The following is a 72089-nucleotide window of genomic DNA, read 5'->3' as shown; positions in this document are numbered from 1 at the left end:
TGCCCTGTTGTTTTTTTTCCTTATTTCTGATTACAGTTTAGTCTGGCATGTCAGCTAGAAAGGGGAAGTGTGCAAATTCCTCACAAGGACATGCATGAGAAGTGCGTATTTTGCTTAGGCGAGGCCCACGACCATACATCCTGCCGCATTTGCAAATCTTTGTCCCCCAAAACTCTTAGCAGCTGCCTCTCAGCACTGAAGTTGTATTTAGAGAATCAAAGGCTACATCACTTAGCACTCGGTATGGAAGAAGGGGTGGGCCCATCCACCGAGCCGCCGAGTAAGACGGCTAATAAAATTAGGTCGGAGACCCAAGCTGCTCCTCAGCAAGGGAGCAAGTACTTGAGGTACTTGAAAGCCCAGAATCCTCTCAGACAGCGATTTCAAAAGCAGGCCCAGGAACCTTAATGGAAGCTGGGATGCAGGAAACCACGTGTATGTCTGCTAAGACTAATCAGCCATCAGGACCTGATGCAGGAGGGGAACCACGACTCACTCATTCAGAAAGCCCTGCTCCCTCTCTTCCTACTAAACAGATGTCCACCTTGATGCTGTCTCCACCAGCTACTCCTTTGAAAAGAAAACAAAAAATTAAGCACCCTGAACCTCAACCAGTTCCTGGCTGGGAAGTGTTTTCACAAAGTCTCTTTAAGGCATTTCAAGCCTTACAGACACAACAACTTCCTCTTACTCTCTCACCTCGCCACCCTTACAGGTATCTGAGGAAGATTACTCCTCTTCTGAAGAATCCTTTTCTTATGAAACCCATGTAGACTAGGATTTTATTACCCCAGAGGAGGAGGATTCCATTTCTCCTGAGTCACCAGGAGAAGAATTTACCTTTGGGGACACTATTTCCCTCATGAGGGAGCATTTTAAGTGGCAGGCATCTGAGGTTTCTGATTCCAAGAAAAGATACTTTGACCTTTTAGAAATGGAACAACCGTCTCCTTCTGCTGTCTCCCCTTTATTACCTCTGCCTTCCAGGATGCATTTTTGGGTGCTTCTCAGTCTACTGACTCTCAACCACCAGCCTCCAAATGCCCAGACCATTTTTATAAGGTTCCCCAGTACACCCAGTTCCTCTTTAGAAACCCTCCGGCAGACCTAGCTGTTATAGCTGTCTCTGCTGACAAAACTTCAAGGCAATTACCTTCTGCTGCTCTTAACCCAACAGATAAAGACAGCAAATTCATGGACAGACTAGTGAAGAAAGTGTTTACCTCTTCTACTCTGGTTTAAGGGCCCTCAACTATCAAACACATATTGCTAGGTATGTCCTAGATACCATATCGAAAGCCTCTACCCTCCTGGCAGAGGTCTGGGATTCTCCCATAAAAGCTCAGCTCAACACTCTGCTTTCCACAGCATCCCAAGTAATGAGGCATGCCATTAAGTGCAGTTATGATGCTGTGGAAGCTTCATCTAAATCTGCTGCATCAGGATCGATTATAAGGTGATACTCCTGGGTAAGGCTTCAACCTCTCCCCATGGATGTACAGACAAAGTTACTTGAAACACCCTTAGACAATAAGGTCCTTTTTGGACAGGCTTCTGCTGAGCTCCTCAAATCCCTTCAAGAAAAGGGAGAGGAACTACAAAATCTCAAAAATCTTCTGGTATCTCCTATTTCCAGATACCATAGAAACTACCCACAGAAGCCCTCCTTTGTTAGAAGACAGACCTTTCATACAGCTCCTCAATCAAAAGGATGTAGACAACCCAGAAAAAATTCTACTCCCAGGTTTCCCACCAGCTCCTCCACTACATCCTTTTGGAGTCAGTCTGACCAATCCAGACCGCCTCCACTGTGACTCACCTCCTTTACACCCAAACACATCCTTATCCCTTTGTCTCTCCCTCTCCCTTCCCTCCTGATGGATAATCACAGCAGAGCAATGGGTTCTCTCTATCATTCAGAGAGGATATTTCATGACTTAGTGGATGCTTCCACCTTTCCAAGGTATTCCACAACCTCCAAAAAATCAAACCCACCTATTTCCAACCATCATTCAGCAACTCCTAACTCAGGGTACCATAGAAAAGGTACCTGCTCCACAAAGAAACACAGGCTTTTACTCCAGGCTGTTTCATGTAACAAAGAATGATGGCCCTTGAAGGCCAATCCTAGACTTATCTTTCCTAAACCTCTTCCTCAAAGTTCCCAGGTTCAAAATGATTACCTTATCCCTTCTCTTACCACTCATGCCCCCACAGACATTCATGGTAGTCCTGGATTTGAAGGATGCCTATCTACACATTCCTACCCATTCCAATTACAGGAAATACCTCCACTTTGCTATAGGCTCCTGCCATTTTCAATTCTCTGCCTTGCCATTTGGTCTCTCCACTGTCCCTCGAGTGTGCACAAAGTGCCTAGCCCCCTTCTTTGCTCACTGCAGGACTCAGGGTATACAGATATACCCACACCTAGATGACCTGTTCATCCTTTATCAGGACTACCAAGTTCTTCTGCTTCACCTACAATAGGTGTCTTCCATCCAAACTCAACTAGGGTTCACCCTAAATCTAGAAAAGCTCACCTGACCCCCTCTCAGGACTTAGTTTTCTTATGGTGCAGGATCAGAACAGACAGCATGGAAAGCCTTCATCCTAGACCAAAGGACCTTTGCCTATACTTTTACACAGATCCTCACCCACTCCTCTTTGACGGCTCGGGAATTCCTGAGAATGTTAGGCCACATGGCATCTCTGATACCCATGTTACCTCTAGCAAGACTCCACATGTACAAAATCAAGTGGGTCTTAAAAAATCTATGGAGCCAACACTTCCAACCCATGGAATCGCCCCTTCCCCTACTTTTGTGCCTAAAAAAGGAAATACAGTGGTGGGTGTCAGCACTACACCTCAACCTAGGAACCCACCTACAGGTTCCAGCCCCCCAACAACAGCTCCCCACAGATGAGTCAGACCTGGGGTGGGGTGCAGTGCTCCTAACAAACCAGAAACAATTCTCAGTACAAGGCAAACGGTCCACTATAAGACAAAAGGACCACATCAACATCAAGGAAATGAGAGCATTATTATTAGCTCTTCTAACCTTCCAATCAACTCTCCTGCCAGGAACCCTAAAAGTAATCACAGACAATATGACTATCCTGTGGTACATCAACAAGCAAAGGGGGACAAGGTCCTACCCCCTATGCAGCCTGGCCATCCATATTTGGAACTTAGCATCTTCTCTCCAGGTCCACCTGGTAGCAGTGTATATTCCCTCAACAGAGAATGTTATGGCAGACAAACTCAGCAGAACCTCAGCCCCCTTTTACAAATGGATGCTTCAGAGAGAGGTTTTCCTGGACCTGAGGCAGAGGTGGAGTATTCCAGAAGCAGATCTATTTGTCTCCCCCCCAGAACAAACAGACGCCCAACTTCTGCACAAGGGATTCACATCCACAAGCTTGGAAAGTAGACGCATTCTCCTTTTCTTGGGAGACACCTTTTTCACCTTCCCTCCTTTCACACTAATTCAGAAAGTCCTTCTGAAAATTCAGAAGGACAAACCCAAAATCCTACTGATGACCCTCTTTTGGCCAAGACAGCACTGGTTCCCCTCCTACACTTACTAGCCAAAGGCAATCACCACAGGTTTCCCCAGCAACTAGACCTGCTCACACAGGACAAGGGATCCCTACTCCACCTACAGGTGAACAACCAGAAATTGATCTTATGGGTGATAGGGTTCTAATCCCTTATAGACACCTATATTCAGAGAATGTACTCAATGTTCTGCAGGAGGCCAGAAAAACTAGTACCAGGAGAAACTATGTATCAAGGTGGCACAGATTCTCCAAGTGGTGTCAAAGGAAAAACCAGGACCCACTTATTACTCCTATACCAATGGTCCTATCCTATTTGTGTGAGATACTCCACTCAGGACTAACTTACTCTTCATTCAAAGTCCACTTATCTGCCATTTCTGCTTGTCTGCCCATTTCACCTCCTCTGGCATCCAGTCTAGAAGTCAAGCTGTTTCTGAAAGGAGTCCTTCATGTCAGAACCCCCCCCCCCCCCAGAAGACCTCCTCCCCCTCCTTGGGACCTCAATTTTGTATTAGAAAAACTAACCTTACCTCCTTTTGAACCAGCTCACTCAGTGTTCCTGAAGCTATGCATCATGAAAACAGTTCTGCTAGTGGCCCTCACCTCTGCCAGGAGGGTTTCAGAGATACAAGCCCTTATGGTTATCTCTCCTTATCTTGTTTTCCACAAGGACAGAGTTGCTCTCAGGAACAACCCTTCATTCATGCCCAAGGTAGTTAATGAACTTTCATTAAATCTAACCATTAACCTACCAGTTTTCTACCCATCATCCACTAAATTCCTCAGAGAGGACTCTTCATTCCTTGGATGTACACAGGCAACTCAGGTACTACTTGGACAAAATCAAATCTATTAGAAAATCTGACCAATTATTCATCTCCTTCCATCCCAGAGCGCTAGGGAAGGCTGTCTCCAAACAGACCATTTCCTCATGAATCTCTAAATCCATTAACTTGAGCTATTCCCATCATGGAAAATAATTGCAGGGCCATGTTAATCCTTACTATACCAGGGCAGCTGCCTCCTCTTCTGCTTTTTTCAAAGACATTGACTTCTCCATTTTAGAGGCAGCCTCTTGGACCTTGGTCCACACCTTCACCAAGCACTACAAGCTGGACATGGCCTCCAGAGCAAGAGCAGGTTTTGCCAGGTCAATCCTCCAAGGCCTGGTTGGCTACGGAAACCACTTCTCCACTTGGGTTCATACTTAAAGCTCTGGTACTCTCCCTACTGTTATGAGTACTGCAATATGAGAATAGAAGGACATAGAATAGTTGTGTAAGAACTTACCATAACCTTAGATGTCCTTCTCTTCCATGTTGCAGTATTCAGTCCCACTCACCTACCCTCTGTTTCCCTCCTAACTATCACACCATGGCCTACCTGTGGCGACATAGTCATTCCTCTACTCGGTCTCAACTCTCAACACAGCCAACCTACTGCTCTAGGCCTGACCTACGTGTAAGTCCAAGGGTCTCCAAGTAGGACCCCCCCCTTAAACCCACAGGAGCTCTACTGTATATGGCAAAACATTCTGATGAGGGCACGTACAGATGTCACTTTTATACCCAACATCGGTTTATGGCCCTGGTAAGGGACGTCACACGCAACCTCCTGGAGCAAAGACTTTGGTATACTGGCTGAATGGTGGCACTGCAGGCAGCAACTCCCTGCAGTTATTAATACTGCAACATGGAATAGAAAGACATCTAAGGTTATGGTAAGTTACACAACTATTCTTTTGACCAGTGGGTTAGTGCTGGGGCAGCAGTACACGTGTTATAGCAGACTGTGGTGGTCAAATAAGAAGTAAATAATAAAAAGAGGGGTTCCAGTTTACTGGTCATTTTATATCTCCATCTGCACCGAGAGTCAAAGGTGATGAGACTGCAGATATAAGTGGTGGGGATGAGGTTCTTTTGCAGGGATACTGAGACCATGCCATTACAGAGACTGGATAGTTGGTTAATCCATGCAGAGCTGTAGCTAATCTTTCCAGTACCTGGTTTTGATTCCCGTTTTGGAGCTGCTTAACTCTGAATTGAAAAAAAAGTCCATTCTCAGATCTTAGCACTCTTCATCTCAGGAGCAAGCCTGCAAGCCAAGTCTGTTTTTGTGCTCTTTAAGCTGAGGAGCCAAAAAAAAAAAAAAAACAAATACCAATCACCCTAGTTCAGGTGCACCTCCTGTGCTCCACACCTCAGAAGAAGACATGCAAGCTTTCCACATTCCTGAGTACTCAAAGGGAAGAAAAGTTATTAGCTTTACACTGTAGCAAATCATTTGCTGCAAATGTAACAAGTGTCTTGCTACAGTTTAAATACCTCTAATGGAGCACTGATAGGGCATTACCACCCAATTGGCCATCTCCTGGTTGTACCTCTGACATCTTGCACTCAGAGTGGCTGCCCTCCTTTGCCTCCCGCTAGCTATGCTTCTGAATCCAGGTGAGTGTCAGAGTACAGTGTTCCTCTGGGTTGAGTCAGTTGTGGTGATATGGGCACCTACTATTCTGGATACTCTCTGGCTACATTTTGTGACACGTGTAGCAGGCATGGCTCACCAGGAGGAAGCCCTGTGTCAGATTCTGAACTCGGTGGATAATATTCAGCTCTCAATTCTGTAGATATACCTAGTGATCTGAGAGGATGAGCTGCTGACTGTTACTGAGAATAAGGAAGTGGTGCTTTATTTCCCCCAGCACATTTGTCACTGTGTGTGTCATCTGGACAAATGGTTTAAAACACAGGTGGATGGATGGATAGATACATGCAGACTTTATGCTTAACAACTAAGGAGTTACTGTACAACTAAGACTTCATCTCCCCTTCTGCTTGTCCCTTAACAGCTTGTATCCAGGCAGCCTCCTCCTTCTCCCTAATATAGTTACTGGTGATAGGCCAGATGCTCACTCAAGAAATTTCATTAGAGCATGTTCTGACTGAATTTCTCACTGTATGTAAATGACATACAGAGTTTCTTCTGAAAATAAGTCACAGACATGGCTATATTAACCCGTTAAACAGAAGAAAATAAAAATGAATACACAAGAATAACTCTGCTTGCACTAACCCATTCAACAAGCATACTTGTTCATTACCTTACATAATACCACATCTCTTATCACCCCTAACTAGGAAAATGTTGAAATAGTTTTTAGAAACCAAAAGTAACCTTCATCTGCAATTCACTATCATCCTCTCTTGTACTGGTTTAATTCATAGTCTGAATAGTAGCGACTATATTAATTGTTGTTTCCTGTCTTAAACCATATAAGAAGCATATATTCTCCTTCCCCATCTTTTCATCTTATTTTTCTCTGCCCCTTTTCCATCTTCTCCAGCTCAAACTCCTCACATTCCTGCAATTTAGTGAGTGAGTTTGTGTGCATGCATACATATATATATGTATGTATATATATATATATATATATATATATATATATATATGTATATAGATATATATATATATATATATATATATATAGATATATGTATATGTATATATATATATATATATATATATATATATATATATATATATATATATATATATATACAGAGAGAGAGAGATAGATATATGTATATATATATATATATATATATATATATATATATATATATGTGTATATATATATATATATATATATATATATATACACACACACTGACGTCCCACTCACCAGGCTGAAAAAGGAGAAGGTCACTGTAAGCTGCCTGTCAGGTGCCAGGATTCGCCACATAACACAAGCACTCGGGTCACTCCAAAGCAAGTACAAATATGACTCCGTCATTGTCCATGCTGGTGTGAATGACCTGAGACATACCTCCCTGGACTATATGAAAAGAGATATAGAGGAGCTCTCTGATCATGTAGCCCAGGCCATTATGACCCTGACCTTGAGTAACATCTTACCCTCACCAAGAATAATGCCACAGTATAAAGACAAAATGATCAATTTTATCAATTGGCTAAAGTATTGGTGTCATTCAAAGGGGATCCAGTGTCTGTCAGCCTGGGATGACATGCTCGACAAGCCATGTTGCTTCACTTGGGATGGCTTGCACCTCTCACCCCTGGGCTTTCGAATACTGGCTAAGGCTCTTGCCACCCCCATAGTGCCTTTTTTAGGCAAGGCTCAAAAGACAAACCCACCTCCATAGACAACACAAGGAAAAAGAAACTAAGGGTAATGCTGCTCAATGCCAGAAGTCTAAACCTCAAGATGCATGCACTCGAGGCTCTCCTCAGTATGGAGAATATCGATATCTGTGCAGTAACAGAAACCTGGTTCAAGGCTCCTGAGAGCACCCCAGCACTACCAGGTTATAACTCATACCATGCTTTTCGGCCCCAAAATTCGGACCGAACTACAAAAGGAGGGGGAGTATCCATATTCATCAAAGATACCCACACCTCCAGGTTAGTGGCACTGCACGAAGCATCGGAGACCATCCATGTGCAACTAACAGTGGGCAAAACTGCCTTTCAGTTTGTAGCCTGCTACAGACCACCCTCCCAAACTCAGGAATCCCACTCGGCTTTCCTGAGAACACTGGAGAATATGAAGGTCTCTCCAAACACCATTATATTGGGTGACTTCAACTACCCAAACATAGACTGGGAGCACTACTCAAGCCCCAACACCCTCACCCAATGGTTCCTAGACTTTATAAACTCAAATGCTATGGAACAACTGGTCACCACTCCCACAAGAGGGGAAAACATATTGGACCTGATCATCACCAACATGGGGACTCTGTGTTCCATACCAGAGGTATACATCTCATTAGTAAGATCTGTCCATAAATTAATCTCACTGGACATCCATATCCCGTCCCCACCCCCAGCCAAGGAAACCATGGTGAAGAACTTCTCAAAAGCAAACTTCACACTTCTCAAAACCGAGGTGGAATCCTTCAAAGCCCCCGGGCCAGTGGAAAATACGGCCCAAACCACATAATCCTTTACAAACACATTCTATGGACACTTACAGGAATGCATGGATCGTGCTATCCCAAATAAAACCAAGACTCACTCCTGCAAAGGCAGGAGACCTGTCTGGTGGACCCCAGCCATAAATAAGCTATACAACAAAAGGAGGAAGCTACTACACGATAGAGCAAAATCCCAAATAGTGAAGGCATCTCTGATCAGTACTAGCAAGAAACTACGATCCCTCATAAAATCATCTAAGGCCAGCTTCGAAAGAAAAATTGCACAAGATGCTAAAGATAATCACAAGGCCTTCTTTAGTTATGTCAGGAACCTGGGTGGCAACTCCCAGATATGCTCTGAGTTAGTGCAAAATGAAAAAAAATACACTGAACCCACAGACATTGCCAACATCCTGGCAGACAGGTTCAGTGCAAACATCTTCCCCCCTCCCCCCCAAAAGAGCAAATGTCTATCCCAACAAAGTGTAGCCTCCCTGACATCACAGATGTACAGGTGAGAGCTGCCCTCTCCAAAGCAAAAAACACAGCATCAATGGGACCGGACGGTGTCCCGAGCTGCGTCTTACACGAGCTCCAAGAAGAACTGAACCCTCACATAAAGTCACTGTTCAATCTCAGCCTTACTACAGGATATGTACCCAAGGAATGGCGTACAGCAACAGTGGTCCCACTCCACAAAGGTGGTGCCACAACGGACCCCGGAAACTATCGCCCTATAAGCCTGACTAGCCTGGTCTGCAAAGCTATGGAGTGTATCATCATGGAACTCATAAACAAAGACATTGGGAACCTCCAAACACTGGATCCTACCCAATTCAGCTTTGTTAAGGGCAGATCTTGCCTCTTGAACATGGTCAACTTCTTTGAAACAGTAACCAAGGCCATAGATGAAGGGAAGGTAGTCCACACAGCCTACCTGGACCTTGCAAAAGCCATCGACACAATACCCCACTCGGGCATCATAAATAAGCTGACCAGCTTAAATATCAACCCCTATGTCACAAGATGGGTTGCAAACTGGCTCAGGGATAGAACCCACATGGTCAGAATTGCAGGTGCCATGTCAGACTCTAAACCAGTTATAAGTGGCGTCCCACAAGGCTCAGTCCTGGGACCACTCTTGTTCAGTATATATTTCTCTGAGGTACAGGCTAACACGGGAGGACTATGGCTGACCAAGTTCGCAGATGACTGCAAACTGGGTGCCATAATCGACTCACCGACTGACACAAGCATCCTGCAAAAGGGTCTCACAGAGACGGATAACAGGTGCCAGAGCCATGGCCTAAAGCTAAATGCCAAAAAGTGCATAGTCATCCCCTTTGGGAAAAACAAAGTGCCCACAAATTACCACATAGGTGGTAATCCATTAAGTACAAAATAAGTAATTAGGGATTTGGGGACCCAAGTAGATAGCAATCTCTCCTTTGACAATCATGTTGCCAAAGTGGTTAGAAAGACCTCCTATATGGCCCACCTTATCATGAAAGGGTTCACATCTAGATCAAGAGAGGTCATTGTGCCCCTCTACTCATCACTCATCAGGCCCATAATTGAATACAATGCCCCATTTGGGATGTACCTTACCTGACACCTGCAGCAACTGGAAAGACCCCAAAAGTACCTCACCAAGAGGATCAAGGGACTCAAACAGATGCCCTATGCAGTTAGGCTAAAGAAACTCCAGCTCTACTCAGTTGCTTACGCCTACTCAGAGGCGATCTGTGCCTGACGTATAAAGCCATGTCCAACCCAGAATGAATGGACATGCTCCACCTCAGGAAATCCAAATCCCTTAGAGCTACACACTCCAGGGACTTAAACCTCAGCACAGCAATAAATAGGACATGCTGGAGGGACAGATTAATATCCCAGAGGCTCCCCTCACTCTGGAACAAAATCCCAATCCATGTTAGGCATAGCACCTCAATAACCCTCTTCAAGAGAAATCTTGACGAGTGGATGGGAGATCATAGGTTTACCCCTGGGATCTCTTCTGTGTCCCTACTAGACAGAGGTACAGTAAACTAACCTTAAAAGGGCTATCTTCTGTGACCTACTATACAGAGGCACAGTCAACTAATCTAAAAGGGTGGCGAAAGCCAAACACACTCTTGCTAGGCTTATAAATGCCCTAGGGCAGATAGCCTAGTATCACCCTATGAACCTATATATAGATATAGATATATATATATATATATATATATATATATATATATATATATATATATATAGATAGATAGATAGATAGATAGATATATATGTTGCCGACAATGGTCAACAGTTCATTTTATTGACCAGAAAAAAACAACGGTTCAGCTGACAAAAAGTCAAGTTATCACATATGCAGGCTTTTTTTCTGCACGAGATTACAGCACAGTGAGGATCAGGAGATTTAACCTTTTGTCACTCTAGAGTGATATCAGAATTGGTATATATGATTAGCTTTGTGTAGGAGGGGTTGCAGGGACTTGTCTCCCTGAAAAAAGAAACATGTTTAATTTTTTGTGTGTATGTTTTTCAATTGACTGGGGATCAACTGGTTGTATTCAGTAAGTTGCTGTTTTATATTCAATATATATATATATGGGCACACACACACACACACACACACACACACACACACACACACACACACACACACACACACACACACACACACACACACACACACACACACAAGGTGACTTACAGGTAAGCCACCTGAACTTTAAAAAAATACAATGAAATAATACCTTAAGTAAAGTAAGAGAGAATATGGCCAAGGCTGTATGGAAAACAGTGAACAAGATGATTGTATTTCTTTTCTATCCTATTTTGAGTTAAAAAAATGACCTCTTATGTTGAGTAGGTAATGAAATGAAAGAAATATTACATAAGTTACAAGTGCCAAAACCTTAGTAACCTTAGTAAACCACAAGTAATGAAGGCAACCTATAGCCACATGTGTTAGGAGATCACCTGAGAATGTACAAAACTAAGGCAAGGGTATTAGCCAGAGTTTACTGGACAGGTACAATGAAGGAGACAGAGATCTGTGCTTTTTCTTCAGAATGTCAAAAACTGCACTCCATTCTGGATACAAGTCATCCAATTCCAATATCTATAATAGACGTGCTGCTTGAACATTTTGTTATGGACATCATGGGGCTTCTAGTAAAATCTAGCAGTAGGTACATGCTATTCAACATGGGCTGTGCTGCCAAATTTCCAAAAGCAGTGTCAAACTGGTATTATTATTCTCCAGGGATGGTATCCTTATAGAGCTACTTACTGAAAAAGGCAGTCACTTTTTGTCAAGGGCTCTGCATCAAGTTACATAAGTGTTTTAAATGTAACAGTTGAAGGCATTCATCTGTCATCCATAGATTAGAACATTTTAATAAAACATTGAAAGCCATGTGAAAAAAAAAGTAACTGATGCAGAGTGGAAAAACTGGGACAAGTTTTATCCTGCCAACTGTTTGCAGAGGGGTGACATTAGCCTCAGCTGGATTTATCCCATTTGAAGATTTTAAAGCAGAAATCTAAGTGGATTGCTTGACATTGCTAAGGAAACTTGGGCTGATGAAAAGACACTATTTAAAAGTGCGATATAGTAATATGTTAGTTTGCAGGATAGACTAAAGCCGGTATTGCCCATAGTAAGGAAAGATGTGTAGAGAAATGCAACACCAAGTTCGTAGTAAGAATACCCATCTTAGAGAATTTAACTCAGATCATATATTAGTGGTAGTGCCTTCCAAAGAAAACAAATTAATATCTAAATTGCAGAGGCCATTTGAAGTGATAAAAAATTGATGCGTCATAGGTAGGTTCTGGGAGTATAATTCCAAGACTTTCAAAGTGAGGGGTATCTTGTATACTATATCAGCAGGAAGCTGAGGTTATAAAGAAAGGGTATACTTGACTATTGAAACAGAGAGCCTAGCAATAAAGTGAATTACATTTGCCTTGAAATATGCAGTGGTTAAGTAGGCAATCTGATGGCAATACCAGGTTGTGCTGGTGGGCCCAGTCCCTCCAACCCTTTTGATATACAGAGGCCCACACTTCCAACCTATCCACCAGAAATGCTGATCAGTTATTCAGAAGCTACAAGTGACTGTAATGATTCCAAAATCCCTGATTACCTACTGGAAGGGGGGTAGTTGTAGCACAATTCCTAGGAAATGTGCAACTTAGCCTTTAAAAATGTGCAAGGTACATTTAATTTTACTGCAGCTGAGTATAGAAATATTTCACTACAGTTATTTAGATAACAAGGTTTTAACTGACAGTCAAGATTATATATAAATAAGCTGCCTGAAAGCAACAATCCTACAAGTTAGTCACAGAAAGAGCATTTGAAGGAAGACCATGAAGCTTGGAGTGAAAACCTATTCAGGGATATCCTGTTTACTGTTCCTTTTAGAAGTTCTTGCTTACAGAGCTGGAAGCTAGGCCTGGGGAGAGGCCTGCAGGCTTGAGCTTTTGTTTTTAAGACAATCTGTGTCCTGGAGATGTGGGCTGTGACTGCAAAGCCAAGTGGGTATGATTTTGGTTTTCTTCTGGCTTTTATGTCCTAAATACAGTGTCTCATTAGAGACACACACACACACACACACACACACACACACACACACACACACACACACACACACACACACACACACACACACACACACACACACACACACACACACACACACACACACACACACACACACACACACACATACACTTTTTTCTTGCCTTCTTTTTATTGATGTGAACATCTATTTAATCTAGTGCTGCAGGCATGGCTTCTGCAATTTTGCACTGCTGCAGATTCCAACACAGGAGGTATCAATAGGTGAGTTAGAATAAATTGTTGTACTTGTAATTTTACTGAGAATGCTTTAATGCTTGCAAAGGTACTTGTGATTTTACGGATGCTGTTGCCAGTGTATGACATCTGCGATAATGAAAAAACAACACATTTTTTCAGTGGAATTGTAAAATAAACTTTCAGCAGAAGCGGAAAGGCTAGTTATTATAGCAATAAATTTAACATTGCAAGCTCAAAGAACTCTCATAATATGTCTGAGAGATAAAGTCAGAAGAACAAGTAAGATTTATGGCTATTTCAGTGTCAGTAAGTATGAGGAGCATATGGACTGAATTAGTATACTAAACAGTCTCTGTTTTATAGTTGTACATATGCCACTCTATAGTTCCCTGTCTGTATAGGCCCTTGAGTATTGCTAGTTGACCATGAGCTAACATCCCCCCCCTCCCCCCGTCTCAAGAGTTGATTCGTGACTGCTCATTTTTTTCTTATACTTTACTTTAGGTTTTTTAGATTTTGTTTATTTGTTAACCACATAAAATCTTTAGGTACAACTGCTTCTTTTCTGGAGCAACTCAGAAGCAATATATGGTTAAATAACTTATTCAGAGTCATACAGCAGGCAAATGGTGCCTGAAGAAATCAAACCAGGACTAAGAGATGAAATTTTCTAGTGGCTAATAGCCTTATTCCTCTGCACTAAACTGCCAGGCTCTGGCACTGAACACTTTATACGTCTGTCAATTTAGTACTGTGTAGGACATACTATGGTCTCACCTCATCTGTAGGAAAACTGAATTACTAACTGTGCAAGATGCCACGATAGTTACATTCCATATTATTTACGGAGATGCAAAATGCTTCCCTCTTTTCCTCTTCTGTTCACTGCTTAACTGTAATTAAAGAAGTCTGTATGCTGCTGGTGTATCAGTCATTATACATTCCACCAGACGAAAGAAGTCTGTATGCTGCTGGTGTATCAGTCATTATACATTCCACCAGCATGTGTCAGTTCTCTTCCCAGTGAAATGACTGTTTGCATTACTGCATTATTTTCAATGAGGTGTGGAGAAACATTGTATAATATAGCCTGAGAAGGTGGGAATTCCCTTGAGTTCTCCCTGTGGTACATTAGTCTTCTGCACTTATTTCACTAACAGGAAATTGCTCTGTTTAGAAACTGAATCAGCATACAGTTTAGCTAGAATGATTCAAACACATGAAGTATTTCTGTAATGACTGGCCAAACCAGTCTATGGCAATTGTGCTACCAAAATAAGAATGTAAATCATATTTTAGTTTAATTTTAAATACCGGTTGTGTTGAATTGCAGTTTTAGTATGATTTGTTCTAGTTACAGCTATGAAAAGTGCTATTTTCTTTCAGCATAGGGAAGGAAGAGTCCAGTTTTGGTACTGCTGCTGTTAGTTATCTACTACTACTGTGTTTGAATGACACCATCCTTCTGGGAGCATCTGTTGTGGGAGAGTCTGTCGGATGTCACTCTTTAATACTTCATAACCTTTGTTTACTGTTTGTTTTATCTAAGGAATTTAGGCTGGATCCAAGGGCCCCCTTCCAAGTGTGCCCTAGTACAATAGTAGAAAGGTGGTTATATCAACACGATCAGTCACAATGATGTAGTATTGTATATCCAACTCAGGAAACAGATGAGTATTACCCAGCTATAACACAGAAATAACTTGCAGTCACTGGGTTATATTAACTGATGGCTAAAGTATTGTTCTGCACAGTCGCAACCAGTCTCTTTTAGAAAGAATTCAGTAAGCCTGGAAAAAAAAACTACTGTTGCATGAGTAGGTGCCTGATTTGCAAGAGTAATGTATTCAAAATGTATGTCCCCATTAAAAAATGTTGTGAAACATTCTAATGAATAAATAGTAGAGAATAATGTAAAATGATTGGTGGAAGAAGTGAGTAGGCTACGGGGAACATTTGGTTTTGATGTTCAAGAGAAATACTTTCTAAATTAGAGAGCAAGAAGCTTTGCTTGCAGGTTGACTGGCAGCATCTGAACTTTTTTTGATATACTGCATTGTTGTTCAGGTCTGGAGAACTGAACAATGAATCTGCAAATATTATTCAAAACTCTCCGTAACCTGTAGTAGTAAAACTGCCCCCCCCCGAAGAAAAGGATAGTGGGGGTGGAGTTTAAACTCATGTATCCGAACTGGTTTACTAATTGAAGGATTCCCTTTTGTGAAAACAGAAAATTAACCTGTAGGTTTCCATGTTGCATATTCGAAGTGAACATTCTGAGGAAAACAGTGTGAAGAAATGGAATTCCCAGTTACCTTCAGTTGGATATCATGACGGGCATAGCATGGTCTTTTGTGGACTAAACTTACTCTAATTATTATAAAAGTAATCTGCAGATGGCATGCAGCGCTAATTATTCTTCAGTGTATTCAGATAGGAAAGCTGGTATTGCCTTTACAGTCAGAAATGAAGCATGTTGGGGTTGTTTGTTGTTACAAGTGCAGCAAGCAGTTTTCTACATTTTAAAATGAAAGAAAAGCTTTTTATTCTTAGATTATGAATAACAGACCTGTCTAACTCCTTAGATGAAGAGTGCCAGATATGGAAATGGAATTCTTTTTTTTTCAACACTGGACACCAAAACAGTTCACTACAGCTCTGCTCTAGGGACTAACAGTGGACAGTGCTGTCTGACAAAGAAGTGTCAGATGGTAAAACAGCTTTTAAAAGCTGCAGATGCTTTGGTCTACCACCCTTATAAAGAAAAAGTGAGTCAGTTTAAAGTAACTAGCAGCTTTTAAAGACTCTTATTTTACAGGGACACTTCATTTTTTCCTGCTGACTGTCCAACAGCGCTAAGTGCTTTATCAGTTTTCAATTGCTTTGAATGCCAGTAAAACACTTTTGTACTCCTACACTTTTTTCTGTACCTTTTAGTACATGGAGCAGATAAAGGTCTATGCATTACAAAAAAATATGATTAGGCTTCTGTTCATAACCAGCTTTATGTGTGCTTTGCTCCTCTCAAGGTGAATTTCTTGGCATCTATGTCTCAAAGACACAATAAGCTAGTTATGATCATAAACCCAATTATAATCCCAGTTTTGTTATTTTTAGCATAGAAAAAGCTGTTGAGTTGCTGGCCCCTAGTTCTGATGCTTAAAGAATGGATCCAAGAGAACTACGTAGCCCATAGCTGCAGTAAATTATTTATTTCAGTACAAAAAAAAAAAAAAACAATTTCAGAGCAAATAAGCCTTCAACAGCTTACTATGCAGAACAAATAATAATCCCATTATGTAACTACCAACCAGAAAAAAGAAACATAAACATAATACAAGATTTTTCACGGCAATAGTTTACGACTGCCTTTGATTGGTGAGTTGTGCTTGAGCTTTTCACAAGTGATTATTGGGAGGTAATATCTTTTTTTTAATTTTGTTTATAAGAATGGCGTGAGTCCCATTATTAGAAGATTATCTTTTGATGGGACTATGCTTTGCTGTTGACTTAGATTGATTAATGGTATTTAAAAATGACAGTAAAAAGGCACTTTGATGTACTTGTTAGTTCTACTGCACTGCAGGAGATAGGATGCAAAGTAAGAATCCCATATGTGCAGTAAATAAAGTGGTTTGCTCATTTAGGTGCCCTTTGCTAAACTATATCAGATGATAAACACAAAGATTTTGGCACATCATGTAACCTCTCTGACCATACCTCTCAACCTCTTAAACCAAGACATCTGGACAAAGACATAAATAATGGGGGGACAAAGGCCCAAAAATAGGGACAAATTTTAACTATTGCTCTTACAAATTAGAAAGGTGAAAGCATAGCAGATTTTACTTTAGCATGAATTTTCTGGAACATGAAGTCTGAAACTCAAATGTGTATCATTATTTTCTGACTTTAATCTTTAATGGCTTGCCAGTGATTTGCCAGAAAATCACAATTTTATGAAAACTGGACAGAAAAATATGATGTAAAAATCTGGACATTCTGTGAAAATCTACAGTTGAGAGGTATGTCTCTGACTTATGTTGTGTAATTCATAGATACAATTTGAGGCTACAGACCTTTGCAAGGACCAATCAGGTAATCAATGTAAACATTTCAAGCTATTTTACTAGGATTCTATAACTCTGCAGATGTCAGTATTTGCTCACTCCCTGGGATTCAAAGAGATTCTCACTGCCAGTGCTAATTGTATAAAAGGGGTTGGTCAATTAGCATGACAGCAAGACTCTCTGATTCAGAGACAAGTTAAAGTCACATAGAAAAATGTCCCTTTAGCAGCTAATTATCATGTCTCTGAAATGAACACTGTACCTGACTGCTTTTATTTCCTCTTCCTGCCCACACATCACTGTAGTATACCCACCCTCTAACTTGCACACAATGACACACACATGCGTGCAAACACATGCACACATACATGCATACAAACACATTCCCAAGACACAGACACATACAGACACACACACACACACACACACACACACACACACACACACACACACACACACACACACACATACACATTCATGCTTGTACAGATATGCACATATACATCACGCACACATTCATGCCCCTGCAAATATGCGCACACACACACACACACACACACACACACACACACACACACACACACACACACACACACACACACACACATTCATGCCTGTACAGATATGCACATACATATCACACACACACATCCATGCCTGTACAGATATGGACATACACATCACACACACACACACATTCATGCCTGTACAGATATGCACATACATATCACACACACACATCCATGCCTGTACAGATATGGACATACACATCACACACACACACACACACACACACACACACACACACACACACACATTCATGCTTGTACAGATATGCACATACACATCACGCACACATTCATGCCACTGCAAGTATGCACACACACACACACACACACACACACACACACACACACACACACACACACACACACACACACACACACACATTCATGCTTGTACAGATATGCACATACACATCACGCACACATTTGTGCCCCTGCAAATATGCACACACACACACACACACACACACACACACACACACACACACACACACACACACACAAGAACACACACACACACATTCATGCCTGTACAGATATGCACATACATATCACACACACACATCCATGCCTGTACAGATATGCACATACACATATCACACACACACACACACACACACACACACACACACACACACACACACACACACACACACACACACATTCATGCTTGTACAGATATGCACATACACATCACACACACATTCGTGCCACTGCAGGTATGCACACACACACACACACACACACACACACGCACGCAGGCACGCACGCACGCACGCACTCACACACACACACACACACACACACACTCACACTCATGCCCCTGCAGGCATGCACATACACAGCACACACACGCACATACCTCTGATACTCACCAGTAGATGGAATGCAAGCAGCTTCCATTCCCTTAAGAGTAAATGGGTGAATAGCATCAAGAGACATTTGCTTTTTCAGCCTAGCAAAAAGTATAACTCAGTAGAGTACCAATCACAGTTATGATGGAAAGAACTTCATCTCCATGCCTTGGCTACTGCCAGCAGAAAACAATGGTGAAATGGTGGTCTTTAAATCATTCAGGCTTAGCATGATGCATAAACCTTTGGAATTAAGCCTTCCACGTCAAGTTTTTCTGAATCTCAAAGACTGTGTGTAATAAATGCGTCATTAATGCTCTGAGTTTATCTTATTTATTTTTGACACTTTAAGTTGGCTTCATTAATATTTATAATAATCACTGAATGAGATCTGCAACTGCAGTGTTTGTTCTAATTGTGTTATTTGTCTTCAGCACTAATTTATATTACATTTCATTAAGAAGGAGAAAATAAATATGTCAAAGGAAACTCTAGCATGATGTAATGGGCATGTAATACTTTATTTCTGCAATCAGAAGAAAAATATGATTAGTTTCATTTAAAAGCCATCATCTACTAATAATACACTCACCAAACTTGTTAATTTAAATCACATTTGCAAATGTTTGGAACTACCAATAGAAAAGTATCTTGCCAAAAAGTAATGGTCCCCTGCATTTCTCTTTTAATCCACCATGTTTTACTTAAAAATGAAACATGTTAAGATGAAAACAGAATAACACAAACTAGTTGTTTGCTGAATTTCAGTAAGGAGGGGTATATATTTAGTAGTGGGACATGCCTATATACCCTGTAAGACCAATGCTGATATTATAGTAGATAACAACATTAAGAGAAACAATGAAATACAAATTCATAAACCTGCATGTATGCTTTGCATAAATACTCCAAAAATACAAGAATATAATGCACATTGATAAAGTGGTTATGAATAATGTAGTAAGGGAATGGCACTTATCAACTATTAACACTATATGGCTTTGTTACTCTAAATCACATGGAATGGAAGAATAATACAGTTTTTATTTAAAAGAGATTTGCTACAAAAAAAAAGAACAAGCTGTAAATTAAGCAAATATGACACAATAAAAATGTTGAATATGCAAGAAACTTTATCCAAAAGTTACAAGTACAACAGATATCAATATATGATTTATAAATCGTCACTTAAACTTGAGCACAACAAATCCTCCAAGGTCACAGTCCTTTTCTACCTTGATATCTGACATAGAAGACCAAACAAGCATATTATGTCCCTGCCTGGTTATTTTGTCCAAGTCTACAAAAGTAAAAACTGCATTAGGGTGGACCTATATATATGTTTGTACTGGGCAATTTTGTCTTACTGACATAATTATATATGAAACAATTCCTATAAGGCATACATCCATAACTGGAGTTCCAGAACTAGTCTATTTAATCAAATCATTCAGCACCTGTCTGTATTTAAATGTATTTTCACAGGTTCTTAACCTTATCATAAGTAAACTTACATCCTTCCAGAAAAAAAAGAATGCCAAACATCTATTTGCAGTAAGTGTTGTTGAAGATTGGGTAGTAACATTCCTAATTTTAAAATAATTTATTCTGTTTATGCTAACAAAATGGCATGTCCCCTCAACTCTACTAGACTGTTCTGGGTTTTATAAACCAAAATCTTATCCTTTTCCAAAGATGTTGCCTGTTGACGTACCTTACACACCATTTAAGTAATATAGCCCCTGTGTATAAACCAATGGATCAAGTCTCTAGACTGGAATTTAAAGATCATTAGCATCAGAGAAAATATGTTTAAGACATTAAAAAATGTGATTTGTGGATGGTTCTGACTATTGGAACTGGATGTCAACTACAGGCAAACAGTAGATAGCTTTTGCAGAATGCTACCTGTAAATAGATGCCTGTCTTGTGTACATTTTTAATTGCCTTAACATTCTACCATTCCTCCACCCCTATTTTCCCCATTACCATTTTTCCACCTGTCACATGCTCTCTTGAAAGCCTGTGGGATTTTCTTTCAACCATCCATTGGGTTCATCACACTCTCACTGTAAAAAAGTGCTTTTGGAGATCTGGGGTAGTTAGTTAGCCCCTACAGTCTGCTGCTTGTGCCCCCTCCTTTGTTCTCTGACCTTCCTGTGCAGAATGATACCTTCACATCTCTCTGCCATGATCTTGTGCATTAACATCATGTCCATTAGTCTGGTTTCAGCTGCTCTAGCTCTGTGTACTTCATCCCTTTGTTTTTTTTACCCTACTTTTGATTTCTTTTCAAAAGCCTGTTATCCTTTTTCTTTTATAGCCTCTAGAAGAGTAGGCAGTACTCAAGTCATGATATGACCAAGGCCCTGTACAATGGAAGCATCTCTCCTTTGTTTCTGGAATCTGTTCCTCTAAAGATACACTTTAACATTTCATTTGCTGCAGGGTTTACTCTCTCATACTGCTACTAGTAGAGCAATCCAGGTGTGACCAACACCCTGAAACCTTTTTCCTTTTCTTTTCCCATCAGTTCCCTCTCCTAGCTGATCTTGCATCAGGGTTCTTGTGTACTAATCACAGTACTTTGCATTTGTTTGCACTGAACCTCAAATTCCTTCTTTCTTTACTCACTTATTCAGCCTTTTCAAATCTTAACCTATACTCTTCCCATAATCACCCATGGTTGCATCCATCTTTGTGTCATTAGCAAAGACTTTGATCCTCCTCTGTATTCTCTCTGATACGTCTGAGACAAATACAATGAAAAGTACTGCACCAAGAAAAGCCACCATGGTACTCCACTAGTCACTTCCCTAATTACTGACATGATTTCCCTCACCACAGCCCTCTCTGTCTTATCATTCAACCATACAGCCTATTTCCCAACCCATCCATTCTTCCTGTTAGCCTTCTGTGTGAGACAGACTCAAATACATTGCTGAAGCCAAGGCAGAGTACATTTAGTGGCATTTCTCTGTTAAGTGCACCTGTAACCCAGTCATAAAACAGGAATCAGGATTGACTGAGAGCTTCCTTTGGCTATGAATCCATACAGACAGCTGGCCTGGAGATCGCTGCCCTGTAAAAGATATTGCTAGCTAATAGAATACTTACTTTCATGTTGTTGTAAAATAATGTGCGGGCAAAGTACTTTTTTATTCTGAAATAAAAGCAACATTTGAACCCTTTTTTGATTTCAGCTCATCCCCGTCTATCATCTTCATTGTTTTGTTTCTATGGCATGTCTTTAGTTAACAAATCTTCACACAATGCAACAACACAACACAACAAAACAAAATATAGGAAGGTGCAATGCAGTTCAACCTACAAAGATGCCATCTGGGTGCAGATGACATCAGTAGTAAATGGTACTATATGAAACTGATGCTCTCACGTTTAATTTCATGGGACACTTATGTCAGGTAACACTATGACATCTGAATAATTGGCATAATGGTTAATGTCTTCACCTCACAAACATAAGGTGCAGGGTTTGATTCTAACATTGGGTTATTGGCCAAGCTTAAAATGACCTTTCAAGACAGTTAGCATAGTATTCACCTATAAACAGAAGCCTACAACTGTACAGTACATGAATGAATTTGTAGCCAAGCATATGTTGTATTTACTGTTAACATGCATGTTTTCAAACATAATTAATCTGTTTTGTGCAATTAAATTTACTAGAGTTTAAATAAAACATTCTGGCATATTTACTATGCTTTTATTTTATTTATACATTTGGTTAAATGATTTTACAATGTGTGGTTGACTGAACTGATATTTTGCTTATGCTATAATTTCATGAGTTTTTTAAGTTTTTAAAAATGGTGCTGTCCAGAAGCATGGATTGTCCTTGGTGGTGTTCTGCATGTATGTGTGAATGTATGTGTTTGGTGGGTGACATTCCTGAAATTGGTTTACAGATGCTAAATTTTAGGCTATACCCCTGCAATGAGGCCTGCTTATCCATGAAGTGTTGCCTCCCATTGGATAAACTTACAAGTTAAGCAATATGGTATGACCTAGCATTATTTTAATATGGTGTTACTCCTTGTGCCACATTACTCCCAAAAATCAATTAATCGGCACATCAATGTAGCACTTGGGATACTTTATTGATGTTATTATGACTTATTTTGTATTAAACACTACAACTGTCCACAGTGGGTATCTCACAACCTGCTCTTCAGTGGTGTAATATTTACTTGTCAGAATGCTACCAGGCAGTTGAATGGAATCCTACCCTTTCGCTTTAGTTTCCCTTTATTACAGGTGACCCACAGGGCTATATCTTTGGTAATCTTCTATTTAATATTCTTATAAACAAGCTTCAAACGTCCATACAACAAGCATCCCTTGTATAGTATGCAGATGATTCCACCCTTGTCTGCCTCTCAGACAATCTAGACAATTTAGAAAAGATTATATAACGTGCTTTTAATTCTATTGAAAACTGGCTTTGTGCATACCCACTATTTCTTAATCCAAAGAAAACCAAACTCCTTTTATTTTTCCCCAGATCACTTACCCACGTGAAAAATAACCTTAAGATCACATCCATAAAACAATATGCTAATTGAAGTAGTACCCCATACAAAACTGCTGGGGGTAAAACTAGATGACAACCTCAAGTATAGCCTCCCCATACAGAGCAATATAAAAATTCACAAAAACTAGGAATGCTACATAGACCCAAAACAATTCTTTACTGCATCACCAGAATCACTCTTACCACTACATACCCACTCCCCTCTGTATTATATAGTTCTTCCATCTTGACTAACTTCCAGGCCACCCTAAAATCTAAACAAGAACATTGTTACAACATAATAGCTAGATTTGCAGCTCATACAAGTTTCAGAACACATTACTGTCCTGCATTAGAAACTCTAACTTGACTAAAATTATCCCACCAACTAAATTATATCCAACATCTGCACACAAAATTATATTTAATCCCAGTTCTTGCTCAGCTATAAGTGCAGTTCTGCACCATCACCTCCCAAGTCATCAACTTCGATCTTCTGACAAAAATCTGCTTGACATCTATAAGCCTTACAAAAACTGAAGCAAAAGTCTGTACTCACACTGTGTAGCAAAAGTGTGGAATACAATCCCTGCATTCATCAGGGCAATACGTAACATTCTTTTATTTAAGCAGCAATTAAAATAATTCCTCTCTGACTCCTGGCTTTGCACTTGCTGCTTTTCTGGCTAAAATGTCAGCTCCCTCTTCTCTATCACCTATATACAGCCGTATCTCATTTCCTTGTTTTTGTTTCTCTTACTCATATTTCCCTTACTTATAATCTTGCTTTTGTCATTATTTCTTATACCTTTCACATCTACCCCACTTATTACCTCTAACAAATACTTGTTTCCCCTCAGTCTTCCCTCATTGTGCACTGTTTGAATTTTTTCCACTATGACGTTTGTTTTATGAGTACGAGTATTCAACTCTTTCACTAAAAACACGTCGGCATGTTTCAATGTACATGGTATTGTATTTATGTTGTTTTTAATAAAGGTATGTGTATTATTATACATGTCAGATTTTTATTAATATTTATTTGTGGATTTACAGTATATTGTAATATGATATCAATTTACACCAATGTATGTGTATTTTCTGTTCTTTTATTTGTGGAGCTTTACTCCCCAGGCCTCCACTGAAAACATATAAAATTAGACATTCAGACCTTCCTGGTAAACAAATGTCAATAAATAAATAGTTATATTTCTCTTTTCTATTCCTTAAAATTTGAAATCACTGATACAAAATATTCATGTGCCAGGGGGTTTTGCTGCCTGTCATGTCTAAAGGATTGGCAGAAAAAGCCCTGATGACTGAAAATGAAAGTTTCAGTAGAACACATTCTGATATCTGGTTCTGAATATTTTTAAATGAGAACTCCATCCAAATGCCAATTTTTTTTTTTCGAAAAAGTGATCTTGCTTCTCTGTAATTCAGTGCTAAACATACCACATACAGGAAAAAGCATTATTTAATAATTATTCCATTTCTTTTGTGTCTGAGCATATTTCTGCTTCTTTCCTATGTGACTCATCACCTGCTAAATAACAATAGCTAAGAGTGGCAGAGTAATAAGGTTATATCAGTAAATAAGCACTGGATCTTAAACTCTGGCATTTAAAGATCAAGTTTAAATATGCAAACCAAACTTTTGTTTTCATGCCAAAAAGTGTTCGCATGCATCTTTCTATGAAAATAAAAGTTCATTTTTGCAGCATTTAAAAAGAAATTTAGTTTTACGTTTTTCTTCTATACACAGAAGACTAAACAATACACAGCTGTGTTTACTGCATTAATATTAGTGGGAGGGAAGGAGGTGGTTACATTACTTTGAGCTCCAGCTGTAATTATGCTGGGTTAATGTGGATAAGTAATTATGAATTAAGTTGTGTAATTGCCAAACTGTTGAACTGGTTGAGTTTCAGATGTCATGGAAGGACATAGTTAACAGACCATGTTACTTTGCCAGAGATAGTCTGCACATTTCCCCATTATGATTTGTAATACTAGTTAAACTTTGTCTGCCCCCAGAAAGCCTTTTTCAGGCAATGCCAAATTGACAAATGTACCAACATAGAAAAATCAAGTCAACTAAACCTCAAGGTGTTACTGCTTAATGCCAGGAGACTAAGCAAAAAATTACACTCCCTCCAAGGCTTCCTCACACTTGAGAATATAGTCATCTGTGCAGTTACCAAGACATGGTTTAAAGCCTCAAAGAGTACCCTGGCAGTGCAAGGTTTCAGTGCCTTCCACACTTTTAGATCAGTAGCTGCACAGACAAGGGCTAAATAAAGGTGGAGGTGTCTCAATATTCATCAATAACAGGCATACATCTAGGTTAGTTAAACAGGGTGATGTGCTAGAGTTTCTCCAAGTGAAGTCAACACAGATAAAATCACGTACTGTATACTAGTTACTGATAGGTCACCCTCCGTGTCCCAAGAAACTCTCAGTACATACTTAGACCTGATTGAGACACTTACTATTCAACTGAACAGCTTTCTTATGGGGGACTTTAATTGTCCCTCTATAGACTGGGAATCCTACATGGCTTCAACTCTGCAGGCAATGAGATTCCTAGACATTGTGAATAAAAATACCCTTGACTAGTTAGTGCATACGGCCACTACAGGCTCCAACATACTGTATTTTGTACTCACAATTATAGGAAAACACTGCATTCCCCTATGTCACATCCTCCCTGGTAAGGTCCAAACCTAAAGCTGTCTCCTTTGAAATAAAAATCAATTTGGTAATCCCAGTAAACTCATTAACAGATAGGGCTATTCAAAGGCAAGCTATCTTTTATTAAGTGATAGTTTATCAAAATTCAATGCCTCTTCAAACCCAGTGAATACAGCAGCCTATGCAGAATTGTTCACAGAAACCCTGTACAACCATGTCAGTGGCTACATAGAGGTTACTGTACCTACCAGACTTAATCCCAAAATTAAATCCAAAAACAAACCATTATTGTTGGCATCCCAAATTAAAAAGGATATACATCAAAAGAAAAAAAATCATGGCTAAAATCAAGAAGTGTCCCATAAATCTAAGAACTTTCTCATCAAACTAAATTAAATCCAATATAGCCAATTTTGAGGTTAACATAGCCTCCCATGCAAAACATAACAATACGGCCTTCTTCAGCTATGTCAGAAACCTCAAATGCAGCACAAAGCAGTTTGCTGAACTGGTGGTTAAGGATGCCACATTCACTTAACTGGGTGATATTTTAAATCTGGTAGCTTACAAATTCAGTTCCAACCTTACCCCCAACTCACACTAAGCTACCCTCCAAGAATTACCCTCAACATGACCCTTTCAACTATAAATAAAGAGCATGTTCTGGCTGTGCTCACTAAGGACATAAACACTGACTCACTGGGCCCTGATAGCATCCTCAGATGCCTCCTGAATATTTTTAAGTACAACTAATCATGGCCACTGGAGTCACTATTACACTACAGCCTCAAAACAGGCTTTATGCAGTGAGACTGGAGGACTGCAGCAGCCATCCCTCTTCATAAGAGTGGACCATCAACAAATCCCAGAAACTACAGACCCACTAGTCTGACTAGTCTTATTTACAAAGCCATGGAAAAAGTTATCATGAAAATGATTAGCAAGGACATTGGATGCCTCCAGACACTGGATCCATCCCAGTTTAGCTTTGCAAAGCAAGGTCATGTCTACTGAACTTGGTGGGCTTCTTTGAAAAAGTCAGCAAGGCAATGGATGAGGGTAAAATGGTGAATACTGCCTATCTTGATCTGGCTAAGATATTGGATACAATACTCCACTTAGGCATTGTTAACAAACTTACAGAATTAGGTATAAATTCCTATATAATGCACTAGCTAGCCAGCTGGCTTACAGATAGGACCCTGAAGGTTAGGATCGGTGAGGCCACCTCTACAAAGAAGCTAGTCACCGGTGGAGTCTCAGGGCTCCATGCTGAGCCCACTCCTCTTTGGCATATACATCTCAGAATATATCTTTATACTCAGTCTCATACAGACTACTGAGAGGCAGTCTATGTCTGACTTAGAAGGTATCCTTGGAACCCGCACAGATGAACCGTTTGCACATTTGCAAAACAAACCAAAGACCTAAATTCTGCTTGCAACATAAATAGGATATGTTGGAGAGATATATATTTATCTCAGAGAAATCCCATTCTCTGGAATGGGCTCCCCATTCATGTGACAAGCAGAACTTGGAGCATTGGATGGGAAATTGGAAATTCACCCCTGATCTGGTGCTTATGTCTCTGATGGATAGAGGCAGTCAGTAAATCATGTCATAACCAAAAATCACTATATAAATGTCTAAAAATAGAACTTGTGGGTCACATTTGAGTTGCACTGCTAGGCTTATAAAGTTCCTAGTAGTTTTTAAAGTATTATACACCTGTGAACTTATGAGAAAGCTGTCAGTGGTTCCCATCTCTTAAAGCATAGGTAATGGACACCTGATTTTATATAATTTATTTATTTTTCTTTATTGACCACATGGTTCAGGTGGGCAAAATCCATTTATTTTGGAGACTAGAGAGAAAAGTGCTGGACATACATGATTTGCTAACAAAAATGCCTCGTATGTATAAATTCTATTCTAATTCTATAAGTTATACAGATCTAGAATGGACTATGTGACTAGTGATATACAGAGAGTTCTATAACAATGAAGAGAATGGGTGGATCAGAATGAAATAAGCAGCAGTTACAGTTGTATTTTGATAATTAAAGCACTTTATTTCAGATATAGTGAAGGTCTGACTAATGAGAGCAATCTCAGTCTGTGAATAGTAGTGACTGTGCAGCCAGATTTTATAGAGCAGCATGAAAAAAATGTTCAGAAATGTTTCTGCAGTCATTCTGTCTCTCCCTTTTCCCTTTTTATAAATAATGTGTCTCTCTTTCTTCATAAATAGAGGAAATGAGGATTGCAGCTGTAGTCCTGTTATGATGCATAACATTCCACAAGAATTGCAAATATCGTAAACTGTCCACGGCTATCCACAAACAGAGTGACTTGTCTTTCTGTGCTGTTTAAGACTAGTTCAGGGATTCATTAACAATCATGTACAATTCATGTTAAGACTACATGATCTGTGTGTGTTAGCGTGATGAGCAACGGTGCTCATTCAATATGCAAGCTACTAAGCAAGGCTACATGTTCAGCAGCATCTATTTATGGCTAGTACAAGTGTTAGCATCCAGGAAAAGGTGCACAGAAGCTTGAGTACAAAATGTGAACAAAACATGTAGCTACAGGCAAACCTAGTGAATGAACATGCACAGACAACATAAGACAAGGGCAACTTTAATGAAAGAATTAAGATGCAGTGTTAGTTCAATGAGGAAAACGTGCTCAAATAATAGTGATTAGTGCATAGACAAGAAGCAGGGGAATCTAACAGGGAAACTGTTCAGATATAGGGATTACTGCACAAATAAGAAGCAGGGGAATCTAAATGGAAAAATTGTAGTCAAATAATAAATGTGATTACTGCACAAAGAGCATTGTAGTGATAAATAATTATTCATATTTATGTAATAAAGTGATCTTGTTCCCTGTATTGACCCATGTATGTAAAGAAAAATGGAAATGCTGTCAAAGGATGTGAGAGCGACACAAAACTACAGGGTAACAAAGGGGAGCAAATGTGATACATTTGCATAAAATGCTGATTTCAGAGAATAGTTAGCAAGGACAGGAGATAGATTAGTAGATATTTGCACATACTGTAGTTATTGCATACCAGAAGTGTATACTGAATGTTAACTGTTGTAAACAACAATATGCTGTATTTTCAAGATGTTCTTCTATTCATATGTTGCAATATTCATAACATGAAGGAGTCTGCCACCGGCTGACTCGTATGTATGGCCAGTATCCAAATGTCTAACTCTACTGTAGGGTATGTGTGACGTTGCACAGATGTTATGTCAGTCATAAAATTATGTTAGGTATAAAGCAGACATCAGCATGTACCAAACCTCTGAACTTTTCTGCCACCAGTCAGATTGTCTTCCCTGGTCATCGCTTGTCAGACAAGTTGAGAATCCTAATCAGATAAGTGCCCCATTGGGGGTTTCTTCATTATTACTTTTTGCTACTGTGTTTTTTTGAGGTAACATGTCAGCTAGGAAGGGTAAGTGTCAGTGTGGAAGGCAGGTTCAACATAAGGACTCTCACAAACGTCTGTTTTGCCTAGGCCCTGACCATGACCATACTACATGCTCTATTTTCAAGGCCTCTGACCAAAGAACCTGTGTAGCCAGTTAGCTTCTCTGAGTTTATATCTAGAAAACCAATGCCTTAAACATCTCACATGCAATATCGAAGGTACATCGGGGCCTTCAGGTGAGATGCTTTCTAAGAAGATCAAGAAATCTAGGCTTGACTTACTCGCTGTTCCTTCAGTTCTGGGCATCTCTCCCAAAACCGATGTTGGTCCGGAGACCATTCAGGAGTCAGTAGGCACTCTTTCAATAGATACCAGTGTGGAGGACATGAAGGACTCTACCAGCATGTCCTCGGGGGATACACAGGCATCTGTTTTGGATGTAGGAGGGGAACCTTGTCTCATTGTGACTGAAGACCCATGTGGCATTCCACAGATCATTGTCCGAGAAGATGTCCCTACCATTATTGTTGAGTGTAGGCTGATGTCAGGCCCATGCACTTTCTACCACATGGATGTTCCTCAAAAGAAAAAACTTAAAACTAAACATGCTTCCCCTGCCCCTCAGGAACAACTGGCAGACTGGCAGACCTTTTCCCAAGGGCTGTTCAATGCCTTTATGGCCCTGAGACAATCTTCAGCTCTCTCGCTCCCTTCTCCTTCCTTTCCTCCCTCTACACCACAAAAGAGAATTTCTGAGGAGCTTTACTCAAATGAAGAGGATTATTCTGGTCTTCTGGGGATGAGTCTTTGACTACTTCTGCCCAAATTTAATCTCCTTTGGGATATACTTTCCCAGAAGAAGAATCAAATGGAACATATTCCCCTGGAGAGGATATCTCTTTTGGGGAAACCATTGTAAAAATTAGGGAGTTTTTCAAATGGGATTGTTCTCAGATGTCAAGATATACAAAAAAGATATTATGACCTGCTGCAAATGGACTCTCCTTCCCCGTCTGCCATACCTTCTGTTCTGTTAGCCTTCCTGGATGCTTTCTCTGCAGCTTCTAAGTTCCCTAACTCTCAACCTCCTGCCCTCAAAAGGCTAAACAGGTTTTATAAAGTGCCAGAGGATTCCAAATTTCTGTTTAAATGTCCCTCTGCAGACCTTGCAACAATTTCAATATCTGCTGACAAGGCCTCCAGATGCTGCCTTCCACTTCCCTGCTATCCTTGGATAAGGAGAGTAAAGTTATGGAAAGACTACAGAAGAAAGTTTATACTTCAGCTACTTTGACATTCAGGGCCATAAATTAACAGACCAATATGGCCAAATATTCCTTGGCTCTCCTCTTGGACACTGGTAAGCTACTGTCTGAGCTCCCAGACTGTCCCACTAAGGCTAAACTCTCCTCCATCCTTAACTCCTCTGCTCAAGTTACATTGCATTCCATAAAGTGTAGCTATGATGCCGTGGACACATCAGCTAGAGTGGCTGAATCTGGATCAGTTCTCAGGAGATTTTCCTGGCTCAGACGCTGACCTTTGCCTGATGACATTAAGGCAAAATTCATGGATGTCCCCCCTTGACAACAAGGCATTATTTGGTACCTCTGCTGCTAACTCTTTAAGTCTTTACAGGAAAAGGGAAAAGATCTGCAAGACCTGAAGCACATTTTTGTTTCCTTGGTCCCTAGGATTCAGAGGAACTACCCTACTAAGATCCCATTTGTAACGAAGTCTTTCAGTACCCAGTCTTCAAATGGCAAAAGAGATGCTAGGAAACAATTTTCCTCTAAATGTACCTCCTCAACTTCTGCTGCTCAGAAACAGACCTTTCAGATGAAGCCAGGTAGTCTGTGACTCCCTGCCTCCTGGCACCCAAACTCATCTTTCCTTTGCCTTTCCCTGTCTTTCTGTGCTTGGAAACATATCACTCAGGACTCTTGGGTCCTATCCATCATCCTTCAAGGATACTTTATGGTATGAAAGACTCCTCCTTCATTCAGGGGTATTCCACAACCACCAAGGGAACAACTGAAACTTTTTCCCCATGTCAGTTCCATTCTTTTCTTTCAAGGCACCATTCAGGAGGTACTGCCTTCCCGAGTAGGAAAAGGGTTCTATTCCAGGATGGTCTTGGTCCCCAGGAAGGATAGTCCTTGAAGATCCATTCTAGACCTCTCCTATCTAAACACTTTCCTGAGGGTTCCCACTTTTTGCATGTTAACTCTGCCCACACTTCTTCTTCTCATCTTTCCTTAGGCCTTTATGGTGTCCTTGGACATCAAAGATGCTTACCTTCATATTCCCATCCATCCTCGGTTCAGGAAGTATCTTCACTTTGCTATTACTTCCTCACATTTTCAATTATGTGCCTTGCCTTTTGGATTGTCTACAAAAAAATACTTAGCTCCTGTCATAGCCTTCGGCAGGCTACAGGGCATACACATTTTCCCATACCTGGACAATCTTCTTCAAAAGGTTCACACTCTAGACACCCTGCAGAAGAATCTCTTCTTCACAGTGTCACTGCTGGAGGATCTAGGATTCACTATGAACTACCAAAAATTAACCTTGGTTCCTTCCCAAGACCACATTTTCCTTGGATGCAGGATCCAATCAGACAAGATGCTGGCTTCCTTACCACCAGAAAAGGTCCTGTCCCTCACTTCATACTTTCAAGCCCTCTTGCTCCTGCAATCCCTGACTGTCAGAGAGTTTCCTTGCCTCTAGTTTCTTGGCATCCACTATTCCCATGCTACTACTAGACAAGTTACACATGATGAAATTCCAGTAGTTCCTGAGAATAGTATGGGTACAACACTCACATCCTGTAGATTTTTTTATTCCCCTTCTACCCTGCCTGAAAAGGAGCTACACTGGTAGATTCTGCAGGTTTCAAATAATCCAGGCTTATCCTTGCAACCATCTTTTCCTAGTCAGGAGCTGTACACAGATGCTTCAGACCTGGGAAGGGGAGCAACCCTAGCCTCATGGTGGGTTAAAGATGTGTGGTCTCCCTCTTAGAAGAGGGAGCACATTGATTTAAAGGAGATGAGAGCCCTGATTTTTGTTCTACAAATCTTCAAACCCTTTCATCTCCCCCAGGTGCCATAAAATGGTTTACAGACAATACCACAGTCTTCTGGTATGTCAACAAACAGGGAAGGACAAAGTCCTATCTCCTGTGCAGACTGGCTGTCCAAGCCTGGGAGTTAGCTTCCCAGAGTCAGCTCACCCTCCAGGCGGTTTACATACCTTTGAATCAAAATGTTGTGGCAGACACATTGAACAGATCCATGACTCAGTCACGTGAATGGATGTTACACAGGAATGTGTTTGTGGACACGGTCCATCGATGGGGTGCACCTCAGATAGACCTCTTCACCTCCCCCATGAACAGATAGCTTCCCAAGTTTTGTGCCAAAGTCTCTGATCCCCTGACATGGAAGGTGAACACCCTGTCCTTCTCTTGGAAGGGGATGTTTCTATATGCATTCCCCCCTCCCCCTTTTCCAAAAGTTCCTGTTAAAGATTCATCAGGAGCAACCACAAATCTTGCTGGTGACTCCCTTTTGGCCAAGACAGCACTGGTTCCCCCTTCTTTTGCATTCAGCAAAGGGCAATCACCACACATTACCCCCACAGAATAGACCTACTCACACAGCACATGTAAGCTCTAATATACCCACAGATGTCAACTCTACAAATGACCATGTGGGTGATAGGGTTTTGATTCCCTTGAGACACCTTTTCTCTGAGGATGTGCTGCAATTTCTGCAGAAGGCCAGAAAACCCACTACTAGGAAATCCTATATTTCCAAATGGAAAAGGTTTTCCAGCTGGTGTCTTTCAAAGGATTTGCAACCACTGTTGGTGGATGTTCCAGTGGTTCTGTCCTATCTGTGTGAATTATTGAAGAGAGGACTGACATAGTCTTCAGTAAAAGCTCATCTTTCAGCTACATGTCTGCCTATGTCTCCTCCTTTAGCTTCCAGGATGGAAGTTAAGCTTTTCTTAAAAGGTGTCCATATTAGACAACCAAGAAAATCAGTTCCTTCTCCTTGGAATCTTAACTGTGTCCTAGAAAAACTTACCCTGCCCCTTTTGAGCCAGAAAGTTCTTCTTCCCTACAACACTTAACCTGGGAAACAGTTTTTCTCATGACCATTACTTCTGCTAGAAGGGTTTCTGAATTACAGGCTCTGATATAGTATATATATCAGATCATTATTCTCTGCATATCCTAGTCAAGTCACAGTACAGTTATGTGAGTAACACAAATATCACTGATCGTGCCCCAGAACATACATAGTGGTAGCCATACTTTTAGCATTTATGAGTGTAATTATACTTATGTTTATCATTTATATTAATATACAACACGTCTGACTAATACATATGTTTAAATGTAAAATAACCTTTTTATGGTTACAAGAGCCAACAAATAGCAAATAAATGTCCCTTTCTGAAGTGCATGACACCATAGCTGTAGAGTTTATTTATTTGAGTTGATAAATGATGAAAGAAAGGTTGTGTAAAAATCTTATCATAACCATAGATGTCCTTTTCTTCTATATGTTGCAGTAATAATAACATGAGGGAGTCCAATGCTGGCCTGAAACCTGAAACAACTGGTTTGCAACACAATCATAAGATGTAATAACTTCACATTGGTGGACTCTCACAACTGTGTTAAGACTTTCACTGTGGCACATGTGATAAATACACACTCTGTTAGCCTGTGGACTTACATAAGTGGCAGTTCAATTCCAGCAAAAGACAACATTATGTGCACTGACATCACAGAAACATATTTGTATCCATTTGTACGTTGGACAAATTTCAACACATTTGGGGATTTCATTGCAGTGAAAAAGTCACGTCAGTACACATAATGTTGCATTTTGCTGGAATTTAATTGCAAACCAGTTGTTTCAGGTAAACGAAATGGAGTGGTCTCTCCTACTGTAATTGTACAAATCATGATTGTGGTGGATGTCATTCATGTACAGCAGTATACTGACACAATGATTATAGTCACTCATTACAGGTTTTAAACATCTACCTATGTGACTACTGATACAGTGAAGAATGAACGCACCACAGGAGAAGTCTTCCTACAGGTGTGAGATATGTGTGTATTTGAAGTCATTACATTGTCTTATTGCTGCAAGGCATAAGTGTGCATGTAATTTGGTTAAAAGTGTGGTGCAGTCTGTCTTGTTGCCACAACATATTGCACGATGTTAGGTATACTCAAATACATGTGACACATAATGCAGTTGTCACTATGACAGTAGAATCCCAGTCCTGCACAATGTATAGATAATCACAGATTTGAATCTATAGCTTACTAGGGCACCCACACACAGGACATTGTCTCATTTTCTCACGCCATAGGAGAAGACTCACTACTTACATTAGAAAAGAAAAATGTCATCAGATGGCAGCATCAGTGTTCAAAAAAAGTATTTCTCTATGACAAATTGACAGCAACTCTTGTACATGTACACAGCAGATAGGTGGGTGACAACATTGTTAACTACATGTACATTCAAAGTTGTACTGACATAACTGAGTTGAAGGAGTAATGACTGGATTAGAACTGACTACCTAAGTAAAACCACAAGCTAGAGAACATTGCCTGAATGACAAGCAGCACATGAGATGTTTTACAACTGTGACAGTGCACATTTGAAAGGATGACATCACCATTGTTTAATAGGGTGGTGGTTCTGCTAAAAATGAAGAAAATGGTAGAACAGCACAATAATGCTGTACAGCCACACAGCTTATGTCTTTAAAGCCTTTTTTACACAGAATGAGAGAGAAATACACAGCTGGATTCAAACTACCTACCTATACAGTTAAACAGTCCGGAGAACACAATATCAACAGCCAGTGCCACAGGAAAAGCCACATTACAGTTGTGAGATAATCACTGGGTTTCCACAACTAGGTTTTGCCTAGGGATGCTAGAAATTTATAGGGTACCCTCTGCCAGTGACAATATGTCTTCTAAGTGGAAGTATACATAACAGGTATTGTGATAGAGCCAGTTGTACATAACAGCACACACAGTCACAATGAAACCGCCTACCTGTCTAGTTACACAATCTAGAAAGCACAATATCAACCACACTTGCCACAACTTCCCCAGGAAGAGAGTGCATTTTGACAGAATGAACTTACCAGTGTGTTGCAGAGAAGATGTTTGTGTTAAAAGTGGGATAAGGTAAAGTCCTCTCCCCATTTAAATGCTTCTCCTGAGTGTAAGTGGATACAACATATCTGTTGATAAAGCTATACTTACCTGACACTACAGACACACACACAAGTTTGCCATTGTTGAATTTGAGCCACCTATCTAGTTCCACAGTCTGGAAAGCAGAGTGTCAATTGTATGTGCACAAAGAGAAGTCTGACTTCTACGGGGGGGGTGCACTTTTGTCAAGAGGATCTCATTAGTCTGTTGCAAAGATGTTTATGTTGAAAGTGGGATAAGGTGAAGGGGGAGTCTTTTCACAGTTTACATGTTTGCCCTTGGTGGAAGTGGGTACACCACACCTGTTGAAGAAGGTCTATTTACCTGACACTAAAGACATACACATTTATTACAATTGAATTCAAACCACCTATCAATATACAGAATCTGGAGAACAAAGTATCAATTGCAAGCAACGCAGCAGAAGTCCGACTTTAAATATGTGAAAATGTTCATTTGGAAGGATTCCCACATCAGTGTTTTGCAGAGAAGCTAGTGTGTGTCCTAGATATGGGTGAAAAGGCCTGTGGTTTGACAAGTACAAGTAATAGCAATGTGCTGATCCCAAGTAATTACATACTGCTCAGATAATTTATCTATCTTGTAATTCATGTACATTGTGTTAGTGTGAGTGACATATACCTGTTTCACAGTATGGTGTTTTGATGGCAAAAGAGTGAAAGAATGGATTGACAACCAAGCATTCATGAGTGTTCAGCTTGGGGTAACTGTATGCAAACAGTAATAATTTATACCATTTCAATTATATTGTCTCATGACTGGACAATATGCAGTGTAAATACAAATAGAGAGGTCAAAAATATGACAGTACACTGGTAAATACCACTGATAAAGTACATGTGAAAAGGCTCTACACCATCCTATGTCATTTCCAAGTGTAAGTGTTGTAGTGCAGACATAACTTTACAGAATGATGTGTTCAGTAATGCATACAGAAGTTGCACAATCCAGTGACATACTTTTTTTTATTTATAATTCTCTCCCTTAAGAGCACTGCAAACAAGCTGATTTATGTAGCTGATTTCAAGCTGTTAGTGCATGTGTAATAATATACTGAGGTACTGAAATTAGACTGGGAATTAGGAGTAGTCTATGATACTCTGTGCCAACCTCTGCACATTTATAGGTTCATAGGTTCATAGGTTTTTACTAGGCTAATGGCCACAAGGGCCTTTTTTAGCCTAGCCATGCATTCCAAATCTCTGATAAGTTTTGATACCCTCAATAAGTGTAAGCAAGGGCCTGGGAGATGAACCATTTTCAAGTTACCTGTGTCTATTAGAGACATAGGTGCCAAACTAGAGATGAATTTCTGGCTTCCCATCCAATTGTCCAAGTTGCAGTTGAATTGGGTTAGGAAGGAACTCTGCTTCACATGGATGGGGAGCCTGATCCATAGACTTGGTAGTTTGTGGGATACATACCTGTCTTTCCAGTAAGTACTGTTTATATCACAGGCAAGGTTTAAGTCTTTATAATAGGTAATTCTGGTGCTGTTTGTTTTGTTGATATGCATAAAGTCCATCAGAGTGGGGTCTGACAATTCCCTGTATGCCAGGCAAGTTTCCAAGTACCTCATCTAGGGTTGTTTGGATTTTTTTCTAAAATAATAAAAGAAAAAGCTTTAATGCCCAGGCATACCAGGGAATGCCTGTACAGGGCATTATTCATACTACATTTCAATATGTCATAGCTGTGCTCATAAATATGTTTTTTTAGTTGCTGATCTGTTTTCCCTACATAAAATGCAGGGCAGGTGGAGCATAATGCCAAATAGACTAACCCCTTACTAAAACAATTTCCTGCCTGTGAGTGTACCAAGGATTTTAAAGTGTTTTGCAATTTAATACAACTGTTTTCTAAAATATGTTTGCATTGACCGCATGTACAGCATTCAGTAGTACCTCTTTGTAATACATTTTTCAACACAAACATTGCTTTTATTCATCTAGACTATATTCTTAATATTATTTGTCCTCTTTGGAAATGAATGTGCATTTGGGTCCCAAAACCTTTTTCAGCTTGTTCTCACTGGTTAAAATACACCAATGTTTGTTAAGACTATTTTTGACAATGTTAGAACCTGCATTATATTGTATAGTTGAAGCCCTAGTATATAGGCTTTTAACTAGCCTGACATTCGTATCATCACTTTTTTGATGCATACCATTTACAAAATTATGCTGGCCCATTGTTCCAAGTGAAACTTCCAAAGCACCATCATCATTACCTGTTATGTTTGTATACTCCTTCTCAGGGGCATTAAAATCAACCCCTAAGAGTGAAATATATTTTACAACCCATCCTTTAGACATTTCACACTAATATCCTTTACCAAGTTACAGGGATGTTGTCTTTCAAAAAACATATTTACAAATGTTTCCCTCTCAGAATCAAATACCCTTTTATCAGAAATCATATGTGCCAATCTCGCATATTGCCATTTAACAAGACTTTTCTTTTATGGAAAAGGGTGGGCACTCTTAAACTGTAGGTAACTGTTTGAGAAAGTGAGTTTCCTAAATATGTTTGAGGAAAACCCATTTGAACATTTTTAAAGGTAATGCCCAAATAGTGTACCTATTCACAGTCTATTTTGTGAGTAAATTTCAAGAAGGGAGGGGTTTGATTGATAAAGTTTATACAATCTGTGATTAAGTCCACCTGCCCACATGATGAATATATCATCCACAAATCTCAAATATACTTTTATATGTTTGAAGAAAAGGGATGTGAACACAATAGCCAAAGGCAAACACTCACAAGATGTTACCATAAGCTGTGCACTACTGTTTCCCATGAGTTGTAGGTGTTGTTCAGCACCAGGCAGTATGCAAATGCTGAGAAGAAAGACCTGACATTTTTTAAATTTTGCTCTTATAAACTTACAAAATTGCTAGAGTGATATGTTTTCTGTCAGCAAGCATTTATGACTGATATAAAGTCTGACATCAGTCCTCACTGATTTTCCAAAAATTCACAAATTTTATGGTGAACACAACAAAATTAAACTGCATAAATGTGAACATCCTTTGGAAATCTATACATTTTAGAGGTATAGCTCTCTGTTTCCAATATGGATCAAGAAGGGATAGGACAGTGGAATCATGATGAGGACAGTCAGATAATGAGAGAGTTAATAAGATATACAGCACACTCATGCACGCACACACACTATTAATATGGAAAAACATTACATAATTGTATAACATACTTCTACATATGAATCCTTGATAGAATAAAATAAAAGTGTACAGAAAAGAGGATTATCTCATCTTACAACACAGGAATTCATACTTTAAGTTAAAATCACTTATTTTAAGGTTAAAGAAAGGGAGAATGTAGTCATCAGATATCCACTTTTTCACAATACAAATATACACTTGTGAACAAGATTTGATGAATTTGGAGAGTCACCACACAACTGATTTGCAACAACAACAGAATAATGTTGTACAGCCATTTGGGCAAAAAAAGTGTCAGGAAGACACAAATGCAAAATAGAGAGCTATATATAAGGTGTAATTCTTTTTTATTTTTGTGGAACAGGTGCCCATTTTTTATTTTTATAGAGAGTGGACTATTGAGTAAGGTGCTTAGGAATAAAATGGTTGGGTTGGTTAGGTAGTGAGCATATTCATACCAGACATACAAGAGAGGCAGGGATGGTAATGGACACAAATGTCTGTGGACACCATGATTGGGGATAGGTATGGGACATTGGACGAGCAACCACATCCAACTTAAGCTCAGTGAGAATCTAGTCCTCACCCTTAGAGTTGTTGTCTCTGTCTCCTGTCACATATCCCTTGGTCAGTTCTGAACTTGGCATCAACATGGCTATTTGATGCAAGACTTTCTTAATTTTGCTAATTCTGGCACCAAGGCTCCTTTCCATTATGTCCACCACCAGCTCTGACAATTATACTGGTTATAAAATGGCTACCTTCAGTACTACTCCAGGCAGGTACCATTGACCAGCAACCTGGGGAAAAACTACCTAATGCAGGTGGAACAGGTAGTGCAGAAGTTGTGGAGGCAACACTGAGAGGTTGCTACCCAAAAGTGCTGGGTGTCTGTGCTGCCTGTGGTGTTGTTGCCACAGCCATTTGTGGAGATATGGCAGGCCGTACCCCAGTGGTCAGTCTAGCTCCATGTACTGATGGTTATTTGTGTAGTAGCAGCAATATATCCTAAATACATATATATATATATATATATATATATATATATATATATATATATATACATACATATATAGAGAGAGAGAGAGCGAGAAAGGGAGGGTTGGGGAGAAAAAACAGAGAGAGAGAATAAGATGGATGGTATGTTACATTATTATTTAAATACATAAACAAATATGACATATAAATATGTACATCTTTGCCGCATCCAGATATGACATGAAGGCACTTATATGTCATAACAATTTCATTGATATTATATATGAAATGGAAGTATTTATTTGACTCTACATATTGAATCTATGCTTTCTAAGTGAATACTTTCATTTACCAAAATTTAATTGTTAATGTTGCAGTAAAGATTTTAGAAATATCATCCTGTAGTTATAACTAATTTCTGCTTCTTGGACTTGACCCCACACACAGATGAGCTGGTGTCTTCTTTGTCTAATACAATCACCAAGTGCTACTGGACCAGGAATGTATGCTTGATATAAAGGTTAGTTATGCCTGCTCAAGCTGATAACTGATGGCCTAAACAGTATTATCTGTCTTGCATTCATACATGCTGCATGCTTAACCCATAGGTGATTACTAGGCTATTGTCCCGGAGGTCATTTCAAGCCTAGCCATTTCATCCCAATGTAATACCCTAGAAATCCTAGCCAGTACCCAAGACTGAATTTAGTAATGACTTCCCATGTCCAGGAGGGTTGTGGGTTCTATCCCAAGTAAGAATTTACAGTGCCCCATCCACTCACCCAGGTTCCTCTTGAGCAGTGTCATTGAAGTGCTCTCTTTCACATGAATCAACAGCCTATTCCAAAGATGTGGCAGTCACTGAGAGACAAATCTGTCCCTCCAGCATGTCCTATTTAAGTCTCAGGCCATACTTAGGTCCCTGGAATGGGTAGTTCTAGTCCCGTTTGACTTACAGATATGCAGCAAGTTCAATAGGTATGGGTCTGAGATTGATCTGTAAGCCAGGCATAAGTCTCCCCTAAGAAGTCTATACAATACACAGTACAGTGACAGGGACTTTAGTCGATCTGTATAAGGCATATGCTGGTGTCCCTTGATCTTCTTTGTTAGAAACCCCTAAGGTCTCTCCAATTGCTGCAGATGCTTTATATGGTACATGCCAAACGGGGAGTTACACTCAATTATGGGCTGGATTAGTGCCACATATAGAGGGATTATAACCTCCTTTGCTCTTGAGGAGATGCCTTTACTAATCAAGTACATGGAAAGCCTTCCTTACTACAGTAGACGCATGGTGGTCAAAGTTGTGGTCGCAGTCAACTTGTGATCCCAGATCCCTTACCACTTCATGGGTACTTAGGATATTGTTGCTGATTTGACAATGTGTAGGGACATTGCTTGTGCCAAAGGGAATGATGGTGCATTTCTTTGCATTCAGTTTGAGACCATGACTAAGACACCAGTCACTGGTCTGCGTAAGACCCTCCTGGAGTATACTGACATCATTTGAAGATTCAATAATTGCACCCAGTTCACAGTTGTCTGCAAACCTGGTCAGCCACAACCCTGTAGTTTTGACCTGAACTTCTGAGAAGTATATACCAATCAGTAGGGGGCCCAGCACTGACCCCTATGGCATCCCGCTGGTGGCAGGTCTGCTGGTTGATATGAAGTCTCCCACTTTGATAGTGTGTGTCCAGTTTGTGAGCCAGTTGGCAATCCATCTTACAACAAAGGGGTTTACATTCAGTTTGCTAAGTTTATCGGTAATGCCCGAGTGTGGGATTATGTTGAAAGAATTTCCCAAGTTGAGATATACTGTGTGCACAGATTTGCACTCATCAATGGCCCTGGTCACATTTTTGAAGAAATCCACCAGATTAATAAGAAAGATCTGCCATTGACAAAGCTGAATTGGGTTGGATCCAGGGTTTGGAGGTTGCCTATGTCTTTATTTTTGAGGTCCATAATGATATGTTCCATTTCCTTACAGATGAGGTTGATCAGGCTTATGGGTCTGTACTTACCCAGGTCAGCTGTTAGGCCACCTTTGTGGAGGGGAATAATTATTGCTGTTCTCCATTCTGCAGGAACAAAGCATGTGGTTAGGCTATGATTGAAAAGGGTACTTAATGGCAATGCCAGTTCATGTTTAGCCTGTTTAGAAGACAGCCTGGAATGCCGTCTGATCCCATAGAGGTTGTGTTTTTAGCCTTGGACAAGGCTTTGATGACCTGCTCTTCAGATTTGGGGGGGGGGTCTGATAAGTTTGGAGGGTATAAGGAAGTGAAATTTTTGCAATACCTATCCAATAGCAGGTTTAATATCTCTGTGGGATCAGTGTGTGTGATACTGTTAGTCACTAGTTCTGCACATGCTTGGGTCCTACCTTTTAGGCCACATACATAGCTGTAAAAGGCCTTATGGTTATCCTTGGCTGTGCTTGCTAAGTTTTTCTCAAAGGAGCCCTTAGAGGATTTGACAAGTTGTCTTATTTGCCTGTTGAGGCTGAGGAGGGTACTTTTCCATTGTTGAGGCCTCACCTTGACTTCTTGGACAGCAACTCTCCATACTGCAGTCAAAAAAGTCCAGAATTTTTTCATTCTATAAATCTGAACAGGCATATCCCTTCTGGAGAATGGTTCCTCTTTCTTCTCACAAGAGAAGTTAATCTTGAGCCAAAGAATGCAGATACTTTTGGGATAGCTCACTGTAGTTAGCATTTTCCTACATTAATTTTTTTTCAGGGAAAACATGCTGATGGTGGGTGGGTGACACTGTGGTGGATATCTCAAGGGTCAGACATATCTAACAATGAAAGGTCCAAAGGAACATTAACTCATAAGATGGTAGGAGCTGCACTTTGTTTTGAATGTTCATTTAATATAGTAATCATTAGAAGGGGTGGGTTACATAATAACCTGGAAATAAAAGATGTCTCGAGTAAGCTTAGTGCCCTCACACCACAGACTCTTGGGAACTAGATTCTGGCTCTGCAAGCACATACAGAACAAATTACGGTCTGACTTGTTTCCAGGTTTTCAGTACAGTAAGTCTGCTGTATGCTTCCAGTATGGCTAATAAGGATGGAAACTGACAATGCAGGAGTTCCACATAGGGGAGGACTAAGCTGCACACCTAAGCAGCCAACAACAATAGACCTGAGTGAGACTGATGGGTTTTCTAAGGCCATGTCCTACCATACCTCTCAACTGTCCAGATGTTCACCTCTTATTTTTGCTCTTTTCTTCATAAACTTTGTGGTTTTCTGGCAAATCTTTGAGGATTTAAGTCACTAAACAATACCAAGTAATGACAGACATTTGAGTTTCAGACTTCATACCCTTCACAAAATGTATAATAATGCAAAATCTGTCATTCCAGGAACTGTTTAAGTTTATAGGAGCAATATTTAAAATCTATAAATAATAAAAGTATCTTGATAGATTACATATGCTCCAAAGAAATAAAATCAATGATGCTCCGAAGATATATATAGGTGGTTTTAGTTTTTGGGGTTTGATGAAGTGCCAAACATTGGTGTGAAAGCACTCACCATTACTAATACATTTTGGTTTATTTTATTCGTATTAAGTCTGTGCTTGTGTGGTCCGTTGTTTAGATATTTATTCAATATTTAAAATCTGTCCCTATTTTTGGTCCACCTTCCCCCAATTATTTCTGGCTTTGTCCAGATTTCTTGCTCAGAGTAATTGAGAGGTATGGTCCCTGACTGCAGACTCTATACCTACCAATTTTCTAGGCAATTTATAAATTGTTTTTCTCAGTAAAGATCTTTTCTTTTCTATACTCTCTTATTTTAGGATCTCTTACCAGATGATAGAAGGATATCCTCTGAGTCTCAAGTGCTTGAAGATGATTTATACAATAAAAGCCCTGAGACTCAAGGTTTGCTGAAAACCTTGCAGTGCTCTTAACTGGTGGTGTGTGACTGATGGGTTTTCTAAGGTCGTGTGTTCCTTGGATGCAGATTCTTTCCCTACTAATTTCCTAGTCATATACATTTTTTAAATTTGTTTTTCCTCAGTAAATAAATTTGCCTTTCTATACTCTCTTATGTTAGGCTCTCTGACTGGACAGCAGAAGGATAACCTCAGAGTCTTAGTACATGAAGATGTTGCACACCACAGATGCCCTGAGACTCCAGGTGCAATAGAATAAATGTTTTTTTTTTTTTTTTTTTTAATTAAAACCTTGCTTGTGGTGTTCTTAACTGGAGAATAAGTGATCCTTAATCAAGCAAAGAATTACCATTATATGCTTGCTGATGATTTTTTTCAGCATGCTGGGGGCCACTGAAAAATCCCAAAGGAATCATCAAATACAATGATAATAAAAAACAGTAAAATAAAAATAAAATGAAAGTCATACTGGGATACTTAACTTATTTTGAACAAGCATGCAAAGAGCCAACAGACTGTTGTTGTTTATAAATATATGTATATATGTGTGTGTGTGTGTGTGTGTGTGTGTGTGTGTGTGTGTGTGTGTGTGTGTGTGTGTGTGTGTGTATATATATATATATATATATATACATATATATATATATATATATATATATACACATATGCACATATATCTATCTCTATGTATCTATCTCTCCATATATATATATATATATATATATACACACACACACACACACACACACACACACACACACACACACACACACACACACACACACACACACACACACACACACACACACAGATATAATTGTATTTAGCTATATCACTGATTGGGGTATTCAGCTGTTTTGTAACTAGCATGGAAAGAGCCCTACTGTTTTTAATATCTGTATCTATATCTATCTATGTATCTATCTATCTATCTATCTATGTATCTATCTATCTATCTATCTATCTATCTATCTATCTATCTATCTATCTATCTATCTATCTATCTATCTATCTATCTTTAACTACATCATTGATCCACTACATCTCCCTAGTTTAAATTGACTGACAAAAAAAAATGCTGCCTGTCTGAGATGAGCCAGCCTCTACTGATGTGCCTCACAGTTCTGTAGTATATCTTCAACAGCTGTACAGAAAAGAAAACAAATACAGATAATATGAAAGCATAACAAATAACTGTGTTGGTTGGCTAATCCAGCTATATCATTTACTTGTAATGGCCACTATACTTTTGCAACTGAGGGGGTGTTTGCAGTCTGAAATTCCTCCATCTCAAGAGTTCCTGCTTGTACCTCTTCATATCACTGTAATGGTGACAACATTGTTCCCCACTGAATGGAATGCCAGTTGTACTGCAGACAGCCTTGGCCAAGCTATTCCAATCCTCATTCTTATACTGAGACCCTATATAATCTTCCTGCAGCAGCCTACAGCTGTAGCACTTGATGAGGAGTGCCACAAAAATCATAGATGCTTCAACACTCCACCTTTGTACTCTAAATGGAGCACCATCCTCACCTTCATCAGCCATGTCTACAGTACCCCAGCTAGAACTATGTGTCCGAATTGGCACCCTTTAGAGATCTCATATGTAACAACCACAGCCTTGCCAATTGCAATTGTAAAACTGAAACGACAAAAATGATTTGGTAGACACATTGGCAATGCTTACTTCAAAAATCAGTGAAGATGTGAAATATAGAAATGAGATTTGGCCATGTGTGATGCTTACCCCATTTACACAAACTGTCTGTTCCATGCTTTATGGTGTTTATTATAACAGTTGCTGGTTGAAGTTAAACAGTATGAAATGTAATATATTGGGCAGCTGGGGCTTACACACTTGTAAAATTGTGTAGTACCATCTTGCAGTTGAACCCATTAGAAGAAAATAATATTTGCTTATTACCTGACTGTCAGTTCCACAGGAGAATTTCTTTTTTGAGTGTTAATTTGAGCTATACTAATTTACAAATGAATGGAGATGTACTTAACAGATGCCTGCATGTGTGACTTTAAGTAGTCATGGTACTACATTTGTATGTAAAAGGTCATAGCTGCGGCTGCAAATACATTTTAAATGCATGGATTTGCATGACCTGAGTAATACATGTTGGGGTATTCGGTAGCATTGTTGCCTCACAGCAAGAGGTTCTCCTGTTTGATTCACGGCTGGAGTGCCTTCTGTGTGGAGTCTGCATGTCCCCCCCGCAGTCAAGTGGCCTCCAAAAGACATGTGTGAATGGGCATGCCTTCGCTGAAGGTTGGGCGTTGGGCTGGCAACTCGGCACCATAAAAATCTACTGCCAATCATTAGCGGGCCGGAGTTCCGCTGTGGCGACCCCTAACTGGGAAAAGCCGAAAAAGACAAACAACAATAACTATCATAAAAACATAGTTATGATATTTGATAAATCATAATTACAATAAAACTATCATGCACATCATACCAATACAAGAGCATTTTAAATTAAATATCATGATTGTCATGTTTAACATAATCTACTGACATTATTTTGGACTAACTAGCAAGCATTAATGATGCAATTGTTGCACAAAACATATTTATTATACTCACTTGTATTAAGTGTTACATTTCTAATCAAAATGTTGTGACAAAATGTCATTATGATCCCTCAGTAAAAGCATCTGTAAATTGGATTTGAAGCCTGCAGCCCTGCATTACTTGTCCTCTTTCCCTATACTCACTGCAGTTACACCTTGCGGTACAAGGATAAGTAGCTGACAGGTGTTTTTCTTCACTTAGTACTGTCCAGAGTGCTGATGGCAGTGCACCTGCACCAATCTCATTTGTGAAACAAAAGGCAGTCCAAATTATATTTTTCATTTTTGCTTTTATTAGTGAACCACCACTGTGCACTGCCAAGTGGCACTTAAATGCAAAAGGCAAAAACACTGCAATAAAATAATTATATAAATAATTTATTAGTAAAAATAGATCAATTTAAAGGGTATATCTAGCAAAAGTTAAAGCACTTATAGGATTAACCTGACACATTCATCCATTTAAATTCTGCTTACATCACAAGTAACATTTCTGTTGCACATCCTAATGCTTTCATTTAATGTCAGTTCTTCAGAATGGGGGCACAACAGAAAATTACATTAGCTCATTATTGACACAGTTATATGCAATTAACACTGACATCATTTCAAAGGAAATTTCTGACTGTCAGGATTACTACTTGTGAGATATGCTTATGTAATCCATCCTGTATAAGGGTCTATATTAGATAACCGAAAGTTATCTTTAGCGAACGCTCACATGAGCGAAAATGCTGGTAATCGAACTTGGTATTGTGGAGGGCTGCACCCCCCACACCCCCCGCTAACTATATATTCCAATTCCGAGATCGCACTACAGTGAGGAAAGGGAAAATATCCCACTCCTCACTGTACCACGACCCCGCAAACACCCTTTCATTTCCCGGCATTTTCGCTAATGTGAGCATTTGCGGTTTTGTCTTTTCGTGCTTCTAATATAGATCCCCTATATAATACGGTTTTCCACATCATGTTACTGTTTTTGTATATCACAATTTAGAAAATGTCATATTTCTTATCATGCATATCACACATTATTAATACTGAGAATAACTAAGTTTCCAACAACTTATTTGCATAAAAAATTGTGTCAATGCGCATTTTGAATCACTCATTAAAATTTCTGTAAACATGATTTGAACCTTGCATTACCTGTTCTCTCTCTCTAAATTCACTCTAATTGCACATTGTGTACCATAAAGATAGGAATAATTACAGCTGAATTTTTTCACTCAGTACTATCCAGAATGTTGATGGCCCTGTACCAGTGATAGGATTGTCTGTGCTACAGAAGGCAGCCAAGCAGTACAACAAGGATGAAAAAAAAAGGCTTTTTTAGAGTATCTCTTTGTGATGTTCTTTCAACGTAAATTGTCTTACTAATGGCACAAAAGCAACACATCTAGATTTTATCCTTGATATCAAGTCATTAACATGACACATTTGAGACTAGTTTCATTGTTTGCCACATACAACAGACAAATTTATGAATAAGAAAAAGTAACTTACATATACTGAAGAGGTGACATTGTATCACTTTACATTAAAGATCCTACGTAAGCCTTTTTTCATAGTTGTCTTTTGTAAATTCCCAGAAAATGTGTAGATGAATGATATATCTGCAACAGTTAAGCTAATAATTCCTGCCACAATAGCAAAAACTATTTTCAATACTACATTTTTTTTTTTTACTTTTCTTTTGTGGGTATTATTCAGGTTTTTGTTTGTTTGTCTTTCGGCTTTTCCCAGTTAGGGGTTGCCACAGCGGAACTCTGGTCCGCTAATGATTGACAGTAGAGTTTCACGAACGCCGAGGTGCCAGCTCGACGTTTAACCTTCAACGAAGGTATGCCCATTTACACATGTCTTTCAAATGCCCACCCAACCGCGGGGAGGACATGCAGACTCTACACAGAAGGCACTCCCCGCACTCCAGCCGTGAACATTCTGGTTTTTATGGTAGTCTGACATAAATGCAGTGTCACTTGGAGATCTTTTTATATGTTATATTTTATTATTAAAAATGAATCATAGACAATTTTCTACTCAGAGGCACATCTGGATGGTAAGTATTTAGTATTATAAATGTTATAAAGGGGTTCTCTCCTATGTCTGTCACTGTAAGCCCCTAACTTTTTGTTAACTCTATTCCTCCTGGCTCACCCTAAGTAAATATACTGTGAAAATGTAATTATTCCTGCAGTTGCACTAAGGACTCACACCTGCAAGCCCTTAGCAAGCAACACTTTAAAATGCTCATTCTTGTACCGCTAAGGCATGTGCATAGCCTCATGTAGATTCTCACACCATGTTTCTCTTCCAAGCAGATTGTGTGATTCAGAAACACAAATGATTTGAAACTTGATTTACATATTTACATTGCTGAATCTGTACTATATAACATAATCAGTTTACTATCAATTAAACAGATCACACAACAGCGAATTGTGGTTATGTTGAACCACAACCACGAAAATCAAAAGAACGAACAGCAATAAAGTCAAAGTGTGGTGACTGCAGATGTCAACGTTGACATTTTCGAAGAGTCACCACACTTCTGGGAATAATATTACTGTGCATTGCGCAGTAAATAACATGTTTGCAGGGGGGCAAGCTCCCCTGCACACCCCGCACCCCTTCTACTTTAATATACAAACTCCGGGGTCGCACTATAGTGAGGGAAAGGGTACATTTCCCAATCCCCACTATAGTGCAAGCTGTACCACAATGTCGAACCTTACAACAGCAAATGCTGTATTGCATTTGCTATTGTACGGTTCGACATTGTGGTATTGATGTTTACATAGTGCGAATCTACATTTTCGCACAAATGAAAATTGCACAAGTTGTGATAGACAAAATGATAGTAAACCACATAATTGTGTAAGTAAGGCACTTATAACATAGTAGGGGAGACTGTTTGGATCCAAAGACTTTTTTATACTGCTATCTGACTTGCAATACCTTTGTCTACTTTCAAAACTGGTTTTCTGTAAAGGTATGTTGCTGTTTTTTTACAAGGAGATTTGTTTTTATGCTACTGATAGATTAAATTTTACAATACAATTGTTTGTTGTCTACATTATTTGTCCATTGCTGCTGCAATAGTCATGTATATCAGTTATTTCTTTTAATTAAAATATTTTTTAAAGGAAATGTTACCTGCCACTGTTAAAACATTTATCTGCGAATCTGAACACTTGTTCCAAAAATGTATTATATCAGTATTAGTAATGTCGGGGAGGGGGGGTTACATTAGTAGTTCAACACATGTGTTAAGCCTCTGATATTACTACCATCAGCACAAGTGGAGATCCAAATAACTGTATTAATTTCTGTATGCTTTTGTAATGCTGCTATGTGGTATGGGGTTACAAAATTGTTGGCAACCTTAAAGACTTTTATTAGTGTATTAATTTACTTTGTTTTGTGTGGAGGTTACATTTCTGTATTAACTGTGTGTACTCATAGAGAGCTTTACATTTTAATTTATTTTGTGCATGATGCCCGAATAAATATATATATATATATATATATATATATATATATATATATATATATATATATATATATATATATATATATATATATATATATATATATATATATATATATATTTTTTTTTTTTTTTTTTTAACTCTCGCCTTTTGCTTAATTTCCTTTTTTTTCTTCTTGTGTTTCATCTCATACAAGCCTATGGCACCCAAGACATTTGTTCCCCATAAACTGCCATACACAGATGCAGACAATGAAGTGATCATACAGGCCCTATGGCAACATGTCTCATTCCTGTTAGACATAGCCAGAGTTGACAAGCCCTCTTGAAACCATATCTGGATGCAGGGGGTTCAATGACATGAATGTGGTAGAAGGACATAGCAATGATTGTCAGAAAATCAGACATCTGACCAATGACATGATCGTAAATGCCAAACATCAAACAGCTGAATTTACCTAGGAATGGATTGCTACTGGTGGTCATCCTGCTACCGAACCACCACTGACGAAGATAGAGGAGTTCCTGTCCACTGTTAGAGATCCGTACAGCTCATCAGGAGGTTCCCAAATAATCACTGATGTGGGTGCTAAGGTGTAGGACAACCAAAGTGTGTCTATCACTGAACCTTCAGGTATGCCATATAATAAATCATTTCTCTTGTGTATATCTGTCTATCTATAGAGAGAGAAAGCGAGAGAGTGAGGGGGTGTTGGAGAAGAGGGACTGAGATAGGAAATAAGTGAGGGAGAAGGAAACTGAAAATAAGATGTTTCTTATTATGTAAATGTGCAGTGGATTGTTTCCTGGTTGTTGTGTCATTTTCATTGTGATGCTTATGATCCATCTTTCACCTCAATTTGTTCTGTCTAGGTACAGCTGGTACTATTTTTTTCATGACCACTTGCACATGGTAGGCAGATTTCTTTTCTTATTACTTTACATAAAAGTAGACTTAGGTATACACTAAAGTCCTTTTTTAATTGCATTTGCATCTATTATTGCTTAAATTATGTTTGCATAACATAAGTTTGATCAGTTTTTATTCTGCTTCTCTCTTTGTTGTGTTGATTACTTGTTATCATAGGTGATCCTGCCATCAGCACTATGGAAAGTCTATTAGCTGATATCAGAGTATTGGTAGGCTTTGATAATGGTCATGGTGAAGAGGCACAGTCTGGGGGTGCCGAGGGTTGGTCTTATATTGAGATTGTGCCCTCCCATATCTCCTGCAAATATTTTGGACACAGTCAATATGTCTACGTGTACTCATGACATGGATCCCTCAGAGATGGGACAGGTTGATGGTAACACAGCTGATCAGGGTAGTGTAGTTACTCCTGCTGCAGAGCTGATGGCATCACCCCATAGCCATCATGAGGGTGAAGCAAAACAGAGGGATGTTGGTAGAGGTGCTTGGAGGAAGCCTGCAGCCACCCTCCTCCTGATGTTGGCGTGTCAGTAGATGCCACAAAAAGTATGTTTAGGGCTGTCACTGAGGCACAGGCACATTATACCAGGGCCTTAGAAGACATAGTCCAAGTACCACATGTTGTGCATTCCGATGTGGGAGACTGCTTGAACCATGTGGGTGACTCCTTGGACAAGATGAATGGCACACTGGATTGGGTAGTGCTGTAATGGAATGTCTGCTACGGAGGGTCAGTATCCACATGGTTGGAGAGTCTTTACATCATCAGGTGTTAACAGGGTCAGGCAAGATCCTGATCCCATAGTCGCATTACTTCCACTGCTCCGTCAGTGCTTGAAGTGTCCAAACACAGACATGGTAGACCCCATGGCCATGGTCTTGGATGTCATTGTGATGATAGCTTGTCCAGCAGGCATCATTCATGTTGAAGTAGCACCCTGACTTCTAGCTAAGGCCATGGAACTAGAAGTGACACTAACGGTAGAAGTAGTCCAAGTGGTTGGGGGCAATGATGGTGAACTGACTGCTCTACCCACACCTGTCCAAGATGCAAGGATGTAGTGCTAGCAAAGGTGCTTTGATTGTGTTCATGCAAACCCGCACACATTAAAGGTCATCTTGCCCATTTCATCTCACTCACATGTATAAACAATTACTATTGAATGATAGCAATCTGTTAGTACTAGCCCTGGAAATTGTATACTTCCTGAAAAACTAACTTCTTACTCACATACACTCACTTTCTTGGTATTAGGCTTGCCCTCCTGTAAATCCCCCACCCAGTGTAAAGTGATGATGGCTGTGCCCTGCCCTTTGCACATGTGCCCTGCCCTCTTCCTATTTCTTTATGACTTTGGGTTCCTTATGTCTAATGCACAGGCTGTATAGCTAATGCTTGCTTAATCAGCTATTTCCTTTGATTAAATGTATTGTAAAAAATGTTTCATTAATATTTTGTTTCCTGTTCATTAGTAAAGTATTAATTATGTACTTGTTGATTGCATTTGTATTGATTGTATTATTCTTATTAGTTCAATCTTACTAGTTAGGAATTGTTGCTTGCTCTTAAACTTGTGCAGATGACGGCTAACATTGGCCTGCTCACTGTTGGGTTATCTAAATTGGTTAAATGTAATTTGTGATGCACAGTATTAGGCAAAATTATATATATATATATATATATATATATATATATATATATATATATATATATATATTGTATAAATCACTAATAAGTTACTGCTGACATTACTGTGGAGTTGAGCCATGTTTCATCTTAGTGGCAAGTAAGTATTTGTATACGAAATCAAACATTGAGATATTTCTTTTTTTTACATGTTCAGTACTTACCTTGGATAATACTGCAGCTACAAGATGTGTTCTTGGGGGCTGTCTCTGATGCTGACATTATACTACCATTACATGGTTAAGTAAAGGTTGAGGAGTTGTGCAGGCATAATTTTTAATATCAGTATGAACTTGGAAGCTTAGGTTTTCAGTTAGGTACTAATTGTATGGGTTATCCTTTACCTGTTAGCCATAGCCATGGTATTTTGTGCATACTTGTACCTGCTAGGATAATTTTCAAGTGGTGATTCTTCCCCAGACTTATCCCCATCTATATCTGCTGCACTGTTGGCTATGTCTGTGGTCCTGGAAGCTGTGTTCCTTGGTCTTGTTGTCCTTGTTGAAGCCACTTCTAGACAATTATCTTGTGCAACATGGCACAGACTCTGACTATTTTGGCAGAGGTTACTTCTGCAGGGCACCTCCTGATGTGTCTAAACACCAGTACCTTGATTTGAGCCACCCAAATACAAGTTCTGTTATACTTCTAGTTTGAGCATGGGCATTGCTGTATCCTTGCTCATTGAGGTTATGTTGGTCTCTCATGGGTGTTAGGAGCCAAGGTTCCAGTACATAACCTGCATCCCCACTAGATGCCCTTGGGAAAGTCACCTCTAGCAAATCTTGTGTACAGTTGACATATATTTGAGTTCTGAAAACTGCCAAGATTACTTGCATACACATTGTAGATGATCCCTTGGGCATTACACACTACTTAGCAGTTAACAGAGCCAAGAACTGCAGGGAAGTATGCTTTGGAATAGAATTGATGCATGGTTGTTGCTGTTTTATGTGGGACATGTGGGAAACAGATATGATTTATTGCATGTTATAGCATTCCATTTAGAATCTGATGTAAGATTCTAGAAACTGTGGCCTATGATACCCCTAATATATACCCTGTGGGCCTCTGGGAAATACCTGTAGCTAGAATACATGGCCCTGCATATACCTATGTTTCCACTGGGATGGGTTCTCCATGATTTCCCCAGGGCCTCAGGTGAGGGCAGCAGAAGTTACATATTTCCTCTACTGTATACCTTTCCATCCTTTATTGATATACAGTTTCTGTATCATGTAGTTCCTGATATGTCAAATGGGGTCTGAACACCCTTCTTCTTCACTTCAGCTGAGATCTGGCAGCAGCAGCAGCAGCAGCAGCAGCACCTTGAATTAAAGCCTGTAGTGCATACAGCTTAACGATGGCAGCAACGACCCCTAACATTTTTTTCTCTAAGTGTAATCATGCCTGTATTCCAAAGAGTTTTGGATTGCAGGGCAAAGGGGAGCACTGAGTGTACACGATCACTTTATATGTTCGTGAATAGCTCCGACATGTTGGCTTGCTTAATTGGCATGCAGTTCAACTACTTATGCTTTCATTAGCAAATTGCCATGCTTACTCTTGTTTTGAGGGTGAGTGCAAAATGCAGAACTGTTTAATGAATGCCAAATAGTGGGCTATCCAGTGTATACACATAATAGCAGCACCAAGTGCAGGCATTCATGAATCCGGCCTTAGGTTTTCCTCATAGGCAGATTTTGTTTTTTGACTGCATAAAACATAAAAGATAATTTTACCTCTGTCTATAAATACTTTGGACTGTATGCACCATCATGTACTATGTTTGGGCACACTCTTCTGCAGTCTCCTGCCAAAGGGCACTAGTTATACCACCCTCGGAGTTGGTACGGTGGGGTGACTACTTTTTTTTTTTACTTGGTTTTAATTTCATTGATCCTTTGAAATCAAGGCATAAATGAAGTTGCTGCTAAGGTCAGAACCACCTCATCTGCAACATTTCTAGTTTTTTAATTCTACTTGAGTGAAAATAGGCTTCCGGTAGATTAAAAAAATGGCTGTGATTATTAACTTTTTAATGGTATGTCTGAAGCCTTGTTGTACCAAAGATAATATTCCACTATGCTACAAGGCTGAACAGATATTCTAACAAATATATTATTATGAGTCTTTGGATTTTAACAAATAGTCAGAATCCAGTATTACAAAGACATTTGTAGCAACTAGACCACCCCTGGTGATGCAAGATGAGCAGCAGTGCTAACTGCATATTCATGCCATGCACCATGCCATGCACCACGTTTAAATGCAAATAAGTGAGGCTTCATGGCTGGCAACTGTATTGCCTGCCAGGAAACCATGTAACACAACACATACAGCAGACCTGTTTATCTCCGAGCCCAGTAGGTTACTGGGTCTGTGGGGAATGTCACAATGATCACCAGGCCTTGACATATAGTATTTCTTATAGCTCTCAATCTCTTAGTGCAAGAAATCTGGGCAAAGCATAACATAATGAGGGGGACAATGACCCAGAAATGGGGACAGAGTTTACATATTTGCTCTTTTAACCCTAAATCAATCCGGTGTCCACCAATGAGCGAAGCAAGCCAACAGACGTCTCGTAGATAAAAAATGTATTTAATCCAAATAACGCCCCAAACACAAAAACATTGTTCCCCCGTAACACAACATAAGCCACAAACTAGACAGAACAGACAGCAACGCCACGCTAAAGCAGTTTAGCGCTTTCAACCAGTTAATTGGTCTTCCTCAGAACTGCGTACTAGAGGCATTCAAACCAACTAAATAAACTTTTTGGCGCCAAAAAAACAGGTCTTAAAGCCACATACTTGTGCCATAATATCAACTATTGTAAACAAATAATAAAGTAATGAAATAATAAAATAATGCAATATAATGAAATAAAATAAAATGTACGCTGACAACAAATGTGAACTGCCCAATAAAACACATAAGTATTATTAAATATTAAATTAAATTGTCATATTAACATAAACTATGTGAACTCGTAAAAACACATATTCTATTAATGTATAATGTTCGCTGCTAAGATTTAAAAATTACTACTATAATTTTACTACTATAATTTACAATTATAATTTGCTACTAAAGTTTATGTATTATGATGATCATAGTAATAATAATATTAATACTAATAATAATGTGGTGATAGTCACCCTATAATAACCTAACTGATGTTATAAAACACAAATGGTGTCCAGACACAAACAGACCATGGAAAAATTACTAGCAATACAGGTGGTAATAAAAATAAAATACATAATGTAAGCTGTTATATATGAATGATAAAATAAGTAAAAATAACTCATTATACAAAACAAAATTAATGAATAATATTGGTAAAACTAAATTATGTGTTAATATATAAATATGCAAATAAATAAATAAATAGCCTCTATGTGAGGAGGCTTTTGATGGATATAAAGTCATTTAGTCCAGGTGGTGTAGTCGCATCCAAGAAAAGTTGCCACCAACTTTCTCTGTATGCGATAAGAGATTTAATGTCACCACCCCTAGGGTTATTTGGTATCACTTCCAATATTACAAACTTGAACATATGTGTCTCTCCATATTGATAGACATGCCTGTATAAGGCATTAGTGAAATCCTTGACCTTAATGCTATACACATGGTTATATATACGTTTTTTAATGCATCTTTCTGTACGACCCACATAAAAAGCCTCGCAAGAATCACATTTGGCTAAATATATAACCTGTCTGGTGTTGCAATTACCCTTTTTACAATTGATCTTACTTTTGTGCCCATTGTCTAACCTAAAATCTCCTTTGTTATACATAAATTTACAAAAGTTGCAACACCCGCATTTGTTGTTATATAAAACAGCACCAGTGTTTTTAATTTCAGTAATAGGATGCTCAAGTAGTTTTTTCATATTGGAACCCATCCGGTATACAAAATTCGGTTTCTTCCCTAATATATTGGCCAAATAAAAATTTGTACTTATCAAGTGCCAAAATTGAACTATTATTTGTTTGATTTTATCTGACCATATATTATATGGTATAATACATGCTCTCAAGTAACCAGGTCCTGCACCATTGTTATTCAACACTGGCAAATTCTGAATGTCTCCAGACCCTAATAATACTGTATACTTAGTACCCCGATTCCTCATAATATCGGAAATTATGTCACTCATCATGTCCTGTGGATACCCCCTTTCACTAAAAAAACTTTGTATTTGTGTAAGTTCTAATTCCAAATCCTCTAACTCTGATACCATTCTAACGGCCCTAATACATTGGCCCTTAAAAACATTTGTTTTCAATTTGTTAGGATGACAACTTGTATACTCAAGATAGTTGTTAGAAAAGGTTGGTTTCCTAAAAATAGTAGAACACACTTTACCATTCTCCTGGGTAACCAGTGTGTCCAAATATGGTAAACCTTTGGAATTATATTCATAAGTAAATTTTAAATAATCACTGCTGTTGTTTATGGCATCAATAAACCACAGCATTTCCTCATAAGTACCTTTCCATAACAAATATATGTCGTCTAAAAATCTGGAATAGTATGTTACCTTAGTAAAAAGGGGGTTTTTAAACAAAAATTCATCTTCCCAATTAAGCATGACCAGGTTGGCGTAGATGGGGGCACATGCTGCACCCATCGCTACGCCCCTGGTCTGCTGAAATATCTCCCCTTCAAAGTAAATATAATTGTTTTCCAAAACAATTGACATCATCTCAGTTAATAAAGAGATGGTATCCCATGATAGATCTGTATGATTCCTCAAACTGTTAGAAAAGGCTTCAAGTCCTTTCTCCTTAGGAATACATGTAAATAGATCGATCACATCAATGGTTATGATATATTGGATCTCAACATTCTCAAAACTGGAAACTGGATAATTGGAAAGGAAACACCACGAATCCTTTACCATGTGTGGAATCAGGGTATATATATTTTTTAAGGTCGTGTCAATAAACTTCCCCATCTTGAAAGTTTTAGATTGGCTACCCGATACAATGGGTCTCAGGGGGGGGTCATCACTATTTTTGTGGGTTTTCGGTATACCCACCATATTAGCCAACATGGGATGTTCAACTTTAATGAATTTATAAATTTCGATGGTAATTCTCCCATCTATCAAAAATTCCTCAATATAGGAATCAATCCTGCGATATGCTATGTTTAATTGGTTCCTAGAAATAGTAACATAGTTGGCTGTATTGTGCAATATGTCATATATTTTTTGTATGTATTTCATACTGTCATAAATAGCTATACCCCCCCCTTTGTCGGGTTTCATCAATCTAATAGATTTATTACTTCTGATAGATTTTAGTAATTCCCTTTCCTCAATGGACAAATTGCTGAATTCGTCAGCCTTATTGAAACCTTTATATGCTTTGTATATTTCCCTGGTAACGACCTTGTCGAAGCAATCAATGATTGAATTGTTAGGTGGTGTAAATTTGCTCCTAATAGTCAAATTTGCACCCTTATTAACTTTGCTCTCGTCTTTTGTACCACAAGTAATATTCTTTTCCTTAAAGTAAACTTCCAAATTAATTTTCCTGATAAATTTCTTGAAGTCTATTAGTACTTCAGTTAATGAAAATTTAGGACTCGGTATATATTTCAACCCTTTCTCCATCAATAAGAAATATACCTTGTCTATAGTCAAGTCAGTGTAATTGAATATATTAAAATGTCGGTACGAAAGCATCTTTCCTGTAACCACTATTGGGTCATCCTGCTCAAAATTGGTATTTTCAACTGGTCCTTGTTCCAATAAATAACTGTTTGTGTCTACTACATTAAATGTTCTTCCACTGGGTACAGGGAACGAGTTTGGTAAACCAATACTCGCTACCTTGTTCTGGTGTAAACCCTGTTTCCCCTGTTCTGATATGGGGGATGATTCCCCCACCTTTTTACCTGAAAATCCTCATAAACACCATTCCTAGAATTTGATTCAAATTCATAACCTGTGTCTCTCTCTGTCACCACATCAACTTCATTGGTATCAGGAATCCTAAAAGAGTTTCCCTGAATATTCCTTTTTCTCGGCCAGACATAAGCTCTCTTTTGTTGGTATTGTGTACTGTCTCTCTTAATTTTGTCTGTTTTACGCTTACAAACATTATTAGCCCATTTTTTAGCTTCAATGTATTGTTTGTTGTATAATTTAGCCCAGTCCTTGAACACTAAATCGTTAACTATTTGTGTATTCAAAATTTCTACTTCATGTATAGCCTTACTAAGTTTATCATCATAATACTTCATAAGTAGTTGAATATAACTAAATCCACATTTATCAAAAAAATCATTAAAATCTTTCATACATTCCTCTGTCAAATCAATACCTAAGGGTAATTTGAAAAATCTCAACCCTTTAGGAACAATCCTCCCATCAATACATTTCTGTAAATATAGAGTGTCCACTTTAAGTCCATTGATGGTCTTAAGTTTCTTTCCCAAAGAATAAATCATAGACTTTAAGTTAACAGTCCCAGGGTTGTTCGAACAGCCAAAGGCGATGTCACCTTGTCGTCAACTCCATGGTTGTCAACAAAAAGTCAAAAGATAAAACTGATTGAACAAATCCACATCCTGCATAGCAGTACCAGACCCCATGGCTGATGTAAGCAAATGTGTACGCTGTCCAGTGACATTGGTCTGTGAATTAACTCTATTCACCATCGCAGTGGAATAGGTTTTGTGAGGTGGTCCCCTCTTGGGTTTGGTACCCACCCTCTTGGCTTCCATGTCATAGTCATAAATAGAAAAATCAAACGTGCAATCAGAGATGTTAATGTTGCTACTGGATAGCGGTGCAATAATGTCCAGACCTGGAGTGGGACTGGGATGAGGAGATTTCTGTCCATTGGGAATTTCGAAACTGTCATGGGAGTGGTCTTCCAATAATTCAGATGCCATCTGGTTGTCAGCGTGGTTGTTACCCTTATAAACTGTTCTAATAAAGGTGGGGCGAGAACCAGTCCCCTTATCAGTCACTAATGGTAAACCTTGATGATTCTTGTCCCCCAATCTGAGCGAGCCTGAAACAGGTATCGCTTCATTCTGTTTAGAAATCACTTCTTTCTGTGTCAAAATGTGACCGCTGTTAGGGGGTTTGTTGCCTTCGCGTTGGCAACACACCACTTCCCCCTGTAATAGTTTAGTAACCAAAAGGGACAACTGTTTCACCTCACCTCTCAATTCTGCTATTTGCGACGTAAATGCCTCTGTAGCGTTGTTGCTGTTCTCCGTAGTAGGCACATTAACGTCAACGGGCGCTGGATTCTCCGTATGGAGTAAGCTCTTGGCATTCTCGCCGGAAGCCGCCGGAGTGTTCAACAACATCGTAATGGAAAAACAAAAGACAACAAGTCTTAAATCAATCCGGTGTCCACCAATGAGCGAAGCAAGCCAACAGACGTCTCGTAGATAAAAAATGTATTTAATCCAAATAACGCCCCAAACACAAAAACATTGTTCCCCCGTAACACAACATAAGCCACAAACTAGACAGAACAGACAGCAACGCCACGCTAAAGCAGTTTAGCGCTTTCAACCAGTTAATTGGTCTTCCTCAGAACTGCGTACTAGAGGCATTCAAACCAACTAAATAAACTTTTTGGCGCCAAAAAAACAGGTCTTAAAGCCACATACTTGTGCCATAATATCAACTATTGTAAACAAATAATAAAGTAATGAAATAATAAAATAATGCAATATAATGAAATAAAATAAAATGTACGCTGACAACAAATGTGAACTGCCCAATAAAACACATAAGTATTATTAAATATTAAATTAAATTGTCATATTAACATAAACTATGTGAACTCGTAAAAACACATATTCTATTAATGTATAATGTTCGCTGCTAAGATTTAAAAATTACTACTATAATTTTACTACTATAATTTACAATTATAATTATAATTATATTTTATATAATTATAGTAATTTTTCCATGGTCTGTTTGTGTCTGGACACCATTTGTGTTTTATAACATCAGTTAGGTTATTATAGGGTGACTATCACCACATTATTATTAGTATTAATATTATTATTACTACGATCATCATAATACATAAACTTTAGTAGCAAATTATAATTGTAAATTATAGTAGTAAAATTATAGTAGTAATTTTTAAATCTTAGCAGCGAACATTATACATTAATAGAATATGTGTTTTTACGAGTTCACATAGTTTATGTTAATATGACAATTTAATTTAATATTTAATAATACTTATGTGTTTTATTGGGCAGTTCACATTTGTTGTCAGCGTACATTTTATTTTATTTCATTATATTGCATTATTTTATTATTTCATTACTTTATTATTTGTTTACAATAGTTGATATTATGGCACAAGTATGTGGCTTTAAGACCTGTTTTTGGCAAAAAGTTTATTTAGTTGGTTTGAATGCCTCTAGTACGCAGTTCTGAGGAAGACCAATTAACTGGTTGAAAGCGCTAAACTGCTTTAGCGTGGCGTTGCTGTCTGTTCTGTCTAGTTTGTGGCTTATGTTGTGTTACGGGGGAACAATGTTTTTGTGTTTGGGGCGTTATTTGGATTAAATACATTTTTTATCTACGAGACGTCTGTTGGCTTGCTTCGCTCATTGGTGGACACCGGATTGATTTAAGACTTGTTGTCTTTTGTTTTTCCATTACGATGTTGTTGAACACTCCGGCTTCCGAGAATGCCAAGAGCTTACTCCATCGGAGAATCCAGCGCCCGTTGACGTTAATGTGCCTACTACGGAGAACAGCAACAACGCTACAGAGGCATTTACGTCGCAAATAGCAGAATTGAGAGGTGAGGTGAAACAGTTGTCCCTTTTGGTTACTAAACTATTACAGGGGGAAGTGGTGTGTTGCCAACGCGAAGGCAACAAACCCCCTAACAGCGGTCACATTTTGACACAGAAAGAAGTGATTTCTAAACAGAATGAAGCGATACCTGTTTCAGGCTCGCTCAGATTGGGGGACAAGAATCATCAAGGTTTACCATTAGTGACTGATAAGGGGACTGGTTCTCGCCCCACCTTTATTAGAACAGTTTATAAGGGTAACAACCACGCTGACAACCAGATGGCATCTGAATTATTGGAAGACCACTCCCATGACAGTTTCGAAATTCCCAATGGACAGAAATCTCCTCATCCCAGTCCCACTCCAGGTCTGGACATTATTGCACCGCTATCCAGTAGCAACATTAACATCTCTGATTGCACGTTTGATTTTTCTATTTATGACTATGACATGGAAGCCAAGAGGGTGGGTACCAAACCCAAGAGGGGACCACCTCACAAAACCTATTCCACTGCGATGGTGAATAGAGTTAATTCACAGACCAATGTCACTGGACAGCGTACACATTTGCTTACATCAGCCATGGGGTCTGGTACTGCTATGCAGGATGTGGATTTGTTCAATCAGTTTTTATCTTTTGACTTTTTTGTTGACAACCATGGAGTTGACGACAAGGTGACATCGCCTTTTGGCTGTTCGAACAACCCTGGGACTGTTAACTTAAAGTCTATGATTTATTCTTTGGGAAAGAAACTTAAGACCATCAATGGACTTAAAGTGGACACTCTATATTTACAGAAATGTATTGATGGGAGGATTGTTCCTAAAGGGTTGAGATTTTTCAAATTACCCTTAGGTATTGATTTGACAGAGGAATGTATGAAAGATTTTAATGATTTTTTTGATAAATGTGGATTTAGTTATATTCAACTACTTATGAAGTATTATGATGATAAACTTAGTAAGGCTATACATGAAGTAGAAATTTTGAATACACAAATAGTTAACGATTTAGTGTTCAAGGACTGGGCTAAATTATACAACAAACAATACATTGAAGCTAAAAAATGGGCTAATAATGTTTGTAAGCGTAAAACAGACAAAATTAAGAGAGACAGTACACAATACCAACAAAAGAGAGCTTATGTCTGGCCGAGAAAAAGGAATATTCAGGGAAACTCTTTTAGGATTCCTGATACCAATGAAGTTGATGTGGTGACAGAGAGAGACACAGGTTATGAATTTGAATCAAATTCTAGGAATGGTGTTTATGAGGATTTTCAGGTAAAAAGGTGGGGGAATCATCCCCCATATCAGAACAGGGGAAACAGGGTTTACACCAGAACAAGGTAGCGAGTATTGGTTTACCAAACTCGTTCCCTGTACCCAGTGGAAGAACATTTAATGTAGTAGACACAAACAGTTATTTATTGGAACAAGGACCAGTTGAAAATACCAATTTTGAGCAGGATGACCCAATAGTGGTTACAGGAAAGATGCTTTCGTACCGACATTTTAATATATTCAATTACACTGACTTGACTATAGACAAGGTATATTTCTTATTGATGGAGAAAGGGTTGAAATATATACCGAGTCCTAAATTTTCATTAACTGAAGTACTAATAGACTTCAAGAAATTTATCAGGAAAATTAATTTGGAAGTTTACTTTAAGGAAAAAAATATCACTTGTGGTACAAAAGAGGAGAGCAAAGTTAATAAGGGTGCAAATTTGACTATTAGGAGCAAATTTACACCACCTAACAATTCAATCATTGATTGCTTCGACAAGGTCGTTACCAGGGAAATATACAAAGCATATAAAGGTTTCAATAAGGCTGACGAATTCAGCAATTTGTCCATTGAGGAAAGGGAATTACTAAAATCTATCAGAAGTAATAAATCTATTAGATTGATGAAACCCGACAAAGGGGGGGGTATAGCTATTTATGACAGTATGAAATACATACAAAAAATATATGACATATTGCACAATACAGCCAACTATGTTACTATTTCTAGGAACCAATTAAACATAGCATATCGCAGGATTGATTCCTATATTGAGGAATTTTTGATAGATGGGAGAATTACCATCGAAATTTATAAATTCATTAAAGTTGAACATCCCATGTTGGCTAATATGGTGGGTATACCGAAAACCCACAAAAATAGTGATGACCCCCCCCTGAGACCCATTGTATCGGGTAGCCAATCTAAAACTTTCAAGATGGGGAAGTTTATTGACACGACCTTAAAAAATATATATACCCTGATTCCACACATGGTAAAGGATTTGTGGTGTTTCCTTTCCAATTATCCAGTTTCCAGTTTTGAGAATGTTGAGATCCAATATATCATAACCATTGATGTGATCGATCTATTTACATGTATTCCTAAGGAGAAAGGACTTGAAGCCTTTTCTAACAGTTTGAGGAATCATACAGATCTATCATGGGATACCATCTCTTTATTAACTGAGATGATGTCAATTGTTTTGGAAAACAATTATATTTACTTTGAAGGGGAGATATTTCAGCAGACCAGGGTGGCGATGGGTGCAGCATGTGCCCCATCTACGCCAACCTGGTCATGCTTAATTGGGAAGATGAATTTTGTTTAAAACCCCTTTTACTAAGGTAACATACTATTCCAGATTTTTAGACGACATATATTTGTTATGGAAAGGTACTTATGAGGAAATGCTGTGGTTTATTGATGCCATAAACAACAGCAGTGATTATTTAAAATTTACTTATGAATATAATTCCAAAGGTTTACCATATTTGGACACACTGGTTACCCAGGAGAATGGTAAAGTGTGTTCTACTATTTTTAGGAAACCAACCTTTTCTAACAACTATCTTGAGTATACAAGTTGTCATCCTAACAAATTGAAAACAAATGTTTTTAAGGGCCAATGTATTAGGGCCGTTAGAATGGTATCAGAGTTAGAGGATTTGGAATTAGAACTTACACAAATACAAAGTTTTTTTAGTGAAAGGGGGTATCCACAGGACATGATGAGTGACATAATTTCCGATATTATGAGGAATCGGGGTACTAAGTATACAGTATTATTAGGGTCTGGAGACATTCAGAATTTGCCAGTGTTGAATAACAATGGTGCAGGACCTGGTTACTTGAGAGCATGTATTATACCATATAATATATGGTCAGATAAAATCAAACAAATAATAGTTCAATTTTGGCACTTGATAAGTACAAATTTTTATTTGGCCAATATATTAGGGAAGAAACCGAATTTTGTATACCGGATGGGTTCCAATATGAAAAAACTACTTGAGCATCCTATTACTGAAATTAAAAACACTGGTGCTGTTTTATATAACAACAAATGCGGGTGTTGCAACTTTTGTAAATTTATGTATAACAAAGGAGATTTTAGGTTAGACAATGGGCACAAAAGTAAGATCAATTGTAAAAAGGGTAATTGCAACACCAGACAGGTTATATATTTAGCCAAATGTGATTCTTGCGAGGCTTTTTATGTGGGTCGTACAGAAAGATGCATTAAAAAACGTATATATAACCATGTGTATAGCATTAAGGTCAAGGATTTCACTAATGCCTTATACAGGCATGTCTATCAATATGGAGAGACACATATGTTCAAGTTTGTAATATTGGAAGTGATACCAAATAACCCTAGGGGTGGTGACATTAAATCTCTTATCGCATACAGAGAAAGTTGGTGGCAACTTTTCTTGGATGCGACTACACCACCTGGACTAAATGACTTTATATCCATCAAAAGCCTCCTCACATAGAGGCTATTTATTTATTTATTTGCATATTTATATATTAACACATAATTTAGTTTTACCAATATTATTCATTAATTTTGTTTTGTATAATGAGTTATTTTTACTTATTTTATCATTCATATATCACAGCTTACATTATGTATTTTATTTTATTACCACCTGTATTGCTAGTAATTTTTCCATGGTCTGTTTGTGTCTGGACACCATTTGTGTTTTATAACATCAGTTAGGTTATTATAGGGTGACTATCACCACATTATTATTAGTATTAATATTATTATTACTATCATCATCATAATACATAAACTTTAGTAGCAAATTATAATTGTAAATTATAGTAGTAAAATTATAGTAGTAATTTTTAAATCTTAGCAGCGAACATTATACATTAATAGAATATGTGTTTTTACGAGTTCACATAGTTTATGTTAATATGACAATTTAATTTAATATTTAATAATACTTATGTGTTTTATTGGGCAGTTCACATTTGTTGTCAGCGTACATTTTATTTTATTTCATTATATTGCATTATTTTATTATTTCATTACTTTATTATTTGTTTACAATAGTTGATATTATGGCACAAGTATGTGGCTTTAAGACCTGTTTTTTTTGGCGCCAAAAAGTTTATTTAGTTGGTTTGAATGCCTCCAATACGCAGTTCTGAGGAAGACCAATTAACTGGTTGAAAGCGCTAAACTGCTTTAGCGTGGCGTTGCTGTCTGTTCTGTCTAGTTTGTGGCTTATGTTGTGTTACGGGGGAACAATGTTTTTGTGTTTGGGGCGTTATTTGGATTAAATACATTTTTTATCTACGAGACGTCTGTTGGCTTGCTTCGCTCATTGGTGGACACCGGATTGATTTAAGACTTGTTGTCTTTTGTTTCTCTTTTAACCCTAGAAATTTGCTAGAATAACAAGGGGTTTGTGCGAAGATACATATTCTGAAGGATTTGAAGTCTGAAACTCAAATGCATATAATTATTGCATGACAGCAGTCCTGAGATCATCACAGTGATATGGCAGAAAACCACAGGTTTTATAAGGAACATACCAAAAGATATATAAGGCAAAAATCTGGAACTTTTGTGAAAATATGGACAGTTGAGAGGTGTGACAGTTATGTATATGGCCCAAGCACAGTACAGGATGGTGTATACAGTTCAAAGTATTGTGAAATACTATTTCTGGCATTCTGTACTGAAGTTGTATAAATGATCTGTAAGGGTACATGGACTGACATGTAAAATAAACACTCAGAGGAAGTGTGTGTGTGTATTGAATAGGGACATACACATGAATTGTAGGAATGAACACAGGGAATGAGGATAGGTGAAACAACCTAATGTACAGCAGATGAGGGCATGTGAGTGGAAGAGAGTTGAAGCAACAACACCCATCACATACCAGTATGGTACAATATGGATTGCACAGTGAAAATGTGTATTATGTGACTGTCACACAAGTTGGCATAACAATGGAGAAGTCTCTGTGAGATAAGCATCCTTACAGGAATAATGCAGAGGACATCTATCAGGGATGTTATATACAATTGGGGTGGGGTGCATATTGTGAAGCTGTGCAAACCGATTTGCCTGAATACAAGTATAATCTCAGCAGAGGTCTCCAGCAAGTGAGACACAGGCTCACAGGCAACATCAAATGAAACAAGCTCAATCGTGGACAATATCAAAATACCACCAGTATTCCCATGCCTCTGACATAGCAAATGTGATTTAGAGTGATCAGAGATGATTCTGTGCAAACACACATGTACAACTATTATGACATGTCAGCACTCTATGAGGGTAATCATGCACACTGTCCGGGCACGGAGCAGGTAGCACACACGCATCTGGTGTAACATACTCAGTAGTTGTGTTATATACAAGGAAGTAGTCAGCACTTTGACCACATGCAGGTGGACGTTCCACTTACCATCTACCCCAGGACACAGGTCAAATCTCTATTCATCTGATTAAAGAGTGTGATTTCTACATTATACTTGCGTTGTGTGTTTGTTTTCCTGCTGTAACAAATCCCCCCATGTTTTTGTGTCATTGCAGGTGTTGTCATGTCTGTGGCAGCAATCTTTGGTGTGTGTTGATACTATCTGTATTACACTAACATCACAGTTGAAGTCAATGATTGTTCACAATCTGTAGTCCTTCAGACAGCTGTTTGGACACAGGATATGTATGTTATCTGTGATGTCTGTCACTTAAATAATGGACAAGAAAGGGTTTAGCAGACAGCCCTGATGTATGGACCTGATCACTGGACCTGAGATATAGGTCACTTCATACATTTCAGCATATTTAGATGCCAAATATATGGTACAGTGGTCTACCCACTTGGTGATATAGGTGTTTATGTCCACATCTGACAGTGTTAAATGAATCATTCAGGGTGGATTTGTTTCAAATGCCTTGAGCTCGTCATATTCAAAAGAATGATAGTGTTGTCATTATGCATGCCCTTGATGACCTTTTTGAAGACATCTAACAGATGTAACAGACATGATGTACCATTAACAACTCACACAGGTGTTGCACACAGCCAGAATATTACTAGTGTCCGTTTAGAAAGGTGCATGATGACACATTGGTCTACGTCACAGAGGTGGAGAGTCAGGATATGTCTATACATGCATCCATCAGTGCTGTCCCTCCTAACTCAGATGGAGGTATGTTGGTGTACACTCTTCTACAGGAACAGTGTCTGTGTGGAGGGTGTGTTGGAGTGTGTATTCAACCATGTCAGGAAGATGTATGTGATGTGTCATGTGATAGGTGATCTGTGATGTTGTCACAGCCCTTTGATTCTGTGTGATAGGAGTGGATGAAGGTAAGACAGTGCATACTGGCTATCCTGATATGGTCTAGGGTTTGAACACAATCCCCCACACTGGTATCATTAAAAAACTCTCCCAGCTGGTGATTAAACCTAATTTTACCCAACTGGCTCACTGACAGAACTCATACTGTGAAAGTTGGTGAATCAATCTGTACCAGTAGAGCTGTCACCATCAGTATACCCCAGGAATCTGTGCTTGACCCTTTACTTTTTGGAATCTGTTTCTTGAAACTTTAGGCTAAAGTATACTGCCTTTGGCTTACTGTGTTTATGATTCTGGCATACTGGGTGCAATCATTGAGTCCACTTATGATGATAACATATTACAGTAGGGACTAAGAGGCAAATGATTGGTGACAAAACAACACGGTCTACAAACAAATGCAAACATGTATTTTTATTTTGTCCTTCTGCAAAGTGGAATTCCCTGCTATTTACAGCATTGACAACAATACCACTATGCTGAAACCCAGTGATACAAACATCGGGAACACGTGTACATAGCAATATGAACTTCGACCACAAAGTGTCCACACTAGTATTGAAAGCCTATGTTGTGTACATCATAAGTCATGCCATCATATTCAGATCTAAGGATTATATTACAGTCCTGTACTCGAACCTTATCAGAACATTAATATAGAGTATAATGCTCTCTTTTGCAAGTACCTCACCAGATACATGCAACAGCTGGAGAGACCACAGGGGTTTCTCACTGAAATAACACAAGGGCTACAGACCATGCCATGATGTATGTTGATAAACTGAAAGCCATATTACTGTAATCCATATTGTATAGGATGAGGTGACATCACCCCGGCTTCCAGGCAAGTCTCTGACCCTGCCTTGGTAGGAATAGTGCATCATCCACAAATCAAGTATAGCTGATGACATCAGCAGTGTCTGGTGAGGAGAATATGGCAATAACAGTGCCCCACATGCTGATGTAAAAGGCTTTCTGTAGTGTTAAACATGTGCACACACACCATTTGACAGCAGTAAGAATAGAACCCCTACCTATCAAAGGTACACAGACTATAGAACTCAGTAATTTAAACAAGCACCATGACATAAGTCTAACTTTTTCAAGGCTGTAGGACAACTTATAGTGCATGACATCAGCACTGGATATAGGAGATAAGATGTTGGGAGCCCTGCATGAAATGCTTGTGTAGGCATATGCAAGTATCAAAATACTGTCAATCCATGGGATTGGAGAGGTAACTGTAAGATACACGCACACACACACAGTTGACAGCAGTAAGAACAGAACCCCCACCTAAGTACACAGACTATAGAACTCACTAATTTATGCAAGTGTCACAGCAAAAGTCTGACTTTTACAAGGCTGCAGACTAACTTATAATGCAAGTCTATATTATAAGAACAAAGTTTTACAACTTCGAACACCATATAGGTGACACCATATGAGCGAAGTTGTAAACCATTGAAACCAAAATAAAAAATGTAACAATAAAAGAAAAACCTACCTGATCACTCTGAGCAGGGAGGCAAGACCCCCTGCACCCACACACCCCCTGCTACTTAAATATACCAACTCCAAGATCGCACTACGTTGAAGTAATGGGAAGACTTCCCTATGGCAATCTCTGTTCACACTTGCAAGGTTTTAAATACTTAACCATTTAGTGTCGCCCATATGGTGTTCGAATATTTAAAACTTCATTCTTATAATATAGACCCTACAGTGCATGACATCAGCACTGGATGTAGGAGTGAAGATGTTGGAAGGCCTGCATGCAATTGATGTGTAGGCATTTGCAAGAAAAAAAATGCTGTCAATCCATGGGATTGGAGCAGTAACTGTAGGATACACACTCCTGCCCTTCTGGTTACACACACACACACACACACACACACACACACACACACACACACACACACACACACACACACACACACACACACACACACACACACACACAGTTTACTGCAATGTGAACAGAACCCCTATCTAGCTAAAGACTATAGAATTCAGTAATTTATGCAAGCACCACTGCACAAGTTAGATTTTTACAAGGTTGCAGCCCAACTTATAGTGCATGACATCAACATTGGATGTAGGAGAAAAGATGATGGAATGCCTGCAAGGTTCATAGCTTCATAAGTTCCTAGGAAGTTACTAGACTAATGGCCCTAGGGCCTTTACAAGTGTAGCCATGTAAAAACCCAAGTACCCTTATTGAGCATAGTTAGGTGTTCATTGTTAGCAGATCAATTTTGTGATCAGCACTAACTGGTCCTGTCCAAGAAGGACATATGTGCCAACCCTGGGGTGAATTTATAATCACCCTTCCAGTTGTCACATTTGCACTTGAATGGGGTCATTGAGGAGCACTGCTTCACATGCAGTGGGAGCATAATGCAGAGGAGCAGCGATCGCTGCGAGGTATATCTGTCTCTCTTGCATGTTCTTTTTATGTCACAGGCTGGATTGAGATCCCTGGAATAAGTGATTTTTGTCTCATCTGAATTGTGGATTTCCAGCATTTACATTAGGGCAGGGTCTGAGACTGCTCTATAGGAAAGGCCAATTCACCTCTCAGCAGCTTGTATGACATTAAGTACAGTGAAAGGGCTTTCAGTCTTTCCATATATGTCATGCTTTGGAGGCCCTGGAAAATTGGATATAAGGCAGGCAGATCCACTGGGTCTGGCCTACCTCACTATGCTGTGGAGCATTTAGTGATGTGGTACAGATGGATGACATGGAGACATTTTGATGACACATAATAGAAAATAAAAAAGAGAGATAAGGGTTGGGGTGAGAGAAAAAAAGAGATAAAATTAGTACCATCATATTTGACACACAATGCATTAACACAGTTATACAACTATTCTATCTGAAATATGACATTTAAGTATACATCCTAACAAATACACATTATAACTACAGATTGCTGATAGTAATTGTTGAAATGTGCATATACTGCACATATGCATGTTCCAATTACACAAATTGTAGTTAACAGCAGGGCATTTGTGCCACTTGTATAGAGTTTTAATTTAAATATTTTAAAGAAATGCAGTATTGTATAGTTGTGATTCATGAAATTTGAATGCACAACCTCTGACTGCAGTCTAATAGTTGACTACTAAAGTTGATTTGTGCTACCAAGTAATGCATGCATACTTGGGTTTACAGTTAGGATATACACGCTTAACTCATTACAACTGTGTAAAAAACCCAAAAATCTATCTTTAACTTTTAAAGCTCCAATAACACTTCTCCTGTGCTGCATACATACCACTTGCTTCCCTCAGTCTCTCCATTCAAGCAACATGAGCCTGTCTATTGAACTCACGTTCAGTATTAGTTGGGGAAAGAACAGAAAAGAACAGAAGAGCATTATGCATACAGTTCTTGCCTATATTTAGCTTTCTAACTATTATAAGTACTTTCTTATGATTATAATTGCACAGTTGTGAAATGTCCGCAGTCTGAAATTCATTCAACCAACTGTTGACAGTATCCCTTTTACTCCTGTGTAGGTCATTAAAATGATGCCTACGCTACTCTCCAGTTTGTGGGATTCCAGTAGCACTGGATACAGCCTGAGCCAAACTATTCCATGCCACAGACTTGTACTGGCAGCCAGAATAGTCCCCCTGCAGAAGCCTTTGGCTGTGGTGCTTTACCAGGAGTCCAATAAATATCCTGGACTCCTGGACACCCCACCCCTTCACCCTGAACTGGGCAGCTTCTCCTCTAATGCTGGCCATGTCTAATATTTGAACTACAGCAACAGCAACTTGTGCTTTTCTGCCAGTTCAGGTTATCACATTTACTGGTAGTGCACAAACCCAAGCAATGATGTCAACCACCTTTGTGCAATGTTAAGTGGTGTGCAGTAGTGCCAAGCAGGGAGGACATAAATAATTGAAACTGGAAGGTTAATCTTGTATTTGGCCTTGGTTTGAGGGGTGTTGGGTGATGTACCTTGGAAACCGGGAGATAACTGCTAGGTGAGTTAAGTTTGCAGACATGCACTGGGGGCATAAGTGTCATGCCCTGACACATTTGTTTTT

This window comes from Protopterus annectens, chromosome 2.part2, assembly GCF_019279795.1.
Source record: "Protopterus annectens isolate FY-2018-M chromosome 2.part2, PAN1.0, whole genome shotgun sequence".
Lineage (NCBI taxonomy): Eukaryota > Metazoa > Chordata > Ceratodontiformes > Protopteridae > Protopterus > Protopterus annectens.
Note: the sequence above shows the minus strand (reverse complement) of the source record.